The 67,469-nt window shown below is 32.1% G+C and overlaps 2 protein-coding genes and 1 long non-coding RNA gene across 5 annotated transcripts; 2 read left to right on the top strand and 1 right to left on the bottom strand.

The window, feature by feature from the left end:
* Nucleotides 1–36,647: 36,647 nt before the first annotated feature.
* On the top strand, nt 36,648–42,235 carry LOC115992866 (LRR receptor-like serine/threonine-protein kinase IOS1). The gene is made up of 13 exons (XM_031117099.1): nt 36,648–36,729; nt 36,808–37,345; nt 38,488–38,969; nt 39,084–39,222; nt 39,319–39,390; nt 39,513–39,584; nt 39,665–39,745; nt 39,891–40,051; nt 40,141–40,376; nt 40,474–40,600; nt 40,961–41,023; nt 41,114–41,306; nt 41,836–42,235. The coding sequence occupies exons 1-13, from the start codon at nt 36,648–36,650 to the stop codon at nt 42,233–42,235; spliced, it is 2,646 nt and encodes an 881-aa protein (XP_030972959.1).
* A 5,352-nt stretch (nt 42,236–47,587) lies between these two features.
* LOC115992869 lies at nt 47,588–51,278 on the bottom strand. 3 transcript variants are annotated; one of them, XR_004092703.1, is made up of 8 exons: nt 50,912–51,274; nt 50,666–50,793; nt 50,479–50,550; nt 49,106–49,514; nt 48,769–48,799; nt 48,320–48,418; nt 47,835–47,937; nt 47,588–47,727 (listed from the first exon to the last, which is right to left on the bottom strand). It is a non-coding gene; the product is annotated as an uncharacterized LOC115992869 (long non-coding RNA). The 3 variants fall into 3 exon arrangements; XR_004092704.1 differs by lacking the exon at nt 47,588–47,727 and adding an exon at nt 50,292–50,346 and having other exon boundaries at nt 50,912–51,278; XR_004092705.1 differs by lacking the exons at nt 47,588–47,727; nt 48,769–48,799 and having other exon boundaries at nt 50,912–51,275.
* Nucleotides 51,279–59,570: 8,292 nt separating this feature from the next.
* LOC115992867 (probable LRR receptor-like serine/threonine-protein kinase At1g05700) lies at nt 59,571–67,039 on the top strand. The gene is made up of 13 exons (XM_031117100.1): nt 59,571–59,652; nt 59,948–60,485; nt 63,514–63,992; nt 64,085–64,223; nt 64,320–64,391; nt 64,505–64,576; nt 64,655–64,735; nt 64,893–65,035; nt 65,138–65,361; nt 65,459–65,585; nt 66,068–66,130; nt 66,220–66,409; nt 66,631–67,039. Exons 1-13 carry the CDS (start codon nt 59,571–59,573, stop codon nt 67,037–67,039), a joined length of 2,619 nt encoding a protein of 872 aa, XP_030972960.1.
* The last annotated feature ends 430 nt before the right edge of the window (nt 67,040–67,469 follow it).

The following is a 67,469-nucleotide window of genomic DNA, read 5'->3' as shown; positions in this document are numbered from 1 at the left end:
TCTCTTATAAGTTTCATTGGCTTTGAATCTTTCGGGGTACGTATTAGAGCCTTGGTAAGATCACCTTGAATTCTCAATCTTCACTACTTTCTTCCTATTTTGTTGTTATTTTTGTTGTCCTAATCTACTTGAATATGAATAATTTGTGGTTTTTGTTTCCAAAAATAACTTTGAGGCTCAAATGTTTGTAGGAAATTGAGAAAACAAACAAGGACACTGGGAAAAATACTAAATTTTCGATTTGGGGGTTATTATTAATTTTGGGATTCGGGGGTTTCTAATTAGGGTTAACTGCAATTATAGATTTCAATTCCTACCATGTTTTCCTCTCTTCTTCTTCTTCATTTTTTTTTTCTAGGGAAACACCATAGAAGATCAAATTCTACCTAGGCTTTGTCTCTTGGCATTTTGAGGAATGGTTAGTGATGTTTTTATTTTATTTTTAGGATTTTTCCCCCTAATCGATTGGTGTTCAGTTGCCTATAATAAATTTAAGACACAATGTTATGTTATTTTTGCTATGTTGGTGTGAATTGATGCTTGAACCTTTTCAATTTTCCCTATTAAAAAAAAAAAAAAAAAAAAAAAAAGACGACATATTCATAACCAAGTTGGCTGAGTGATTGAAAGAATAGTGGAAGCTATAGCAACAACCTTGGCCCACCTGCGGTTTCCTTCAATTTCATCATCATTCAAATACTTTTGTTTGATCAAGCACATCGAGGAGACCATCAATTTCTACATGATTAGAACAATGTGTATGTGGCTTGATTTTTTATAACATTGATCTAAGATTAGATTATTCTCATAAGAATATTTACATAAAATTGAAAGTTGAAACTTCCTTTGATAGTTCTTATTTTTATTTTTATTTATTTTTTTTTTGGGGGGTGGATTCATGTTATTAAACTATCCTTTCATTCCCATCTAGAACATATACACCATGTGTTTGACTCACTCACTTTTGCATTTTTCTGTATTTTTTTGGGTGGATTCATGTTGTTAAATTGTCTTTTCATTCTCATTTAGAACATGCACACCATGTGTTTGACAAAAGGTCTTACTCACTTTTGCATTTTTCTTTTTTGATCATTCAATAGTTATACTCTTCCATTAGTTTAAGTCAACTTCAGGGTTTGTGTCTCTTGGTTTTATTTATCAAAGGAATCACTAACACATTGAAACACCACCCATGTGACAAACCAAAATATGCTATTGACAATTGACAAAAAGCATGGCAGGTGTTACTTAAACCCAAGCATGGCAAGTATTTTAAACAGAAAAAATTGGTGTAAATGGGATTTAAGTTTGAAAGCACATTTAAAAGGTAATTCACACCTTTCATGGTAGTAAATTGAGGAGGTTTTATTGGGACTAATGAAGTTATTACTTTAATGCCCATTGAAGTAAATGAAGATTCATTTTGGATGACAATAGCTTAAAGAGTTGGCTAATGGCAGCTAGATGGGGAGAGCTAGAAATCACCATGTCTTACTGAGAGCCAGTATCTTAGTGATCCTTTTCTACACTTGGAGGCACTCACAGATTCTATTAGTATTTTCTTATGCTCCCCAGATCAAATGGGAGCTTAATTTTAGCCAAAGATGCAGTCTTCAAAATTTGGTCAAGGTGTTGGTCCAACTCATAGAGGAATCTAAGGTTAAAAACAAAGATAAAATTAGGAGCCTTGTTGATAATTAGCTTCAGAATTGGTAGCCTAAGACTAGATTAAAACTAAAATATTTACACAGAATTTAAGTATTGAATTGGTCTAAGACTTAAACCAGAAAATGCATATTAGCCGTTTTCTTTTGCTACCAACAAAGTTTGTCATATGATTCATCATGTTCAAGTAATTCGTTTTGCTTTTCAACTAACATGCATAAGTTACGAATTGATTCTTCTTTATCCTTGTAATAGTTCAAATTCACGATTGATTACGACAAATTATAATTGTACAAAATTTATCATATGATATATTAATAATATGCTATATCTCTGTATATAAACCATTTTGAGGTCTTGGTATGATATATGTGCGTGGGAATATAGCATTTTGTCGTTCATTTAGATATTTGGGCTATTCGGTTGATTGTCTTTAATTTAGATATTTGGATTATTGGTTTTGGTTAAGGTTGAATGATGATGAAAAATGAAAAGAATGGCACAATCAAAGAGATCTACAAACCCACTTATAGAAGAAGTAGTGAAGGTAAAGAGAAAACTCAGAAAAGTCATAGTTTTTTGCGTGTCTAAAAACTCAAACCCAAACATTACACTGGTTTGGTATTAATCGTTTACTTAACACAGTTTCACAGTTATAAGGGATTTAAAAAATAAAAATAAATAAAAATAGAAAATAAAAAACAATTTGAAAACCCAAACTGAGACAGTCCATTAAAGAGAAAGGCATAGGGGGGCGATTTTTTTTTTAGAAATCTGTCATCCAACTGCGACAATCCAGTGTCTGTGTCAACATGTATAGTCTCTATTTTTTGTTGATTTAAATTTGGCATCAAATATAATTTAGGTCTAGAGAGGGCAAAGAGAGAGAAACGAGAGAGACAGAAAACTGATATCTTCCGATTAGACCACCTGAAATTGTTATAGGCATTTTTTCTTTTAATTTTTCTTTAAATGTTTGAGTTGATTTAGGATTAGGTTTGGGTAGTTAATTGAATTGATTTTGATTGTCAATTTGTCATGTAATTACTGCTATAATTATTGTTTCTTTGTGTATTATTGTTATTTCCTTTTATGCATGTTTTGATCTCATGTTGGAATGTTGGATGGATAAAGAGTTGCGATTGTCAATTAACCATCTTCTATTGCATTTATTTTTAAATGAATTTCATTTTCGTTTGTTACTGCCTAATTAGTGATTACTATAAGAAAAAAAAAAAAATCAAAGAACAAAGTCAGTATTAGGCAGACTTACCACTAACAACAATCCTCCCACCATCATCATGCCGGAACCACTACCTGTAAGTTTTTCTCCTCATTTTTCAATTTTTTCATTAAATATGATCATAATTTGATATTTTATTTAGAGTGGTTTCAATTTAGGTCCTTTCAGTTTGTGCATCAAATATGATCAAGTTTTTGATATTTGTTTGGATTGGTTTCAGTTTAAGAATTTTACACTATTTAAAAATAGAAGAAAAACAAAGATCGAAAGAGAGATAAATCTTAGGGCAGCCACCATCATCATGAAGCTGGAACCGTTATCGGTAAAGGTTTTCTTTATTCTTTTTTAAAATTATGTGGTAACTATGATTTATGTTTGGGTATTTGGTACTATAGGTTTGATTAGGCATTTGGGTTAGATTTGATTTTGATTAAGTTTATTGGATTTGATTTGGTTTATGGTTAGGGTACTTGTGTTGCTTTGTTTTGGTTTTGGATTTTCGAGTTAAAATTGTTTTGGGTAATTTTTGAATCACATAGAGAGTAGAGCATTTTTGATATCTTCAATTTCTTTTATGCTTCTTGAATGAGTATTCCTGTGAAGAGTTTCCAGTCATTCCACTCAGCATTTATTTGTTCAACTCTCTCTTGGATTCAATTGTAAATTTTATTTGTCATTGATTGATTTCAATTCCCTTGAAAGCAATCCTAGTCTAAGTAGAAACAGTACTAGGTATAGTTTCCACTTTATTTGAACTCATTGGTAATTTTCTTTTTAATTGAGTGTTAAATAGGGCGCTCTCTTTTACAAGAAAATTTTTCACATAAATTCTCTTTTCAATTGCCACATAAAAATGGATAAAGACTAATTAAAATTCAAAAGATAAGAACACTTTATTTTCATAGATTCACTATATCAGGACATTTTTCAAGCACCACATAGTGATAAGTATTAATTAAACAATAAAATATGCATATTTCTTTGAAATATACCTAAATATCATATTAAAATTTTATTAGAATGATATTTCATTTAATCTACCACTATCATAATCTACTAACACAAACATGATATCATCAAAATTTTATAATATTTCCATGAGCAAACAAAACATTATTATAATATCAAATATAACTTATGCTAACCCTAATATATCATCATATATAAAAGCAGAGACCACATGTGAGAAAGCATGGGGTTCTTCCATGTGGCAATCTCTTTTACAAAAAAACTTTTCCCAAGAATTCTTCACTCAATTGTGACATCAAAATAGATATCGACTAACTAAAATTCAATAGATAAGAACTCTTTATTTTCTTAAATTCACTGTATCAGGACATTTCTCAAACACCACATTAGATATGAGGATTAATTAAGTAATAGAATATGCATATTTCTTGGCAATACACATAAATATGACATTGATATTTTATTAGAATGATATTTCATTTAACCTACCACTATCATAATCTACTAACATACACATGATATCATAAAATTTTTATAATATTTCCATAAGCCAACAAAACATTAATATGATTCCATGTGGCAATCTCTTTTACAAAAAAACTTTTCCCAAGAATTCTTCACTCAATTGCGACATCAAAATAGATATCGACTAACTAAAATTCAATAGATAAGAACTCTTTATTTTCTTAAATTCACTGTATCAGGACATTTCTCAAGCACCACATTAGATATGAGGATTAATTAAGTAATAAAATATGCATATTTCTTGGCAATACACATAAATATGACATTGATATTTTATTAGAATGATATTTCATTTAACCTACCACTATCATAATCTACTAACATACACATGATATCATAAAATTTTTATAATATTTCCATAAGCCAACAAAACATTAATATGATTCCACCATAAATAACTTATGCTAACTCTAATATATTATATATAAAAGTAGAGATCTCATGTGGGAGAGCATGAGGTGGTATGTGACACTCTCTTTTATAGGAAAAATTTTCACCAAAATTCTATACTCAATTGCAACATCAAAACAAATAAGGACTAATTAAAATTGATGTCATTACTTATACCAAGCCCAAAGAGTCTTGGGAATGACATTGATGTATTCTTGAGGCCATTGATTGAGGAGCTGAAAGAATTGTGGGAAGATGGGGTGTGTACGTATGATGCTTCAACAAAAGTGAACTTTCAGATGAGAGCAGCAATGTTGTGGACTATCCATGACTTTCCTGCATATGCTGTTATTTCCGATTGGAGTACAAAGGGAAATTTGGCATGTCCTAGTTGTCATAGTGAGACTACTCATTGTAGGTTACGAAATGGATATAAGATATGTTGTATGGGGCATCGTCGTTATTTGGCCTTGGACCACAAATGGCGCAATAATAAGTCACAATTTAATGGTAAAAAAGAAGGGAAGACAGCAGCCAAACAGTTATCTGGTGATGATGTGTTAAAAAAAATTCTTCCATTAAAGCCAATTATATTGGGAAAAGGCTAGAAAAATCAATTTCTAGAAGGGCATGGGCAGTTTCATAATTGGAAGAAGCATAGCATTTTTTTTGAATTGCCATATTGGAGAACACTTTTGTTATGTCACAATTTGGATGTGATGCATGTTGAAAAAATTATATTTGACAGTGTGATTGGGACAATTATGAATATTAAAGATAAAACGAAGGATTCTTTAAGCAATCGTCTTGATCTAAAAGAAATGGGCATACGATATATGCTCCACCCCATAGAGGTTAGTGGGAAGATAGAGCTACCCCCAGCTTGCTACACATTGTCAAATGATGAGAAAAGGGCCATATGCTTATGGGTAAAAAATCTTAAATTTCTGGATGGCTACTCTACAAATTTATCTCGATGTGTGAATATTGAGTAGAGAAACTTTTCTGGTATGAAGACTCATGATTGTCATGTTTTCCTAGAAAGATTACTCCCACTTGCAGTGCGTGACCTTTTACCTAAAAAAGTATCTGATGCTTTGACTGATCAATTAAGTAACTTTTTCAAAGAATTGTGTTCCAAAGTGTTACGAGTGGATGATTTGGATCGTCTTGAAACCCAAATTGCAATAAATTAGAAAAAAAATTTCCACCTTCTTTCTTTGATGTAATGGTTCACTTGGCCATTCACTTATCTTAGGAAGCTAAAGTTGCAAGTCCAATGCAATACAGATGGATGTATCTAGTTGAGAGGTAAAGTTTACAAAATTTCATTATAATCTATATTTCAATTGCAAACTAGTATTTTATTTTTTTATAAAATTTCATATTATGCCTTCAAATATAGGTATTTGCACAAGCTTAAGAGTTATGTCCATAATAAGGCACAAGCAGAAGGGTCTATTGTAGAAAAGTATTTAGCAGATGAATGTCTAACATTTTATTCTCACTATTTACATGGAATAGAAACCAAATTTAATCAAATTATGATGGAGGTACTTCCGCATGTGCTAATACCTTTCAATTGTCCATATTCTCAACACCTGGATGACATTTAGGGAAAGCAATAAGGTGTGAGTTGAATGATGATCTTCACAATGTAGCAACATTTTATGTCCTTCAAAATTGTGTCAACATTGACCGATTTGTTGAGTAAGATGATCTTCACAAAAATTACTTCTTTGATATTCTCATGATATGTTATTAAAATTGATTAGGATTTTTAACTGTGGGCAGAGAACATAAGAATATCCTTACAAATGCAGGTATTCTTGACATTGACAGGGTGCATAGACAAGAATTTATTGCGTGGTTTGAAAAAACAGTAAGATAGTAATTTATTTTGAAAATGTATGTTTGTTTATATTTTAACTACTATAACTTGAGTTTAACCTTATTTAGGTTTTATTGTAGATCACCAACTTATATAATACAAGGCAAGTTGATGGCCATATGCTTTCATTAGCTCAGGACCCTGAGAAAAGGGCTATTTTTTTATCGAGGTTACAATGTTAATGGGTTTAGATTTCATACAAATCAATGTGATGAAAGTAAAAGTACACAAAATAATGGAGTTATGGTGAAAGGGGAGGATCAAAGTTGCAATCTGCCTTATTATGGACAACTAACAAACATTGTTGAACTTCAATATACTGAAGGGAACAAAGTTGTGTTGTTTAAATGTGATTGGTATGATATATCTTGTGAAGAAATTGGTTATAAGAGAGATCGGCATCACGAAAGTTGAAAACCGTAGAGCCATTTGTATTAGCATGTCAAGCAACTCAAGTTTACTATGTTAATGGAATAAAAGATCCCACATGGAATGGTGTGATTGAAACCAAGCCATGAAACCTTTATGAAATGTCATTAGATGAAGAAGAGCCATACCAAGAAGAAGAAAAAGAGGATGATAATATAGATTGGAGTAGGAGTGGCGTTGAGAATATGATAATCGAGTGACTTCAAAGGCTTAAAAGGACTATTTAATGTAATTCTTCTTTGTTTCTAATAAAGCATTTCTATCCTTTTTAGCTCAAAAAAAAAAAAAAAAAAAAAAAAAAGAGAGAGAGACTTGACTTATTTGATAATGTTTATATTGTGATTGGCTTATATTTCAATTGGACAAGCTCGCTTTCCTTGATGGGAAGAAAATTTTATTCACTTTTGAGAAAGAGAGAGAGTACAAAAGGCTGCTATTTTTGAATTTTGGACTACCATTTTGAAGTTGAAATTGCTATCATTTTTTTATGGGTAAAATTTATTAGAAAATAAGGACAGACCTTTCATATATAGGATGTATATAAAAGACATTTCTTTTAGGCTGTAAACAAAAGGTTCATCTAAAGTATACAAAGTGCTATATGTTTATGTATTTCCTTTTATTTTTCTTTGAATTTTAGAATAACTAATAATTTCATGATTATTTGTGAAGCCTAATTGTGGCCCTCGCAAATAATTTAGTATTAGTGAGGGTATATTTTTAACTCATACAAAAAAAAAAAAAAAAACTTTTTGCAAGGAATTTTTATTGTCTCTCGGAATAATTTGGTGGGAACATTTCCCTTCAAAAAATTTTACATTTTAAAGATTATTTGTGAAAGTCGATTCTAGCCCTCGCAAATAATTTAGTATTAGTGACGGCATTTTTTTAATCGTCACAAATAATACACATTTTGCGACAGATTTTTAATTGTCACTCGCAAATAATATGGAGGGAAAATTTCCCTTCAAAATATTAGTATTTGTAACGGTTATAACACATAATTGCGACAACTTTTTTTGTTGGTCACAAATATTTCACATTTTACCAAGCATTTGCGAGAGCTTTATTTTGCCATCACAAATAAGATTTTTTGAGAGGGTTTTTTGGGTCCGTAAAAAATTATTGGTTGCTAATAGACATTTTTCTTGTAGTATTGAAAAGATAAGAATTCTTTATTTTCATAAATTCATTATATCAAGGCATTTCTCAAGCACCATGTTAGATGTAAAGATTTATTAAAATAGGCATATTTCTTGGAAATATACGTAAATATCAATTTAAAATTTTATTAAAATGATATTTCATTTAACCTACCACTATCATAATCTACTAATATAAATACAATATCATAAAAATTTGAAAATATTTCCATAAGCCAACAAAACATTAATATGATATCATAAATAACTTATGCTCACTCTAATGTATCATATATAAAAGCAGAGATCTCATGTAGGAGAGAATGAGGTTCTGCCATGTGGCGCTCTCTTTTACAAGAAAATTCTTCACATAAATCCTCTACTCAATTGACACATCAAGATAGATAAGGACTAATTAAAATTCAAAAGATAAGAACTCTTTATTTTCATAGAATCACTTTATCAAGATATTTTTCAAGCACCACATTAGAGATAAGGATTAATTAAACAATAAAATATGCATATTTCTTGGAAATATACGTAAATATCTTTTTTAAAATTTTATTAGAATGATATTTCATTTAACCTACCACTATCATAATCTAGTAACATAAACATGATATCATACAAATTTTATATTATTTTCTTAAGCCAATAAAACATTAATATGATATCATAAATAGCTTATGCTAACTCTAATATATCATCATATATAAAAGTAGAGACCTCATGTAGGAGAGCATGAGGTTCTACCATGTGGCACTCTCCTTTACAAGAAAATATTTTACAAGAATTCTTTACTCAATTGCGACATAATAAAAGATAAGGACTAATTAAAATTTAAAAGATAAGAACTCTTTATTTATTTATTTATTTTTTTTTTTTTGAGAAACAACTCTTTATTTTCTTAAATTCACTGTATCAAGACATTTCGCAAGCACCACATTAGATATAAGGATTAATTAAACAATAAAATATGCATATTTATTGGATATATACATAAATATCAAATTAAAATTTTATTAGAATGATATTTCATTTAATCTACCATTATCATAAAGTACTAACATAAACATGATATCATAAAAAATTTATAATATTTCCATAAGCAATCAAATCATTAATATGATATCATAAATAACTTATGCTAATTCTAATTTATCATATATAAAAGCAGAGACATCATGTGGGAGAGCATGAGGTTCTGCCATATGCCATGTAAAAGAGAGCGTCATATGGCGGAACCTCGTGCTCTCCCACATGAGATCTTTGCTTTTATATATGATACATTAGAGTTAGCATAAGTTATTTATGATAGCATATTAATGTTTAATTGGCTTATTGAAATATTATAAAATTTTTATGATATCATGTTTATGTTAGTAGATTATGAGAGTGGTAGGTTAAATGAAATATCATTCTAATAAAATTTTAATTTGATATTTACATATATTTCCAATAAATATGCATATTTTATTGTTTAATTAATCTTTATATTTAATGTGGTGCTTGAGAAATGTCCTGATACAGTAAATTTAAGAAAATAATGAGTTTTTATCTTTTAGATTTTAAATAGTCCTTATCTTTTATGATGTCGCAATTGAGTAAAGAATTCTTGTGAAAACTTTTCTTGTAAAAGAGAGTGCCACATGGTAGAACCTCATACTCTCCCGCATGAGATCTTTGTTTTTATATATGATGATATATTAGACCTCATATGGAAGAGTATAAGGTTCTGCCATGTGACACTGTCTTTTACAAGAAAAAATTTCACAAGAATTCTTTACTCAATTACGACATCAAAATAGATAAGGACTAATTAAAATTCTAAATATCATAACTCTTTATTTTCTTAAATTCACTGTATCAGGACATTTCTCAAGCGCCACATTATATATAGGAATTTGTAAGGACTCAATTTGTAACGACCCCAAATTGGTATTGGGTTCGCACGTTTGAGGCCCAAACAATAAAATTTGTAGAGCGTGGGCTGAAAGGCTAGGCCTTGGTCACTGGACATTGGTTAGTCAAGGTATTCATGATGGACGCACAAAGGTGAACTTAGCGTATCTAATAAGACGTTTCCCCTGGCACGGCCTAAGCGGCTTCGGTCCTAGACCTTGTCCGAGGAGCTTCATGTTCTTATTATTCTCCCTTTTTTAGGATTCAATGGCTTGGGAGACGATATGTCCCCCCCCCCCCTCTTTTCCTGAATTGCTTCTCTTTCCTTTTTATACTAGCCTTTACCCTTCCTCCAACGTCCACGTGTAGGTTCAACTTTCCAGAGCTGATACTTGTCCCATTAGCCCATACCCAAAGTGGTTGGGGGTGGTTGTAAAAGCTGAAAAGTATTGCTCTGTCAGGCGCAGAGTATTTAATTGCAGTAATGGCAGCGTTTCCTTTGTCCTTTGTCGCCATATTGTCCAGGGGTCCTTTTTCCATCAATGTGGAGGTGTTCAGCTTTTCCTTAAACTATTCATATATCGTACTTGCCCTTTCTTTCAGGAGCGCTTTGAGATGCTGAGGACAAAATCGTTCTTGACTATATCTCTAGGCCATTTGGACTTTCACTGTATGTCCTCAGCAATGTCCCTCCTCGGCTCAGGCCTTGGGCCCTAACGCAAAGTGGGTCGAGGTCACAGGTTCTCTGGCCCCACAGAATTATTTACACAGTAAAATATGCATATTTCTTGGAAATATACGTTAATATCATATCAAAATTTTATTAGAATGATATTTCATTTAGCCTACCACTATCATAATCTATTAACAAAAACATGGTGTCATAAATATTTTATAATATTTCCAAAAGCCAACAAAACATTAATATGATATCATAAATAACTTATGCTAACTCTAACCTATCATATATAAAAGCAGAGATCTCATGTGGGAGAGCATGAGGTTCTACAATGTGACACTCTCTTTTACAATAAACTTTTTTACATAAATTCTTTGCTCAATTGCTACATCAAAATAGATAACGACTAATTAAAATTCAAAATATTAGAACTCTTTATGTTCTTAAATTCACTGTATTAGGACATTTCTCAAGCACCACATTAGAGATAAGGATTAATTAAACAATAAAATATGCATATTTCTTGGAAATATACGTAAATATCTTTTTTAAAATTTTATTAGAATGATATTTCATTTAACCTACCACTATCATAATCTAGTAACATAAACATGATATCATACAAATTTTATATTATTTTCTTAAGCCAATAAAACATTAATATGATATCATAAATAGCTTATGCTAACTCTAATATATCATCATATATAAAAGTAGAGACCTCATGTAGGAGAGCATGAGGTTCTACCATGTGGCACTCTCCTTTACAAGAAAATATTTTACAAGAATTCTTTACTCAATTGCGACATAATAAAAGATAAGGACTAATTAAAATTTAAAAGATAAGAACTCTTTATTTATTTATTTATTTTTTTTTTTTTGAGAAACAACTCTTTATTTTCTTAAATTCACTGTATCAAGACATTTCGCAAGCACCACATTAGATATAAGGATTAATTAAACAATAAAATATGCATATTTATTGGATATATACATAAATATCAAATTAAAATTTTATTAGAATGATATTTCATTTAATCTACCATTATCATAAAGTACTAACATAAACATGATATCATAAAAAATTTATAATATTTCCATAAGCAATCAAATCATTAATATGATATCATAAATAACTTATGCTAATTCTAATTTATCATATATAAAAGCAGAGACATCATGTGGGAGAGCATGAGGTTCTGCCATATGCCATGTAAAAGAGAGCGTCATATGGCGGAACCTCGTGCTCTCCCACATGAGATCTTTGCTTTTATATATGATACATTAGAGTTAGCATAAGTTATTTATGATAGCATATTAATGTTTAATTGGCTTATTGAAATATTATAAAATTTTTATGATATCATGTTTATGTTAGTAGATTATGAGAGTGGTAGGTTAAATGAAATATCATTCTAATAAAATTTTAATTTGATATTTACATATATTTCCAATAAATATGCATATTTTATTGTTTAATTAATCTTTATATTTAATGTGGTGCTTGAGAAATGTCCTGATACAGTAAATTTAAGAAAATAATGAGTTTTTATCTTTTAGATTTTAAATAGTCCTTATCTTTTATGATGTCGCAATTGAGTAAAGAATTCTTGTGAAAACTTTTCTTGTAAAAGAGAGTGCCACATGGTAGAACCTCATACTCTCCCGCATGAGATCTTTGTTTTTATATATGATGATATATTAGACCTCATATGGAAGAGTATAAGGTTCTGCCATGTGACACTGTCTTTTACAAGAAAAAATTTCACAAGAATTCTTTACTCAATTACGACATCAAAATAGATAAGGACTAATTAAAATTCTAAATATCATAACTCTTTATTTTCTTAAATTCACTGTATCAGGACATTTCTCAAGCGCCACATTATATATAGGAATTTGTAAGGACTCAATTTGTAACGACCCCAAATTGGTATTGGGTTCGCACGTTTGAGGCCCAAACAATAAAATTTGTAGAGCGTGGGCTGAAAGGCTAGGCCTTGGTCACTGGACATTGGTTAGTCAAGGTATTCATGATGGACGCACAAAGGTGAACTTAGCGTATCTAATAAGACGTTTCCCCTGGCACGGCCTAAGCGGCTTCGGTCCTAGACCTTGTCCGAGGAGCTTCATGTTCTTATTATTCTCCCTTTTTTAGGATTCAATGGCTTGGGAGACGATATGTCCCCCCCCCCCCTCTTTTCCTGAATTGCTTCTCTTTCCTTTTTATACTAGCCTTTACCCTTCCTCCAACGTCCACGTGTAGGTTCAACTTTCCAGAGCTGATACTTGTCCCATTAGCCCATACCCAAAGTGGTTGGGGGTGGTTGTAAAAGCTGAAAAGTATTGCTCTGTCAGGCGCAGAGTATTTAATTGAAGTAATGGCAGCGTTTCCTTTGTCCTTTGTCGCCATATTGTCCAGGGGTCCTTTTTCCATCAATGTGGAGGTGTTCAGCTTTTCCTTAAACTATTCATATATCGTACTTGCCCTTTCTTTCAGGAGCGCTTTGAGATGCTGAGGACAAAATCGTTCTTGACTATATCTCTAGGCCATTTGGACTTTCACTGTATGTCCTCAGCAATGTCCCTCCTCGGCTCAGGCCTTGGGCCCTAACGCGAAGTGGGTCGAGGTCACAAGTTCTCTGGCCCCACAGAATTATTTACACAGTAAAATATGCATATTTCTTGGAAATATACGTTAATATCATATCAAAATTTTATTAGAATGATATTTCATTTAGCCTACCACTATCATAATCTATTAACAAAAACATGGTGTCATAAATATTTTATAATATTTCCAAAAGCCAACAAAACATTAATATGATATCATAAATAACTTATGCTAACTCTAACCTATCATATATAAAAGCAGAGATCTCATGTGGGAGAGCATGAGGTTCTACAATGTGACACTCTCTTTTACAATAAACTTTTTTACATAAATTCTTTGCTCAATTGCTACATCAAAATAGATAACGACTAATTAAAATTCAAAATATTAGAACTCTTTATGTTCTTAAATTCACTGTATTAGGACATTTCTCAAGCACCACATTAGAGATAAGGATTAATAAAAATTAAAAGGATAAATACTCTTTATTTTCTTAGGTTCATTGTTTCAAAACTTTCCTCACTTTCACAAAGATCAAAACTTTTCGTGTTTCCACTTACCATTTTCACCTCTTACACTTCTTCTACTTTACATATACTGTTAGGTTCTAAAGATTTAGGATTAAATGTTTAGAATTCTAAAGATTTACATGTTGTGTTGGCAAACCGAAAACAAAACACGTCTAGTCTATGTGTTAGGCATTACTCAAAGATGTATGTTTCAAGTTTCAAGTTCAATCGATCAAAAATTAGATTCGACCGATCAAAAATTGTAGAAATCAAATTCTGCAAAATTTTAAAACAAGGCCCAAGCCCATGAAAATGTTTAGGGTTTCAATCAAATTTGTCCACATATAAAAAGGAAACCCTAGCTATATTTTGAAGACCTTTGGAAGACTTGTGTGTTACCCTTTGTGAGATCTAAGAGGTGTTGTACCTTGTAACTACACAAGTGTCTATCAGAGCAAGATCTACAATCAAGTATTGGTAGAACCTAGTTGCTGCTACAGAGATCAAAAACTGAAGGTGATCTAAAACTTTTTAGTGGGATCTCAAAGTCACAAGCGTGGGTGCTTGTGTTGTAGTAAGTCCAAGAAGAGAAGGAGTCTGTGGATTCGGAGCCTGCACGTAGTCATGTCAGTAAGTTACTACTGGAGGTAGCAATAGATTTATGGTTAAATCTGATTGTAAAAATTTTGATTATCTTATAATGGATTTGCTTTACCTTGAGAATAGTTAGTTCAAATCCTCCCCAAGTTTTTACCTTTAAATTGTTGCTTTCATTGGTTTTCTATCGTGGTGTTATTTACTTTCTGTTGCTTTGCATGATATGATTTATTATTGTTTAACCTAGATCTGAATGATTAACCTAAGTAATCACTTGACTAATATACTAGGTTAGACAATATGTTTTAAGGGGTCTAAATAAACAAATAATTGGTATCAGAGCAGGTTATCTATAGTTTTTAGGTTTTTATACCTAGAGTTGATCCTTGACCCCTGCTGTCATAGAACACAATCACTCTCTAGTGATCCCTCCTCACTTTGATAGAAATAACTATGCTTATTGGAAGGTTAGGATGAAAGCCTTCTTGAAATCTCCATGATGAGAGAGTATGGCTCTATATTGAAAACAGTTGGGAAAGACCAACCACTTCTATTAGTGAATGGACAACTGCCCAAAAAGAAGCAGCAAGCTTTAATGGTAAGGCAATGAATGTAATATTCAATGCTGATTTTATGAATGACTACAAACATATTGTTGAATGAAAATTTTCATGCCAAAATAGCTGATTTTGGTCTTTCCAAAATGTAAAGTTGTAATTTACAATTATGTGTTTTGTTGGCTTTAATTCTATGTCAAATTTGATTGTAATTCTGTTCAATCTTTTGTACCCTTTGTTCCATGTGGGATTTATTTGTAAGGGTTGTGTGTGAGAAAGAGAGGGTGTGAAGACTCAAGGCATTGAAGACTGAAGTGTTTTCGCGGGTAGCTCATGAGTAAGCATCCCGCGAAGTGATGCATGTGCCCTGCACATGATTGGAATGCGAAGAGTCAAGATAGGATGGAGACAACTGGTTTTCACGAGTATCTTGTGGGTAAGACCTTCCTGCGAGACACCCGCGAAACATTCTGTTTTGCCAGACTGTCATTTTTGATACACACTTTTTGTACTTACAGTATTTATACCCACATTACCCACAGATGTTGAAGAGTGCTTCAGAGAGAAAACCCTAACCACAAACCTTGAGAGTTAGAGATTGTTATACCCACATATCTCTACACAATTGCTTATGGATTTTCCTCAACTCCTACCTCTCCATTTCCATACCATTGAGAGGTTGCTAGCTCAAACACTTACCACACCCTTTCAGAGTGTTTAGTGAGGTTTTTTGTGTTGTTGGGAAGCATTGGAAGAAACTAGGTTTTAGCGGATGCAATCGGGCGTATTATGGGATTCAGAGAGCTAAACAAGACACGGTTCCGAGAAGCCTTGTTGGAGTAGGAGGCTGGAGGGCTTAGGTGCATCGGGTAGATTAGGCTTGAAGGGTCTCTTGCTATTCCATGTATCCCAACTGATTGTCTAGTGGATCGATTACCGCTTGGAGGGCGGCAGAGAGGTTTTACCCCGAGTACTTCAATTTCCTCTTCACTATCACATCGGCATATTATCTTGTGTTTCCATTCTTCTTCCCTACTCTTTTATCTTTCATATTACTATTGTGTTATATTGAATATGGCTTAGAGTAGTTTGTTTGTTTATCCGCTTGCATTTACTCTATTCCACACTTAGTATAAGTTAGAGTAAAATCTATTAAGTCATAATTTTTAATTAGGGGGTCTAAACAGCTCTTGTGTTTTAACATATTTTCGAGCATTCACAAAATTTTCCCAACTGATGGCGGCACTCATGTCTTAACTTTTAGTGTTGCTTGCACCCTTGGGTACCTTGATCCTGAGTTAGTATTTTTTTGCTTAATATTATTTGTCATATTCAAAATTAATTTCGTTAAATACATTATATCAGGGGGTTTGGTTTGTCATGATGTCACATTACACCGTAATATTACGTTATTGTAATCTTACATTAATGTAATCTTAATACAAGCTTAAAACATTATATTGTTTAGGAATGTGATGTGATTAAGGTGATGTGATATATTTTTTAATTTTAAATTATAGTAATGTTAGAAAAAATAAAATAAACAAAAAAACTTAATGTCACATCATCATAATGTGCATCACATCAATGTCATATCACAGCAAACCAAACGCCCGCTATAAGTATTAGTGATCCCAAGCATGTGACCAATTCAGAAAAGAAAATGGATACAAACCTTATACCAATTAAAGAATGGGAATGACTTGAAAATTAAACATCTAATAATTACAATTTTTTATTTATTTTTAAGTATCATATGCATTGTCTTGCAGGTACTCCACTTCATATAGGTTGACTGAGAAAAGTGATGTTTAGTTTAGGAGTAGTTCTTTTGGAGATATTCACAAGTCAACGTGTGATGGAAAGATCCCATGAAAATACTCACATAAGCCAATGGGTGAGAATCATGGTTGATAAAGGAGATATTCAAAATATTGTTGACCCACGGTTTCAAGGAAATTTCAATGTTAACTCTGCTTGGAAAGTTATTGAAATAGCAATGGCTTGTGTGTCTTCCACTCCCTTGAAAGGCCACCCATGAGTGAGGTGGTTATTAAACTAAAGGAGTGTTTGACATCTGAATTAGCTCAAAGGGAGGGTGAATCAAATTATTCAGTTGAAGTGGTCAATATGAATATGATTACAAAGCTCAATCCTTCAGCAAGGTAACCTGTCCAAAAAAAAGATTGGCATATTTGAACTTAAACTGTCTTTGAATTGGGGCGTTACATTCTCTAATCAGATTCTATTTGTTTGATATTAATTGAAAAGCATAATGAACTGAACCGAAGTTTTATTATTTGCTTTAATTGTAACTCCTGTTAATTCATATTGCACTTCAATGGAACACATGATGTGTTTGTTAAAAGTTGTACCTATTGACTGTCCTAGTCAAATGTTAGTAATATTTTCCTAAATTTATAATATTGGTCGATTCATCTTCTCCAATGAAATAAATGATTCTTTGTTTTAGTATATCATACTAAACTTATCATTATAAATCTTTTTCTGTTTTTTATTTTTGAGAATCATATCATAAATCTTTTCCATTGAAATAAATGACTCTTTGATTTAGTATATTATACTAAACTTAATATAATATGAAACCGACGTTTATATATATATATATATATATATATATTTTGAAGAAACAAACCGACGTTTCAAATTATCACTACAAATATTCATAAATCGGTCACTTCAATTTTTAGGCTATAGGTGCAAAGCTCACAGCTTCTATTCTTAAAGTTAAACCTTCAAATTGGCTATTGCTATTGGAGCTGCATTGAAACGTTTCTGTTAGCGCTTTGTTCCTGTGGCCCTCACGAAGGTTCTTATTAATCCTCCATATTTGCAAAATTTAAAGGAGATAAAAAATCAATAACTATATTATCAATCAAATATTTAAATTTCAAATTTATATTGTCTTAAATTATGCATGACAAATAAGTTCATGGATTGAATAATAAATAACATCCAATTCAAACGAAATTTGACATGTATGTTAAAAACATAAAGAGTATGCAATCTAAGTTGGGAGTGTCTTCGAAGTCAGGTGTTCATGAAGTTGGGAGTATCTTTGAAGTCAGGTGTTCATGAAGATGGGAGTAGGACTGAATCGGTGAAGGTGAACCACAAAGCTCAGGTAACGGCGCACGGTCCAGCGGTGGCGCTCAACACTGTGAATCCAAGGGAAGCTATGAGTGAGCATTTAATGGATGAAGCCGTTAATTTGGATGCTCCAGAAGTAACGCATATAGTAGGGAAATGTACAAAGGGTGTAATCAATGTCTCATTATCAACCCCACAATTTTCGGGTAATCATAATATCAAGAATCAAGGGGCAGTTTTTTCTACCAAAGAATTTGATGCTAGAATAAATGAGATTAATTTAGAGATGGGAAAATTTGATCACATTAACTGCATGACACAACCAAGCAGTATTTCCCAAGATACCTTAAGTGAGGCACGTGAGAAGCATGTGTTAGCCAAACCACAATCCCAACGGCAAGTGTTTAATATGGTCAATATTCCAAACAAGGAAAAAAGCGCAACAACAACAATGAAGGGTAATGAGCCAGATCAGTCCAATCAGCCTCCACACCTTGCCATTTGGAAACCACCTCCATGGCCTATCCTGAAGGTGAACTCTGATGATGCAATTTTCTGGGAACAAAATTATGTGGATGTCGTTTTGGATATGGGAGGTGGATTAGTGTTGTTTTGGAGATCGACTATTGATGTAATTGTGGAGGGTTCGGGCACAAATTTTATTGATACAATGTTTCAAGAAGAAGATAGGGCAGGGATTGGAGTGATCATCCGAGAATGCCAAGGAAAAGGCTTCACACACATGGTCGGAATCATCCCTCTCCCCCTAACTATCATATAGCTTGAAACTTTGGCTATATTGAAGACTTTACAGTTTGATACTAATCTGAGTTTGGAAGATTTCACCCCAGAGGAAGTTTCAGAGATTGCAATGAACGCTTTGAATGCAAATTCCCAGTCTTTAGAATCCTTTGGTTTACTTAGTCGTGATGTTAAATGTTTTGCAAGTCTATTTCATTGTATTAGGTTTTCACATGTTCGTAGAGAAGGATTGTTGTATTCTCATATTAAGAGAAATGACAATGGGGTTATTCATAGTCTGGCTAAAAATGCATTATGCATACCAGATTTTCAAGTATGGATTGAAGATGTTCCATCTCATATTGGTTCGATTTTACAATTGAAAGTAGTTTTTTATTAACAAAATCCATCAGTTTTTTTTTCCTAAAAAAAAAAAAATCATTTTATTCCACAAACACAATAAATTTCACAACTTATTGAAATAACTGATTGTGATTTATAATACATCAATTTCATGTGGGGTCTCCACTCTTCACTAACATCACTGTTACTAAACAGTAAACACGATTCACAAACTACTATTTTAACAATTATGAATGTTTTTGTGAAACTAGTTTTGCCATTGATTCATTATTGTCTAATGAATAAAAAGTAAAAATACAAATTACTCCTTTTACGTTTGGGCAATAGTCTTGTCTTCCCACTCTCTCCTTCCCAACCCTTGTGTCTTCTGTCTATGTTATCTCAGAAAAAAAAAGAAGAATAAGTGGTCTAAATTAGCATTTCAGTCAGTTAGTGAGTGAGTTTTTGGTTTATAAGTCTCACTAGTACTTACAAAAGTTAGGCCCTTTTGTAAGTGTTAGTGTTGTAAGTCTTGTTTTCCCACTCACTCCTTCCCCATCCCCTGTGTCTTCTGTCTATATTATCTTTAAAAAAAAAAAAAAAAAAAGCTTGGGCAATTGTCATTTTAGTCATTTAAGTTTTGTTTTTGTCATTTTGGTTTGTTAAGTTTACATATATATAAATATATATATATAAATATATATATATATATATATATAGGGGAAGTAATTGGGCAGGTTAAGTAGTTTTTGGGTTGGGTCATAAATGGGTTGGGTTACCCATTTATCTACTTATTATCTATTTAAATATAAATTAAATACCCATTATCCACCTAACCCACATAATCCTTGACCCACCCATTTAACCCAAAATGCCAAATAAATTTTTTTTTTTTAACAAATAACAAATAAAATCTCATGAATTAAAATTAGGACCGACTAAAACCCAACTCACCAAATCAGAAAAAACATATTGATAATCTATAATTGGTTGAACAAAAAACCAATTTAGGAGCAACTCAGTATTCATCAATAAAAAGAAAAACCCAATAAATCAAAAAAAGAAAATGATGCAGAGTGGGCGTGTAGAAGCAGAATCTGTAACACACAATTACTACAACTCTTCTACAAAACCTAAGTTTCATAAGAACACTAGGCTAGTAGGCAAAATAATAGAGAAAACATCTCTAGCAAACTTTTATTCAAAAACACACATAACATCAATAACTTCTCTATAAAGAGTATTTATAGGAATAGAATTTCTCCTACTCCTTTTAGGAAAAGAAATAATAATCCTACTTCTACTTGAGAAAGGAAAAAAAATTTAATTAGGAAAAGAAAAACAATTAAAATCCTAATTCAACTAGAAAAAAAGAAAACAACATAAAATATTTTATTTTTCCTTAACCAATCTGCATCATTCTCTCGGGGTTGGGGAAAACTTGTCCTCGAGTTTTATGGCAATCTTCCATGATCAATTGGAATCTCAAATAATCCTCTCCATCCTATTCTTCTGTGCAAGACAAGACGAATCAGTATGCTACTTATCAATCTTTTCTCACTCATAATAAATCTTGATGTACGGATTTTTATTCTTGACTTCTTTTGCCACGGCGAGATATATGAAGCAAGTACTAAAAAAGAATTCATGCACACATCTAAAAACTTCATATTTCCTCCTCGACAAACATTACTTAAAATCATTCATTCACGCTTCTTGTTGACCTCTATCAATTCTTGTTCAATAAAATCCTCCCAGAAGGGATCAATAACCTTTTGTTTTTGAACGTTGAAAGTCTCATCAATGATGTGAGTTATGGGCTCATCTCTTATGTATATAACTTTATTTTTATCAAGTTCAATCTTTTCTCCCTAACTAAAATCTTCAGGATAGTCATCATAAATTGGTGGAGAATCCCAATCTACTAGACAAACTCTTTCAATATATTCATCATCCTCTTTGATATCGCAGCCCTCCTACTCGATATCAAGATCCTCCTCCTCCTCCACAAAACATGGATTTGGATGGTAGTTTTGAGGTTGACTTCCAACTACTAGGGCGGTGAGCTGCTTTGAAAGCACATCAAACCACTCATCTATTCGTTGAAAGAACGCCTCTAATTGCGCATCGTGTGCAACCTCATTGCATTCATACACGTCATCTATGGCAACAGGTTTTCCCCCACGTACTCCTCCTTGCGCCATAGTAGGAACCTAGACCGGCTCTAATACCAAATAATGCAGCGTGGGCGTGTAGAAGCAGAATCTGTAACACATAATTACTACAACTTTTCCACAAAACCTAAGTTTCATAAGAACACTAGGCTAGTAGGCAAAATAATAGAGAAAACATTTCTAGCAAACTTTTATTCAAAATACACATAACATCAATAACCTCTTTATAAAGAGTATTTATAGGAATAGAATTTCTCCTACTCCTTTTAGGAAAAGAAATAATAAACCTACTTCTACTTGAGAAAGGAAAAACAATTTAACTAGGAAAAGAAAAAAAATTAAAATCCTAATTCAACAAGAAAAAAGAAAACAACATAAAATATTAAAATATTTTATTTTTCCTTAACCAATATGCATTAGAAAATCAACTAAATTTTTAGGAAAACCCAAATTTCACCTTTAATTCAAACTAAAAAAATCAGTTCTATTTCCTCTCTTCCTTCAATTTTTCTAAGCAACCAAACAAAACACAAACACACACAAACCTAAAATTCTTCAAATTATATAAAATAGTTTATTTGACATTTATCAACCAAACTGATACTTTATTCAATTCAAATTAGTTGGAACAGTCAAGATTTTAAGACATTTTTAGGAGACTAACATTGTAATGCCCTAGGTAAAAAATAAAATAAAATAGGGGGTCAAATTTTGGCCCACACGTGAGCCCCCAAGTCACGTTCCGAACTCAAAAGGGTCCAAAACATGAGAAAAACATCTTTAGATTTTTCCTTTTTTGAAAATTCAATCCAAATGACTCATATCAAGTACCAATATCAAGAATTATCATAATAATTCCATTAAAGATACTCCCAAAATAAGTTAGAGCTCTATGCAATAATTACAAGAATCATTGGCCACAAAAGAATGGTGGTCTGAATAAATTTAATTACAAATCATCAACTTGTTCCATCAATGAAAATAAAGTCATAACCACTATAATATACAAAAGAATGAGTCAAGCCTACTTTAAGATATACATCATCTAAATATCTCCATCACAAAAGTCTAACCTCTATCAATAGTTAGTCTAACTACTGCTAGCCACAAAAACATGTCTCAAAATGATCATTGTCTACTCTAAAAGATTTTGTAAAAGAATGGGATGAGACAGAGCTCAATAAGTAGCATACTTAATGGTGTGGGGGGAAATGCAAGTTTCATTTTCAATAATAATAATATGACAAAAATGATTGAATAATGAAACACAAAGTTTCTCAAAGTAAATACCTTGAAACTATATAAAATAATTTGTAAGCACTAACAATATAATTCCAAAGCCATAAAATCTAACATATGGTAATTTATCACAAATATATCACACTACCACATAGACCGGTCGGGGGATTTACCTATTCACAATTGGCATGATATTGTCATCTCTGGTATGTAGTCTCTTATCCCCATGGGTAGCAGCCTCACCCATACCCTCAAGGTTTTGTTTCTCCCCCCATGGGCAGTAGGGAGAACGCGTCAAATAGGACCTCTTTTGCTTGTGGTATTTTGGCCCCATGGGTAGCAGTCTCACTCACACATAATCAAGGAACCTTTTTTCCCCATGGGCAGTAGGAAAGAACGTGTCATCCAATGTGAAAAGACATTGACCTAGTTCTGATTCCATTGTCATAAAGACTACGAACACCAAATCGAGTGATCACCGGGAAATCACACATGGCATAGAGTTAAAACAATATAAAGCTCACAGGTTACATGTACTTTCAAATACATAATTTATATCCAAGTAGTTTCAGAAAAACCTTAAATAATCAAAACTTCTATAAAGTTTGTAAGGTTTTCAACTTCATCCCTTGTCAACAAGATTTTCCATCAATATCTCAACTAATACAAGACAAGATAAATAAGCACCTTTAAACTTTCCAATATACCATAAAATTCATGATTTCCTTATCAAAGATTATATAAAAAATGCTCATATTTTCCATGTCAACAATCCATGCATTTCCCCATATGCAGTACCTAATATGATGCACTTTTCACAAATAGTCATATACATTTAAGGTTATGACATAATAGTTTTTAGAAAAATATAGTTTTCATAAATAGTTTCCAAAAATGTGTCTAACCCAAAAACCACGTTTATGCAACATGATTATTTTCCAAAAATCCCATTAAAAAGCTACTTATCTCGCAACCCGCAGAAGCCTAATTCTCCCAACTCCAAAGGAGGTTAACTAGAACCTAAATAATATCAAGCATACCTATCACAATAAATATAAAGCTTGAAATTGTATCTAGCTACAAATTAGGAATTGACAAATAAACACTTAATTAGGCAAGCCTAGTATTTAACCACATAAATAAAGTATTTCACTTCCAAACTTTCTCAACAATTTAATTTACAAGGCATAGACTCCAATTCATACTCATAATTATTCTCTCTAATACTAAAACTTCAACACCTCATAAGTACTTCCCACAAGATTTTTATAATATCATCAAGAGACCCATGATACCAAAAATCACAATATCGTCCAAGACTAACAATTTAAATCTTTAACTAGCCCCAAATAATCAATAAAAATTATATTCACCATCTATTTCACATTAAAAGGCCAAAACCCCTAAATCTTCACTGCTTAGATAGCCACCATTGTAAAAATTATAAACCCACTCATCAAATAATTTCACCAATAAAAAACCCATACATATAAACACATTTATATCACTTCCAAAACTCATAAATTACATGGGTATCATTATCAAAACTTAGATAATAATAATAATAAATAAATAAATAAATAAATAAGCCTCTAGGAAAAACATATAAACCTACCAAAAAGATTAGAAATCTTCACCTCAAATGAAAGATGTAAAGGTGTTTAGAGGATCTTAAGGATTTTCCAGTGATTTTGTCAGGAAAAAATGGTGGAGATAGTGGTGAAGGAGGTACACCGGTGGGAAAGGATGAGAGAATGTGAAAGAAGTGTTTGTGTTGTGGTGAGAGAAAATGAAAAAGAAAAAGAGTAGAAGACCTTAGTTGACTGGCCAAAGAGGAGAGATATGAGTGATATTTGTGTGGTGGGGGAGTGGGGTAGGTGGGCATGTGTGTCTCAAAAAGAAAATCTCACTAAACCTTTTTATAAAAAAACTTGGGCCGTTACACCCCACCTACCCCCTATTTCCCAACCACACAAATCTCACAAGTATCTCTCTCTCCCTCTTGATCAGCTTGTCAAGGGCTTCTCTTCTCTTCTCTTTTTCATTTCCACACAAACAAAAACACAAACACACCCACAGACACTACTCTCTACCTCTCTCTTTCACTCTCTCACTAGTGCTCATCCCAACACCTCTACCGTTCTTTTTCGAGCGAGTTTACAACTAGAAAAACTCTATAGCAACCTCTAAGGCTTCTTCATCTCTCTTTTATTTAAGGTAAAAACTTCTAATCTTTTTGGTGGGTTTTTATACTTTTGTTAGAGATTCTCTTTATCTAAGCTTTTGGAGTGATAATCTTGTGTTTTGATTTCATGGACTTATTTGATGAGTGGGTTTATGATTTTACAAATGGTGGCTATCTAAGGTTTATTTATGGTGGAAATTTAGGAGTTTTGAGTTATAACATGTGATAATTGGTAAATCTAATTTTTCCATTGCTAATAGGTTTTTTTGGAGCTAGTTAAAGATTTAAATTGTCTGTCTTGGAGAATGTTGTGATTTTGGTTTCATGGGTCTCTTGAAGATGTTGTGTAATTCTTGTGGGAACTACTTATAAAGTGTTGAGGTTTTAATGTTAGGGAGAATGCCTTGAATGACATATGAGTATAAATTGGAGTCTATGCCTTGTAGATTAAATTGTTAAGAAACTTTGGAAGTTGAATTACATTATTTGTAAGTTTAAGTACTTAGGCTTGCCTAATTAATTGCTTATTTGGTGATTCCTAATTCATATCTAGATGCAATGTCAAGCCTTATGCTTATCGTGATAGGTTTGCTCGGTATTATTTAGGTTCTAGCTAATCTCCTTTGGAGATTGGGGATTTAGATTTTTGGGTTAAACATATTTTGGAAAATTGTTTATGGAAACTATATTTTCCTAAAAAGTGTTGTGTTGTAACCTTTATGTTTATGATTATTTATGAAAAGTGCATCATATTTGGTATTGTATATGGGAAAATGCATGAGTTTTTAGTATGGAAAATAAGCATTGTGGATTTAATCCTTTGATGATGGATTTCATGAAATTATTGCATTGTTTGCAATCTCTAAAGATGCTTTATCTTGACCTATGTTATTTGGGAAGTTAATACAAATTTTTTTTGACTAGAAATGGTTTTGAAGGCTTTGAGAATCTTGTGAATATCTTGGGTATTCAAATATTTTATGAAACTACTTGGAAATGAATTAAGTCTTTTAAATTAAATGTAATTTTTGAGCTTTTATGTTCTACCCATGTACTGTGACATGTGATTTCCTGGTGATTACCTAACTAGATACTATAGTCTGTGTGACATTGGTATCTTAGCACCCATCTTTGTGATGGTTATTGCATTTCCTCTACTCCCATTAATTATACTACTTACTGGGCTCTGTCTCATCTTATTCTTTTACCAAACTTTTTCAGAGTAGGTAGTGATCTTTTGAGACAGGTTGTGGCTAGCATTAGTTAGACAAACTACTAATGGATAATGGACTTTAGTGATGGTGATCCTTAGGTATTGTACACCCTAGAGGAGGTTTGACACACTCTTTTGTAAATAACAGTGGTAATGAATTTTATCTCTGATGTGACAAGTTTGATGTGTAATTATAATTATTTAGATCTCCATTCTTTTGTGACCAGTGGTCCTTGTAATTATCATAGAACTCCAACTAACTTTGGGAGTACTTTTAATGAAATTGGTATGAAAATTACTTGATGCTAGTGGAAATATTTTGGATTGAATTGCCCAAATAATTGCAAGTACTTTTTGCTGGGCTTTGTGGAGCCTAGTTGTGTTTGATCAAGTTAACAACCCAACCTGACCCGAATAAAGTTGCGTGGTTTTTAATAGGAGATTTTCTGAGGCTTAGTCCATGGAGCGAAGGCTTGTGCGCAGGATATAGAAACCGATTTTGGTGATTAGGGTTTTGTTGTTGTTGTCGTCTTGAGAGAGTGTGAAACATTGTAGCCACACTTTGTAATTTTTCCCTGATAATAGTGAAATCTCTGCAACTTCGTGGACATAGGCAAATTGCCGAACCACGTAAATATTTTCTTGTGCGTGTGATTGTTTTCTTTCGCATGTGTTTTTTCTAATTTTTTTTCTCACAGGTTGGGAATTTTTGATTAATTCCCTACACTTTTGGGTTGTAGTTTCCTCATGCTTTGGACTCTTTTTGGGTTTGGGGCGTGAGAAACATATTAAATTATATGTAGACTTTATTATTTAAATTGATTAAATAATTTTGAAATTTGAAATTTATAAATTTCAATTCAAAGCATAAAATTCTTTCATATCGTAAAATTACAAAAAAAATCAAGCAAATTTCCAAATGTTTCCTCAACTATTCAATTTTCACAACGAAATACTGACCCACAAATCTCAAACACCCATTTCATTATCTCAACGAAAGGAAATCATTTGTTACTATTGGCATAGAAAAATGTGATAAAATAAAGAAAATGACTTAAAACATTTCTATTTATAATGATTCAATTGCCTTTAGCTAGGCTTCCAGATAAAATAAAATTAAAAGCAAAAAAATAACATGAAAAGCACTCTAAAATCATTATTGGCTTTCACTTTTATTGTCATAGCTCATATCGATATTGCATTAAATAGCAATAACCAACTACAAAAGTACCTAAAAATTATGATTTTTAAAACATTTAAAAAAAACAACTAATCTCATCAATGATCAATTAAAATGTTTCTTTCTATTTCTCTTTAATTTTAAAACAAAATACAATTATAACTTTCCCACACCAAACACCTAAAGACCCAAAGTCAATCGCATACTTTACAGAATCCACAACATCTAATCTTAAGATCAAAACAATAAGTTATCATTGTCACTTAATAAAAAAAGCTGGCTCTCTTCCTTGGTTATAGGCAACTCATACAGTTTAAGTTTAAATGGGATGATGAAGTTGGAGCTTGGTAGGAGTCCTTGAAAGTTTGAAGATATACGACATCATTCTTGGTTATGATGTATTTAAGATGACATGACATGGTGGGCATGTACATATAAAAAGCAAGCTCTCTTGCATGAGGTTTCTAGTTTAATATATATATATATATATATATATATATATTTATTTATTTATTTATATATTGATTTGGACTATGCAATGTAGGATTGGAGTATTTGCACTATGGTTGTAAACTACCTATTTTTATAGGTGTGTGAAAACTATAAACATTTTGTTGTCTTAACTTCTCAAGGAGTCTCTCTAAGGTGTTTATCACCACATTAGAATATTTGTAATCCACAAAACCGTGACAAATTCTGGAAAGAAAATTCTTAGGTTCTAAGGAATTAGGAACTAATGTATTAGAACTTAATTTTGCAATATTGGCAAACTATGATCAAAACGTTTTAGTCTTGTTTATACTTATTTAGACTTGCTCAAAGTATGTGTTTTTATGTAAAGTTGGAATCGAGTTACTGCAAGATTTACTGTGTAAATCTGCTTGGCTCGATCGATCAAAAGTCATGCAGATTTTTTTTTTCTACAGAATTTCCAACTTAGCCTAAGTCCGTTTGACATGTAAGGTTTTATGTTTTGCCCTAAGTATAAAAGGGAAAACTCTAGTCACGTTTTATTATTGTTCTTTATGCTGTGTGTATGAATCTTTTATGAGATCTAGAGGTATTTGCCTTCACAAACACTTAGGGTTTCCAATCTCAAGATTGATGTCAAGAGTTTTGTGATTAATTCAGTTGTAGATTCAAGAGCTTAAAGATACGCAAGCCGGAGTGCTTGTACTTGCTAGGAATCCAAGAAAGAAGTAGTCCATGGACTCGGAGCTGTGACGTGGTCGTGATAGTAAGTTTTCTACTCGAGGTAGCAATAGGATGTTAGTGGTCTAAGTCGTTATTATGTAAACTTCAATTCTTTCATAGTGGATTCAGTTTACCTTGAGAATAGCTAGGTTAAATCTTCCCCAGGTTTTTTACCAGTTTGGTTTTACTGGCTTATCTTATTGTTGTGTTCTTTATTTTCCGCACTTTACAATGATATGATATATTTGTGTTAACCTAAATCTGTTTAATTTGACTAAGTAATCATTTGGCTAATTAATTAGGCTAATCTGGTTGTGTTTTAAGGGGTCTAAAAATGTACAAGTGCTATCAGAGCGGGTTGCTTTCTTGTTGTAGATCTTTTGATCTAGGAGTTGATCATTGACCCCTATTGTCATGGAATACGGACACTCTCTTGTTATTCCACCTCACTTTGATGGGAATAATTATGCTTATTGGAAAGTAAGGATGAAAGCATTCCTAAAATCTATTAATGAGCGAGTCTGGAACTCCGTTGAGTACAGATGGAAGAAGCTCACTACTCCTGTTAGTGAGTGGCAAACTTCTTAGAAAGAAGCAACCGCTTTTAATAGCAAAGTTATGAATGCTATTTTTAATGCTGTTTCTATGAAGGAATTTAAGAGAATCTCTAATGTTAAGATCGCTCATACAGCTTGGAATATCCTCCAGACTATGCATGAAGGCATAAGGGCAGTTAAAATCAATAAGTTACAGCAATTAACAACTAGATTTGAAAGCATTAAGATGTCTGATGATGAATCTTTTGATGAATTCTATGCTAAACTTAATGATATTGTTAATTCTGCTTATAATCTGGGTGAAATCTATTATCAACCTAAAATTGTTAGGAAGATTCTTAGATCTTTAACAAAAGATTTTAGACCCAAAGAGATTGCCATCACTGAAAGCAAGGATGTGGACTCCATCCCTGTTAATGAAATTGTAGGATCTCTTTAGTCCTATGAGTTGGACCTAGCTAAGATTGATAAATCCAAATCAATGGCTCTTAAGTTTGTTGATGATGTTAATATGAGTAGATTTGATGATGAGCTCTTTGCTACAGAGATTGCTTACCTTGCCAAGAATTTTAGAAACTTTCTTAGGAACAATAACAGAATAGCAAGAGGTAAAAACAGTGCTAAACCTAGAAATTTTAGGAGGAATGATCCCACTAAGATGAATAACACTGAAAAACCTAAAAAGAAAGTAGGTCAACCTTCTAATAATTCTATGGGTCAACAATGTTTTGGATGTCAAGGTATGGTCATATGAAATCTGAATGTCCAACATTCTTAAGGTCTAAGGGTAAGGCTATGGCAGTAACCCTTAGTTATGATGAAGTTTCTAAAAATGAGTCTAGTAGTGATAAGGATGGAAACTTCATTGCTTTCACTGCTACTGCTGTAGTTGATGAAAGTGTTTCTGTTGAAGAGAACCCTTTTGATGGGAAACTCTCTGAGGATGCAGATTTACAAAAAGCCTACAATAAATTTTGCAAAGTTGCTGCAAGGGATGGTATGAGTGTTGATTTAGGCTTAAAGAAAATTGCATCTATTGAACTTGATAAGAAAATTTTGCTTATGAAACTATTTGATGCTAATGAATTATTAAATAATGTGAAGACTGAGAACATGCTTTTGGTTGATAAAGTTAAGAATTTGGAACCTGAATTATCTGTTGCTAGAGAACAAACTAATAGGTTTGCAAGCTCCAAACTTGATTACATGCTAAGTGTTCAAAAGTCTCCCTCACACAAAACTGGTCTAGGTTTTGTAGAAAGCATCTATGTGCCTGAACCACATTCCATAAACTTTGTTCCTTCTTCTGAACCCCTTGTGAGTGAGGTTGTCAAACCTGTAGAAGTTACACCGCCTAGGAAAATTAGGGTTGATCTTCAAGAATCTAAACCTAAGACTCCTAATCCTCCTAAGGGCAAGTTGCATGATAGACCTGCATGGGTTTGTCATTTTTGTGGAAAGGCTGGGCACATTCGTCCAAACTGTTACAAGTTGCAAGCTGCTAAGCGAGCAAACAAGCCAAAAGTGCCTGTGCCTCAAGCACAAGATCCTATGGCTCTAAACCTTTATTCCAATTCTGGAGTTGGTAATCATTCTAGTATGAATAAGAACTCCAATACTCGAGGTGCATCTAAAAAGTTTTAGATGCAAAAGGCTCAATCTAATTGAATCTTTCTGACATGGTCCTTGTTCTTCATCGCTCTACTCTTTGTGACCATTTTTCTTTGTTACTTTTGTTTTCTTTGCTTTTTCTAGGGTTTGCATTGCATAACATTCATGCATTTCATTCTAGGTTATTTTTGTTATTTCTTTTTGAAAAAAAAAAAAAAAAGGAAGGAAAAGGGAAGCAAAATGTGTTTTACATTATTTGTCTTGGATTTGAAATCAAGGTTGGCCAATTTATTTTTACATAACATGTGTATGTACCTTGTTTAGCTTTGATGAGCTTATTTATTGCACTTTACTAGTCTGAGCTTCGTAGTGCATGTTGTGTGGGAAGATGTTTATAGTTTTTGATCACATGATCTTGATCTTGAAGTCATATGCCTTTGATTGTCAGACTTAAACTTATTGAGAAAGACATAAATAACCATTTCACCACTGTTTACTAGCCAATCATGTACACCTTAGTGCATATCATAAGATTTTGTGCTCAAGAAAGTGTAGAAAATACACAAAAAGAACATAAGGTGTAGCCTCGGATTAAATGCTAAAATTGGTGTGTACATTATTGGGCTTTAATAACTTCAAAATCAAATAAAATTGGTGTGTACATTATCCTGGCTATTTTAATAAGTTTCTAATCAAATAAAATTGGTGTGTATATTATGAGGTAAATCAAGAAACTTACATGATTGCAAGTTTTTATTCTAGGAGATGTGAGAGTTATATGATGTAACTATTTAGGTGATAGTCTCTCTTAAATTTATGTGATGAATTTTGTAGAAATTGTGATTGATTTCTATTTACATATCACCTCACATATATCTCAAGTTTTGCTAGTTGCATACATTACACAAGTTACTCTTTTCTAAACTTTGTACACGTTATTGTGTGTAATTTTGGTTTGGCCAACCAAGTTTGAAAATTCCTTAAGTTTTATGCAAAACATGTTTGCTGTTTGAGAATTTAAGGATAATTGATTGAAAATCTTATTTTTGGGAAATCTGAGTTCAATACACGTGTTTTTGAAGAGCATTTCATCTTATACTCATGCATTTTATTCATAAAATACTATGCTTTGAGGAGTTACTACATAAAATTGCTCTGTTTTTCAAAAAACTGTGTTTTCCAGATTTTTGATTGATCGAAAATGCGATTAAAATTTTGTTTTGAATTTGACCCACTCGATCGCTGTTGGATCAATCAAAAGTGATTTTTCATTAATTGAAAATCGTATAAAGAGTTTTCTAAAAGCTTTGTTTCTCACGTGTTCAAACAATATTTCAAAACTTTCAAAAGCTTTTCTCTCTCCCTTCGATTGGTCTAAGATTCTAAGCAAGATTTTTGTTATTTTCGGCCAAAATTTCTTCAAGGGTTTTTGTCATCTAAGGCCGGTAAGACCTTTTTGCCCCTCCTTTTTCATTTATTTTCATGTTTCATGCATTTTTTTTTTTTGTGCATTTTAGGGAGAATGTCGAACCTATGATAATTTGGGATTTTTGTTGATTTAAGCCTTTTCTTTGGAAATTGATCAATGGGTTTTTGTTGTGAGACAATATAAAACTGTTCTATGTGAATTAATTTGATCAATTTGATGATTTGTGAAAAATTGGAATTTCTAGATCTTGAAACTACCCGATTTGGGGATTTCGTTCAATTGTACTTAATTTGATGAAATTGGCTTGTTAGATTTATTCATTTGATCATTATAATGTATTGTCTCTCTTGTGTAATGGCCAATTGATCAATTTGTTGGGTTTTGTGAAAATGGGTTTTTCAAATTTTGGGGTTTTTGTTGTAAACTCTATGCTCAAGCCAATTTTGTGATCTTGGAGTAAAATTGAACTGATTCTCATTGCATTTGAGCATGCATCATGTGTTGATATTGTTCATACATCAAATAGAATTTTTATTTCTATATTGTTCTATGCTAAGTTACAGTCTGGCCTTGGTTTTTTTTTGTTTATTTTTTTCTTCTCTTCTGTGTTTGTCCTTCTACTCTTTAGCATAATGTCTAGGAAGACTAGAGCTAATTGGAAATCCACCTCTACTTCTTCCCCCACCTTTGATAGTGAGAGGTTCTTGAGTAAGAAAAACCAGGAAGCTTATGAGAAGCTGAACCAGCGTAGAAACATTTGGGCTGAGAGAAAGGTTCTTCTAGGTGAGCTAGATGGTGAGATTAGGAGAAACTTTGACTGTAGGGGCTGATTACCTCTGTTGGATGTTGATCATCTTCCTCCGGCTACCTTGATCAAAGAGTTCTATTTGAACCTCTCTGTCCACTCCTATGATTCCAACACTCTTGTGAGAAGTTCAATACAGGGTGATGAGTACACCATTACTCCTTTGATAGTGGCTACTACTCTAGGGGTACCTTTGGTCCAGCATCCTGCCTATCCGTACAATGAGTCTCCACCCCTTGATGACATTATGTCATTTATTACTGGTACTACTATCCAGTGGGGTTCTAATCCTCAGATCACCTCTCACGAGTTGATCGAGATTCACTATCTTTTTTTTTCGGATTTCTTGCCATTCCATTTGGCCTATCTCTCATCTGCACACCATTCCTTTGGAGAGATGTGTTTTTTTGTATGCCTTTATTTCCGATGCTCCTATAAGCTTTCCTTATCTTTTTATTCGTTCTTTGATTAAGGTTCATAGGAGTAGTTTTACTGCTCATGCTCTTTTTCCCCCGTTTTTATTCACTGGATTTTGTTACATCTAGGTTTAGATGAGTTTCTGGCCTCTGAGTCTGTTCATATTATCGCTCCTATTGGTGCCACCTTTCTTAGGCAGAGGGCAACTCAAATGAGAGCAAGCTCTAAACACCCTAGGGTTGAGTCTTCTGGTATCGTACCTCCTTCTCCCTCTTCTACAAGTGATACTACGGCTGAGGAGTCTGTTGATCCTGCTGCTGCTACTGCTGCTGTTCCCCCACCTTCTACTTCGGATGATTCAAACATTTGTTGTATGTTGAAGACTGTCATGACCGTTTAGGCGACTCATGGTCAGCTTTTGGTGGATATGCTTGTTGAGTTTCGTGCCTTACGAGCAGATTTGGAGCATTTTAGATGGTCGCCCCCGCCACCTCCTTTTGGTGATGAGTGAGAGCCCTTTGGCAATTCGTCACAAAAAGAGGGAGTACATATGTAGGGGAGATTTTATTGTTAAGGGGAGATTTTTGATGTTTTGGAGCTGTGGAGCCTTTAGATTGTATCTAGGTGCTTCATTCTGTAGTTACATTTTTTGACTCGTGATGTATTTTTTGTTTTTGATTGGGTTGTTCATGATAGGGGGAGATATATTGATGATATATGTTTCTTATTTCACATTTTTTATTGATTTATATTTATGAGGTTATTCATGATATATGTCTTTATTTTTTATGTTATGTGAAATCAAGAAGTTACTTTATTTTACTTGTATTTTCCACACATGTGTTTATGTATTTGTTAAGTGTTACAGAAATATACAAGTTGATTCAATTGTGCTGCTGTCTACACCTGCAATTGATAGATGGCAGTTAGGTTGAATTTGTTGTTTTGGGCAATATTTTTGTAATGGGTCGTTTTTATGTAACTTTGAGCAATTTGTTTAGTTTGTGTTTTGTCACGGATTGCCAAAGGGGGAATTTGTTAGGTTCTAAGGAATTAGGAACTAATGTATTAAAATTTCATTTGGTAATGTTAGCAAATCGTGATAAAAACATTTTAGTCTTGTTTAGACTTTTTTAGATTTGCTAAAAGCATGTGTTTTTATGTAAAATCGGAATCGAGTTACTGCAAGATTTACTGTGTAAATCTACCTGGCTCGATCAATCAAGAATTAGACTTGATCGATTGAAAGTTGTGTAGATTTTTTTTTTCTGCAGAATTTTCAACTCAGGCCAAGCCCGTTTGATGTGTAGGATTTTATGTTTTGCCCTAAGTATAAAAGGGAAAACCCTAGCCACATTTTATTGTTGCTCTTTATGTTGTGTGTGTGAATCTTCTGTGAGATTTAAAGGTGTCTGTCTTCACATACATTTAGGGTTTCCAATCTTAAGATTGATGTCAAGAGTTTGGTGATCAATTTAGTTGCAGATTCAAGAGCTTAAAGATACACAAGCGAGAGTGCTTGTACTTGCTGGGAATCCAAGAAAGAAGTAGTCCATAGACTCGGAGCTGTCACGTGGTCGTGGTAGTAAATTTCCTACTCGAGGTAGCAATAGAATGTTAGTGGTCTAAGTTACTATTGTGTAAACTTTAATTCTTTCATAGTGGATTCAATTTACCTTAAAGATAGTTAGGTTAAATCCTCCTTAGGTTTTTTACCGGTTTGATTTTCCTGAGTTATCATATTGTTGTGCTCTTTATTTTTCGCACTTTACAATGATATGATATATTTGTATTAACCTAGATCTGTTTAATTTGACTAAGTAATCACTTGATTAATTAAATAGGTTAATATGGTTATGTTTTAAGGGGTCTAAAAACGTACAAAAATGGTTAAAAACCTAGTATTGATTAATGGGACCAGTGGGAATGAATGACTTGAAAATTGAACTTGTTGTATTCAAAAATAATAAAATTAAGACATGCGTTGGCGTTTAGGTATTCCGTTTGATATAGGTTGACTGAGAAAAGTGATATTCGTAGTTTTTGGAATTATTCTTTTGGAGATAATCTCAAGTTGACCTGTGATAGAGAGATCCCATAATGAAAACACTCACATAAACCAAGGAATGAGAATCATGCTTGCTCTAGGGGATATTCAAAGTATTTTTGATCAGAAGTTTCATTGAGATTTTAACGGTTATTGCTGCTTGGAAAGCTATTGAAATAGCAATGGTTTGTGTGTCCCCCACCTCCACTAGAAGGCTAACCATGAGTCTGGTAATGGCGAAACTAAAGGAGTGTTTGCGTCTGAATTACCTCAAAGGAAGGGCGGTGAGGGTCAATCAATCTATTCACGCGAAATGGTCAACATGAATATGATTTTATGAAGTCAATCCTCCAACAAGGTAAATTTTTGTCGAAGGAGGTTAATATTTTGCTACCCCTCTTTTTTGGTCATAAGGTAATTCCCTATAAAGTTTTTCAAAATGCACCATATATTGCTGGGAGCAATCAACTAGTTTTAATAAAATGGTGATAGCTCTAGCATTTTGCAATTCATAAATTATACATGCATATGACTCATTCTCTGAAAGTGATAGGAGAAATCAGAAATACCTGGTCTGCTGGATGGTTTTGAAGGACTATAGGCTTTACCAACTACTGACTCCTATTTTGATGAAATGAAAGTATTTCCTTCCGTGTTATCAGCCACTGATCAAGGAAAAGTCAAATCTGGTAACCAATATTAAAACACCGACAGTCTGACAAAGTTAGATGGAATAAATTATGCCAATTCATTGTGATAATAAGGGATCTTAAAGTCTTTAACACGCTATGTAAGAAGAGATATTCTTATTATAAATAATAAAAAGCTCTCGGTGTTAGTTATCGGCCAAGCTGCAGTCGATAATTTTTTAAAGAAATTCGCTATTTATATTCCAAGTCGTTACAGAGCTGTCAGCATAACGATATATTTTACTAGTTCTACCCAAAAAAAAAAAAAAAGAAGAAGAAGAATATGTATTAATTTTACCATGTATTGTTGGAATTTTACTTGTTCATAAAGAAAGGAAAAGACTTTAATACACTGTATTTAATATTTCCATTATTCTCATTGACTAGGAGTTAAAAAAATACATCGGTAAATTTTGCACGAATTTTTCAAATAAATTATAAAGTTTGATAATCTGTCAATTTACAAGGTAGAATACATCTGGTGATGAGAACAACTGACTAAGTTTGTTAAACTATTCTGTTTTGTTAAAGTACTTATGAGATGGTGGAGAAAATTTCTGCAGTATTGTTCCCATAAGCGAGAAGAAAGTTGAGGGTCATGATGGGTAGCCTCAAACATTTCATCCATGCATTTCTTGGTGGTTTTGCTCTTATACATCTAGTTGATGCGCAGGATCAATCAGGTATGACAATCTAAATTCTTGAATATATCATTGATCAGCTAACCAAATAGCTAAGGTATTATTCTGTCTGTGTCTCAGGCTTCATTAGCATAGCTTGCGGATCACCAGCAAATTCTAACTATTCCGAGCCGACAACAGGCATAAATTACATTTCGGATGTAGCATTCAGAGACACTGGTATAAGTCAGCAGATATCAAATGTATATAAAGGTGGCTTTCAACAACAAGTATGGAATCTCAGAAGCTTTCCTCAAGGAATCCGAAACTGTTACAACATAGGCATTACGCAAGGCACTAAGTATCTGATCCGAGGAACTTTCCTCTATGGGAATTATGATGGACAAAGTAAGTTACCACAATTCGATATTCATCTGGGAGTGAATATGTGGGATACGGTCAACATAACGAATGTAACCATTCCTGTCTTTAAGGAGCTCATACATGTCCCATCTCAAACTAATTTACAAGTCTGTCTTGTAAACACGGGCCTCGGGATGCCATTTATATCAGCAATAGAGTTACGGCCGTTGAGCAATAAGACCTATGTAACAAATTATGGATCATTGGCACTCTTCGTTCGCTTGGATGTTGGCTCCATAAGCAGAATATCATACAGGTGAATTATATATATATATATATATGTATATATGTATATATATAGCCAAAGCTTATCTATCTATATATATATATATATATATATATATTAATAGCCAAAGTTTAAAGAAAATTCAATTAAATTTTAATTGAATTATCAATTTTGCACCATATGTCTTATTTAATATTTAGTTTTGTATCAAGTGAATTATTGAGTGTAAAAATTGAAGAGTTCAAATCTTATATATATATATATATATATATTTATATAATGAGAAACCATTACATATTTTAGAAATGTATGGTTTAAAAAAAATATATATAAACTAATACTATGTATAACTTGAACATCTTCTATAAATTATATAAAAAAAAAAAAAAAAAAACTGTATAATTGTGATTGTTTTAAATTGTACAGGTGTATCTACACAAGGTTACACACTAGTTTTAATAATGCAAAAATCTGTAATGGCACAACACTTATAGAGGTGTAAAGGGGGTTTTACTTTCACACTGAATCCTCATTAAATATAATTTCATTTAACAGTGGGTGTGATTTCGACCCAACATACCTGAGTTAATCCGACCCAACATAACGTCATTAATCAAATTTTTAAATTTCAAATTTTTGTAATTTAAAATTATGCATAAATATAAGTTTATGGATGGAACGGTGGTAAATAGCACAAAATTTTCAATATGTTAAAAACATAAAGAACATACAATCTAACAATTAAATTTACAAAATAAGTAGTCATATTAATTTTTTTAGTGAGAGTTGTAATTTTAAATTACAATTAAATTTGAACCCAAAATTTATCCCTGAGTTATTTTGATTTTGGAAACTAGCCCGGATGAAAATTGAATATTAGAGTCAATAGAGTAAATTGTAATAATTTATTTGATAATAGGCCAAAAAATTGAGTGAAAGCCAATTTTTGTATTAGGTATCACAAAATTGCCCAATTTCCCGACCAAACAACCCAACACAACAAAAATTGGCTAGTTTTTAAAGTTACCATAGGTTGGGTTGGATTGATATTTTCTCAACCGGAAGATGTTGGATTTGATTGAAAAATATTTTAAACCCACCCCAATTTGACACATACACTCCTCTAAATTCAATTACTTGCTAGCTAATACTGAATATCTATGTTTCCTTAGGTATCCATTCGACATTTATGATCGCATTTGGGACCCCTATAACGACAATACGTACACAATTTTAAGTACCTCGCAAACTATTGACACCCCAAGTAACAATTATTACCAACCACCATCTATTGTTATGAGTACTGCCTCCACTCCAATTAATGTTAGCGCTCCTTTGGAGTTGTTTTGGTATACGGAGAATGCTACATATTCCGAATACTATATCTACATGCACTTTGCTGAAGTAGTAAACCTCACAGCTACTCAGTTCAGATCATTCAACATTACTCTAAACGGGAAATATTGGTATGGACCTATTGCTCCAAAATACTTGTCCACAATCACGTTGTTCAGCCCATCGATCTTGCCAAATGCCCAGAAATATGATTTTTCATTCTTCAAAGCAGAAGGTTCAACACTGCCACCCATCATCAATGCACTTGAGATATATTCAGTGAGAGATCTCTCACAATCTGGAACATATCAAAAAGATGGTATGTTTTCTTCCACACATGTCAATCTAGTGCCTTGTTCTTTTTTTTTCTTTTTTTTTTTTTTCTTTTTTTCTTTTTTTTTGACTTATTAGGATGGATATGAAAATGTTATAGTTGATGCTATCACAAATATCAAGTCAGCATATGGAGTACAGAAAAATTGGGAAGGAGATCCGTGTCTCCCACAAGCATACTCATGGGCAGGTTTAAATTGTAGCTATGATAGTGTTAACCCACCAAGAATAACATCCTTGTAAGTTTATTCGTTCATATAATTAACCTTATGACTTGGAAACTACTTTTTGAAGTATATCTTACTTATGTTATTGTGAAATGTAAATTGAATCAGGAACTTGTCCTCTAGTGGATTGACTGGAGTGATATCTGTTTATATATCAAATCTCACAATGTTACAAATTTTGTAAGTATTTGCAATTTACATAATAAAAAATGTAAAAAAAAAGAAAAAGAAAAAAAAAAGAGATAATAATTACCAAATTTGGATAAATTTTTTTGACAATGTAAGTAATTTTTTCATTTCAGGGATCTATCAAACAATAACCTTACTGGATCCGTGCCTGATTTTCTTTCTCAATTGCAATACTTGAGGGTCTTGTAAGTTGAATTCTAATGATTTTTACTAAAATTTTTATTTGTTTTAAAATACAAAAATCATATTCACTGCACCTTTGCAGAAACTTGGAAAAAAATCAGCTCACTGGTACTATTCCAGCTAACCTCATTGAAAGATCGAAGAATGGTTCACTATTGCTAAGGTATGATTTTTTTGTAGATAATGTAATACTTCATTATCATAATTTTCCTTTCATATTACATGATATCCTCTAGAGAACATTAGTGGGGAAAAAGTTATAAATTCAATGCCTTAAAGTTTCACCGCCATTAATTTTTTTGCTCTAGTGTGGACGAAAATTTAAATGTTTGTGGATCTGGATCATGCAAAAAGAAGAACAATATTGCTGTTCCAATTGGGGCATCAGTTGGTGTATTGCTCATCCTCGCATTGATTGTTGCGTCTGTCTTGTGGAGGCTTAAGAGAAAACAAAAAGATGAGAGTAGAGGTTAGAATTGAAATACAAGACCCATATTCATATAAACAAAGAATACATTCTCCTCACATATGTTACTATAATGCTCACGATGATCGCAGGACTGGAAATAGCGAAAACAGAACCCAACATCCAGACCATGTCGTTCCGGTCTTTAGAGTCACTACAACGCCAATTTACATATGCTGATCTTATAAGAATTACCAACAACTTTGAAAGGGTTCTTGGTAAGGGTGGATTTGGAAAAGTTTACCATGGCTACATTGATGACACTGAAGTAGCAGTGAAAGTGCTTTCTCTGTCATCAGTTCAAGGGTATCAACAATTTCAAGCTGAGGCAAGAGACTATGATGCAGATTTCTTGAGCTTTTCCCACAAATATATACATAGATTTTAATATCAAATTAATGAAAATGAATCTTCTTGAATTACAGGTGAAACTTCTTATGAGAGTTCATCATAGAAACCTGACGACCCTTGTCGGCTATTGCTATGAAGGACCAAACATGGGCCTTGTTTATGAGTATATGGCCAACGGAGACTTAGATGCACATCTTTCAGGTTGGTAATAATGAAGTGTCTAGCGAAGATTCCACATTTTTCACTTCCAAATATTATTCCCCATAGAATAATCTATACAGAAAGAGAGGAATTGAGAGTATATTATTGAATTCTTATAAAAATAAATTAAATAGAGGAGTCCTGTATCCATAGGCATATTCTACGACTGGTAGTGCATATGTACAATATAAAGTACGACCCAACTGAGCTTGGCCCTAGGGAGGACCTAATCCTTCATTTGTGAATCAAATAGAAAAACAATTTTCCTTTCTAAATTTTTCTTACTGTAATGGTCACATGATCAAGGTTACTTTAATTGAATCACACAGAAACGCTTAGGAATTTCATTTATGGATGCAGGTAAGAATACTAATATCTTGAGTTGGGAAGCAAGGCTTAATATTGCAACGGACGCAGCACAAGGTTAACTATGAGCGATGAGTTAATTTGATTAACTTTTTTTTTAATAAATTTTCATTTTTTCTGAAAATGATATGGACCATGAAAATGCAGGATTGGAGTATTTGCACTATGGATGTAAACCACCTATAATCCATAGAGATGTGAAGACTACAAACATCTTATTGAATGAAAATTTTCATGCCAAAATAGCTGATTTTGGTCTTTCCAAAATGTTCCCAACTGATGGCATCACTCATGTCTCAACATTTAGTGTTGGTGGCACCCCTGGGTACCTCGACCCTGAGTGAGTATTTTTGTTACATAGCATGTCATCTTCAAAAGTCGTCTTATTAAGGCTGAGTTTGGATCCATGTTTGCTGTGTTTTAAGTTTCTGCGTTTTCCTTTTTTTTTTTTTTTTTTTTTTTTCACGCCTTTTTCCCAACAAGCATACTGTTCATGTACGGTACATGAACAATAGCCACAACTTTTGACCGGTCTTCCGTGAACAGTGCATCCATGCACTGTTCACGGACCCACAAATTTCATATTTTTTCATTAAAAATGGGTCCCACAGCACTATTCACACATTTAAAAATTATTTTGCTACAGTGTTTTCAATTTTCAGTTTTCAATTTCAGCAAAATAAGTTCTATCCAAACAGACCCTAAATACAATAGAACTATTAGCAATTTGCAAGCATGTGACCAATTCTAAATCGAAAATGGATTCAAACCTTATACTGGATAAAGGTCAATGGGAATGACTTGAAAATTAAACTTCATATAATTAAATATTTTTAAAAACAAAAAGTTTGACATGCATTGGCTTGCAGGTTCTCCATTTCATATAGGTTGACTGAGAAAAGTGATGTTTATAGTTTTGGAGTTGTTCTTTTGGAGATAATTACAAGTCGACCTGTGATAGAAAGATCCGATGAAAACATTCACATAAGCCAATGGGTGAGAATCATGCTTGATAAAGGGGATATTCAAAATATAGTTGATCCAAGGATGTATGGAGATTTCAACGTTAACTCTGCTTGGAAAGCTATTGAAATAGCAATGGCTTGTGTGTCTTCTACCTCCACCGAAAGGCCATCCATGAGTGAGGTGGTGATGAAACTAAAGGAGTGTTTGAAATCTGAATTAGCTCAAAGGGCAGGCGAATCAAATTATTTAGTTGAAATGGTCAATATGAATATGATTACGGAACTCATTCCTTTAGCAAGGTAACTTGTCCAAAAATGAGATTGGTATATTGTATCTCAAACTGTTTTTGAATTGGGGCAAAAATTAGATACAGTTCCTGATATTCTCTACATTACATTCCCTAATTAGATTCAAATACATAATTGCATTGATGAATGAAGGATTAATAATATCATCTTTTTCAATGAAAATTAAATCTAATGTTGTTGAGTGTTTGATGTTAATTGGAAAACTTAATGAAATGTACCTAAGTTTTATTATTTGCTTTTATTGTAATCTCCTGTTAATTCATATTGGGCTTCAATTGAACACATGATGAGTGTTAAAAGTTGTACCCATGGACTGTCGTAAGAGCATTCTTATCAAAGGTGTTAAAAATGCTAAATGCTATTGTTTTAGCATTTTTAGCACCTCAAATGATAAAATCACACCTACATCAAATATGATAAATCTTAAAATTTTTAGCATTGAGCTATAGTGCAATTTCATCTTTGATATTCTACTATAGCTGGACTGTAATTTTTTTTTTTTTTTATTCACCCTCAATGGCTCTTTCTCATTTCTGTCTTTCTCTTTCCTCTCTCACTTCTTTCTTTTCTCTTCTCTCTCTGTGGTTCGGCGATTGTGGTCCACTGATGATTGTGGTTCGGCGATTGTGGGCCGTCGTGGGTTGTGGTTCGATGGACATAGATCATGGGTCCGATAACTGTGATTTTGATTTTGGGTTGCAGGTCATGGGTCATGGTCTGATGGTCCAATGGTTGTGGGTGGTGGCGGCGATGGTCCGATGACTGTAGTTTTGGGTCAACAATCTACTGGGTTCTTGTGGGTTTTGGTCACCAATCTACTGGGTTTTGGTTTGGCGTGATGGTTCAGCGTGACGGGTTCTCATGGCTTTTGTGGAGGTTTGTCATGATGGGTTTGATGTTGTGAGTTGAATCTGGGTTGAAGGGTTGTCGTGGTGGGTTAAGCAATAGAACGGCAGCGGAGGGTTATTGTGGCGGTTTTGCTGTTGTTGCCATATATTTTCGTTGTGGGTCAAGTTCATGGTGGTGGTGGAGGGTTGCCATGGTGGTGGGGGTGGGTGATTGATGGTGGTGGTTGATTGGCTATTGTGGTTGTGGTTTTGGAGTTTTGTGGGTTTCTTTTGTGTGTGTGTGTGTGTGTGTGTGTGTGTGTGTGTGTGTGTGTTTTTTGGTGGTTTGATTGGCAATGGTGGATTGGGATGTGGGTTTGCTATGTGTGTGTTTTTTGCTTAGTGGGTTTGCTGGTGGCGACAATGGGTTGAGAAAGAGAGAGATAGGGAGAGAGAGGAAGAATAAAAAACGAATAAAAATAATAAGAAAAGAATATTTAAATGAAGTGTTAAAAAAAAAACAGAAGTTTTGATGTAAGTGATATTGTAAAGTGATGTGTTATATATTATAAAATTGGTTTTTGAAATGTTAAATGCTAAATTTTTTAGAACCTTTGATGGGAATGCTCTAATAGGCTATATGTTTGTAATATTGTGCTAGATTTATCATATTGGTCGATTCATCTTTTTAATAAGATAAATTACTGTTTTTTTTTTTTTTTTTTTTTTTGTAATATTATAGTAAACTTATCATAACATGAAACCAATGTTTCAAATTATCACTACAAATATTCAAAAATTGGTCACTTCAATTTTCAGGACAAAGGTGCAAAGCTCACCACTGCCATGCTTAAAGTTAAACCTTCAAATTTACTGATCACTTGTTTGGCTCCATCCATGTTACTGTTAGTGATTCAATCTGTATTTTTACTACAACTATTTTACTAGCCGCTGATAAGTACTGTTATTGGGGAAATTATTATTTACTCCCAGAGTACCATAATAAATACGTACTCCCTCCTTTCACATGAATGGTGGGTCTTACTAATTAAATTCATGGTGGAATCCACTATTTATGTGAGAGGGAAGAGTACGCATTTATGGTATTTTGGGAGTATCTAATAATTTTCCTTGTTATTGGAGCTGTGTTGGAACCTTTCTGTTGGATCTCCGATCCTTTGGCCTTCACGAAGGCTTTGGTAGCAAGATTTATAATTATAACATTATCCACTCAATCAACGGTGCAGAGAGAGAGTATACTTTAAAATAAATAAATAAATAAAATAAAATAAAAAAGAGGAAACAAAACAAAACAAAGTTTGCCTATAACTAGTTTTTAGGCAATGACTATAAACTCTCCTATATAATATTTTTATTAGATGTAAATTATGACAATCCACTATTAAACCTCATTTTCTTATTATATTATTCATGCTTGAAAAATTTTATGAAGATAAAAAATCAATAATTTTTTCATCAATTAAATGTTTAAATTTTTGTAGTCTTAAACTATGCATAAAAATAAGTTTATGCATTGAATAATATATAATATCCAATTTGAACAAAATTTGATGTGTATATTAAGAACATAAAGAACATGTAATACAATAGTCAAAATTTTAAAATATATAGACGTTTTAATTTTTTATTGGGAGTTTGTAGTCATAGCCTTAAAGCTAGTTTGTAAGCAAACTTTGTCCTCACATCTATGACCAAGTTGACCTTCCATTCATTTGGTTAAAAGTTTGTAGCTAAAATAATTTAAAATGCCACAAACACAAAAAATTTAACATCTTTTTGAGATAACCAATTTTGATTTATACTGCATTAATTTCACACGTCTCCACTCTCCACTAACATCACTGTAACTATATACGAATCACAAACTACTATTTTAGCAATTATGAATGTTATTTTTGTGAAACTGGTTGTAGATTCCCATGCCATTGATTCATTATTGTCTAATAAATAAGAAAAGTAAAAATACAAACTATTCCTTTTGTCATTTTAGTTATTTAAGTTTCATTTTTGTAATTTTGATCTATTAAGTTTATATATAAAACAAAGTTTGCCTACAAACTAATATGAGAAAACAAGTATCAAAATGTGGCAGTTTTGCATAGATTGTTGGAAAAGTTTCAAATTAAAATTAGGAAAAATAAATAAAGGATTAACAGTTGGGTCATTTAAGACCTAAGTTGACTTCACATGAGGGTGGTAGGTGAGAATTAAACTCTCCCCTCTGTCATCAAGAGAAAGTATACCATGTTTCAGTAATACCAACTCAGCATATGTTTTGGTATTTCCTATCCAATAAATGAGTGACACATGTTTCAAAAAACCACATCAGACTACTATAATAAATTAATCACAATCTTCTATACTATCGGGAAGATAAATTAATTATTTATTGAAGTAGTCTAATATGGTTTTTTTGAAATAGGTGTCACTCATTTATTGGGTAGGAAATGCAAAAACAAATACTAAATTGGTATTACCGAAACATAGTATACTTTCTCCTGTCATCAGACCATCTGGTCCACCAATTTCTCTCATTTATTCCTTATTTTCATCTTAAAACATTCTCTTTCCTTTGCCTCAACACAATCCCAAATACATAGCAATCAACCTTTAATTATGTAGTTGCGAAAAGAAAGTTTAAAAAGAGAAATTTTAGGGGGACATTTATCACAACAAATTTATAAAGATGTGTTAAGTCAACCTTTTTATACTTTTATAAAAACAGAGGTAAGGATGTGTCTTAATACATATGAAATAGCAATCAAATTCCTAATTTTGTGTCTTACTCTTCAACTTCTGTGAACATTAATACGAGTTCAAAGCTTTGGTTTGTGAGTGCACATAACCTTAGCTTGTCATTGAATCCTAGAGGGTGATCGCCAAAGCCATTTCTACACCAACGATAAATTGCTTCCAGTGGGGCAAAATCACTTCTTAGGACAGTGGATTGAGTTCCACGCCTCGGCTCTCTCTATCATCGATAAGTTTCCTCTAATCTCTTGATTTTACTCTATTGGTTCTCTTAATTAGTCTCATATATATTTCCAACAATCACCTTAGGTTGTAAAAATGTTTTAGAAAAAAATGGTAGTAACTCTAGTATTTTCCAATTCATTTTTAAAATCATACGGGATGTACTTGGCTTTCTGTATTGCATCGAAGGATGATAGATTTTTCCAACTGACATCTATTTATTGCGGGCACTAATTGGATAGAGATCATTTTGATGGAATGAAAGTATTTCCTTTTGTGATAGAAGCTATTGCTCAAAGAGAAGTCACAATCTTAAAACTCTGGCGAAGTCAAATTGAATGAATTATGCCTAATTATTGTCCATAACTAGCAGATCCGCAATACAAGTACACTATCTGTTTGTTTTGAAAATTTCATTAAGAAATTATTTTTATGGTTTATGACTTTATGTATAATACCCATTATGTGTATTAATGTTTAAGATTAATTTTGAATTATGTTACGCATCATCAACTATATATTATATTTCACAAAATGAGTTAAAAAATCTAAATTGACATCAAATATTATATATATTTTTTATATTCTCCATATTTGCAAAATAATAAGATGATCAGAGATTAATAACTATTTTAATTGAAAATATCTAATCAAATAGTGAATAAGATAAGATTACCACGAAATTGGCATACATGTTCATGACAATGAAAATGTGTGATTCAACCATGCGATTTTGAATGTATTAAACTAATAAAAATTTTAATTTTTTGGTAATTGAATAATTGTTGGTGGACGGATTTTAACCATGAATACTTTTGTTAACACACAAAAAAGTGTCAATCAATTAAGTTATAAGCCATTGGCAATAATAAAAAATATTGAGTGTTGTAACATCAACAAAAATTTATACATGCATTTAATCTTGTCCCATACATATATATGCACCACAGATAGTGGTCTAAGGTTCTACCAAGTGGCATTGTAAGCAAAAAAAATAAAATATAAAAAGAAAAAATCTGATAATATATTAATTCCATTTTTATATTAATTAGTGCATAGTTGATAGAAAATTAATACTTGGAAACTAGAATTGAATGCATGTAACTCATTAAAAATCTAAAAGTAAATTAATATTTCTTCATTAAAAAACACTATCATTTTTTCTTTAATAGAAAAGAAATACTATATATAATTAGAAATATAATTAAATGTTTTGCGTAAATATTGAGTATTGTATTTTCTTCTTTAGAAATGAAATAAAACTTTGACATAAATACAATGGTTTGATGATGTTGAGGGTTAAATGAAGAGAATTACCAAGTTATTGGCCATTTGGCAAACATTTAACTACTTTGGCCCCTGCATTTCACAGTTTTAGTTATAAACTTTTAGAACATGTAGTTCTATAACAACAAAGTTGATTTTTTTGAGGGTCAAAACCCTTGAAAAAAGTATTAAAAGCCCTCAAAAGATATTATTTTGAGGGTTTAACTGACCCTTGATGACCTTTGAAACAAATTCCCTCGAAGTTGAAATTTCTACGGACTTCGTAACCCTTGAAACCAAAATTTCAACGGCCTACATGACCCTCCAAGTTACTAAATTCTACATTCTTGAAGTTTATGTAGACATCTTCATATTAACATAAAGGAACTTAGTATTTTATCTAGATAAAGGAGAAAAAAAAAAAAAAAAAAAGAAATGAATCAGTACAAGAACCATGTATGATCAAAATCCTAATCTTAATATTATTCTATTTCAATGCAAAACAACCTGATGTACTAATGTCTAAAGGGTCTCATATAATGGACTCTGCCTTTTCCTGGTACTTCTCAAAGACTCATGCATAGCCACCAAATTTCCCTTGCATTAAGAACTGCAAGGAAATGGACAAACCAATTAATCATGCACTTGTTAAACGGTTGAGGTGTTTGATTGAAAAATTGTCATACAATAAAGTCCATATTGACAAGAACAAGAAGATTAGACAAGTTCTCTCTTATAATAATTGACTCACTCCCAATTCTTAAAGGCATCATGCAAATAGGTCAAGTTCTCTCTTATAAAATGCATAATACAAACAGTTAAGTACATTTGAAATAAGATTAGACAAGTATGAACATGCATATACCTATTTCCTCATAAACAAAATGCACAAGACATTAACAAGTATTCAGCAAGATGTAAAAATGGTAAGGAATTATCAAAAGATGATGCTCTTAGGAAACTAAACTGTGAATCCCTTGACTAGAACTTACATGAATGCAACCTTTGACAGCAGCACGACGGCAAAAAGCCTGTGGTAGTTCCCCGTGACCATAAATTGGATACATAAAACCCCAAGTGCATTTGGAAACCTGAGAGGGACAAGAACCATAAAAGCACATACTTGTGATACCTTGCTTCTTAAAATAAAAACCAACCAAACATTCTTGATTCAAGGATGCAAACAAGAAACACAATGCCCTAGTGATACAGTCAAGACAGCAAAGCCCCAAAATCATCCATTATCCAGACAAAGATTACATTCACCTGATGAACCTATTCACACCATTTTACTTTAACAAAGTCTCAAGCAATCCATAATCCAGACAAGCAACACAGTTACTGGCAGTGGTATCATCAACATTACACCAGTAGTAGGCAGGTAGCAACAAGAAAACAGTACTACATAAAGTCGATACAAAACAAAGAAGAAATAAACTACCTGCCAACCGATGATCTCATCAACCATTATTCTGGTAAAACAGTAGAGAATATAAATAATTAGATAACCAAAATAAAAAATCTTCTTTAAAGGGGAAAAGAATATTAAGAATATGTTAATAACAAATAAACTGACTAGCAGGGTGATCAATATTCTGGATCAAAAGAAATTGTAAGCCTCTTCCCCAAGAACAACATGCATTGTGCTATTATATGACAAGGGACTAGATCAACTATCTCAATGGACAGCAACAATTCAGTTCTAAATAGAGGAAAACGAAAATAGCAAAAAGAAACAAAGAAATATGCAAATCATAGAGAAAGAATTCATTTCTCACCGCAGGAGCTGCCTCCAGTGCTCCATCAGCAGTTGAAAAAGTCACATACTTTAGTCCATTTTCTTTCATAAATTTAGGATCTAGCTGTGCAGAAGGATAGGGCCAAAACTGAATGTTACAAAAATGAGAAAAATAAACTGAAATTTTCATAATATAATAAAATGAAACACAGATCATTCGTAGGTAAATCCAGTAGCGACTCGCAGAGTCTTTTCAGCAGTCCCCATACTCAAGAGCATCACGAACAAGAATAAGATTTTCATTCCCCTGACAGCAGGAACAAAAATGATGAACTTTTAATGGTAATGCACTTCCTCATACCAATCCTTGATAAGAAAACAAGGACTCCAGATACCAATTTCGGAACAATGTCTTTTGGCCGCTGAAACCAAACTTCCAAATTGGCAAGCTGCAAAACACATGGGTATTAAAAAATTTGGCTACAGAATGTATCTAGGATTAACTATTTATATTATTGGTCAGTCACACAGGCATCCAATGGGCTTGAAACCAGGAAGTGCCATTATAATTGATTAACTATCAAATCAACCCCATAAAGTCCTTTCTAACATATGATTTTTTCTAGTTGACATAACTAGAACTTAGGGAGAAGGGCAGAATAGAAAAAGCCTTTTAGTAAAAAAAAAAAAAAAAAGGGAGACTACAGAAAACAAATCTATTGAAAGAAATAAAAGACAAAGCATAACAGAGCTGATACTTTTTTACATCAACCTAGAATGAATCTAGGGGGATTAGAATGTGGGAAGAACAGAAATGTTGAATTTGGTTTTTACACGGGGTAAGACCAATCCAGGGAATGCAAAAAATGCCCCCAACTATATATATAAACCCAGGAAAATCTGGTAGGAATAGCCCCAGCAGGGAGTTGAATTTGGGACATTCACTTCCTAAGGCACGGTCCCAAATTATTTATTCTACTATTTAGATTTGAAATTATATGGAAAAAAAACTTAATGAAGGTTGAAATTTGGAATGCAAATGAACTCCTATTTGGGGTGCAACTAGCTGGGGACATAATGAACAGTAATAAAATTCTCTCTTCAGATTTCCCTGTTTGCATAAATAGCCTTAAGGAGAAACATACTTAAGATCTGCGCATTTTTCTATCCTAAGTTTTAACTAATCATTCTTTAAGAATTAAGAGTTCAAAATCTAGATGCGTTACAGAATCTTTTTGAAGTTGTACATGCATGAGCCAAATCTTGAAATAATTCCTTGTTCTGAAAAATGAAACCAAAGGCAGACAGGAGTTTATAATTACAGCATACAACAGCTAAATTGCATAACCATTCAAAGAAAAGAACATGGCCATAAAACCAATGAGAATAATTTGACAATTATAAAGAGCATACCTGTAACAGTGCAACAATAGTACCAAAAGAATTCCACAACAATGGAGCCAAATCTTGAAATAATTCTCTATTCTAAAATATAATAAAAAAACAAACAAACAAAAATTAATTAGGCACACCTGTAAGTGCAGCAATAGTACCTTTAGAAGCCAATCTTAACGACACATTATTCTAACTTCATACATACCAAAACGTGGACTAGCGGTTGAATTTGAACACGATTTTTGCTCTTTTACCCTTCTTTTGTTTTTCAAACTAGGGGAATCAGCGGTGTTGGAGTCGAGATGAGAGGAGACCTTCGATTTTTTGAGTTTTCTGAGAAATGTGCGAAAGGAAAATCAAAGAAATGCGGTGAAAATCGACGAGAAAGTGGGAGAAAACAAAGAAACACAAAAATTCAAAGAAGCAATTAGGGTTTGTGATTAGGCAATACCAATTCTTATCAATGCGATTGAGAGACGAAGAAAACACATCGTGACCGACAGAGACAAAGTCACGAAGAGAACACCGAGCTTAGATTGAGAGAGACAAAGAGACACAGACGAAGAAATCACGAACTTGAGATTGAATGCTATGTGATTTCCACGATTGTCGAGCTTAGATTTGTATTTGGGGGAAAATGATATCAGAGAGAGAGAGAGCTTGTGATACATGAGAGACGAGAATTTTTTTTTTTTTTTTTTTTTTTTTTTTTTTTTTTGAGGGAAGAGATTGAGAGTTGAGAGAGAGCGTGATTTTTAGCTTCAGGCTATCGTATAGCATATTCTTTTGTTTTTTAAAATATCTTTTTGAAATTTTTTCAAGGGTTGAAAATTGTGTTGGGAATTTTCATTAGGGGTTGTGAATTTAAAGAGGATTTACATTTTTTTTTTTTGCTAAACAAGAGGATTTACATTTTAGCGACAAAACTAACTACTTTTTTATATATTTATTTCAAGGGTTGTGTTAATTATTTTGAAGGTCCTTAATAAATCTAGTAATAGTCCTACTTTATTTAGACAAATTTTAGTAACCCTTGAAAAAAAAGGTTCGAAACAGGTCATGTGGTTTGTTGTGTATTGACAAAGAATAACTAAAAAACATATTTTTACTTAGTTTAGAGAAATGCCGAATTGTGTGATAGTAATATACCTGTTGTCTAATTTAGGTCAAGCACTATATTTGACAGCTACAATGACTCAATATTCATTTCTTTAAACTTATTAAACTAACCAATAAAATGATCTCCTTTTTGGTCCACGAAATACTTATTAAAAAATTTAAATTATTATAAATAATTTATTTTTCTGAACTTTACTAACCTTTTTCTTCAATTTGCCACATGTCAAATATTCAATTTGACATATAGGTTTGAAGAGTTTGTTAAAAAAAAAAAGTTGGAAGAGTTTGTGAAGACAATGATATTTTGCTAGTATCATTAAAACATAAATAAAATAGCCTACGTTCCGTTGTCTAAATACATATATTTAGAATCTATTTGGGATTCGTTTATTTTGTTGAAACTAAAATTTTTTTGCTAAAAGTACTGTAAATAAAGGAAAAAGTTAACTGAAATAGTACAATGAGATTCATAAATAGTACAAAAAGTGCAGCATGATCTATAAATAGTAGTAAAAATAAGCTAAATAGTAAAATAAATTTGCGAAAATAATCTCTACCCAACGGAAACTTAATATATTCCAACTGAAAGAATTACTTATTCATGTATGTCTTTACAGTTGTTGATGTAATGATCATATAATAATCACTTCAATACTAAATAACCACGATTATTTTTTATTATAAAGGTAGTAATGTATTTTTTAGAATCCGTTGTTTCAAAAATCGGACTGATCGGCAAGTTCAATTGGTTGAATTGTAAATTGGACACGGAACCGATTTGATAAAACTGGAAAAACCAGCCAAAAAAAAAAAAAAAACCAGTGAAAATTGGTTAAGAATCGGAAAAATGCTGGAACTGGTCCCTTTTTCTTTCTTTAACCGTTCCTGTTTTTTTAAGCTGTTGTAGAATCCAATTCACTGGTAAAGATAATATTTTTGATATTAACATACTTATGCTAAATTAATCATCTATTTGTATCGCCTTCACAAATGTTGTTACATAAAATCTAATGATGTACTTGTGTTTCACTATCTGTAGGCATCCTTGTTTTATATAATTCTGAAGTGATTATTTTTATTGAATTAATAAGAACTATTTTTTTTTCTTAGAATAATAAGACCTAAAAAAGTGAATATCAATTTTAGAACCAAAAATAAATAAATAAATAAAACCACACAATTGAAACCAATATCATTAAAGCATTAGATTTAGGAACTTTACCTTAGAAATAACAGTTTTAGTACTTACAACAGTGGTGTTTCTAACTTCATAGAAAAGAAAATGCATTTTGTAGAGTCCATATTTTTGCAGTTGGCAAATGCAATAAATGTAATCAATTGATAGTGTTTTTGGTGTGTCTTAGGTGGGTTAAAGATGTATTTTATTGTCCAAGACAAAGACCCGAGTTCAGATCAAGAAAGAATCAAGTTCAAAGCAAGAAAACAAAGTCTCTATCAGTTTGACTGCTGGCTAGACCGAATTAGATTTTCGATTTCAAGCTCAACATCTAGTTCGATCGATCAAGATTGCGATATTATCAAAAATCTAAAACATGAAAAATACTATAACTTTCTCGTTTCAAGCCCGATTTGTGATTAGTTTGTTATGCAATTTAAAGGACATCATATATAAACTTTCCTGTTAGCGTTTTAGATCCAAGTAGAGTCAGATTCAATCAGATTTCTAGCCAATTAATTAAAGTGATTAATTATGAAATTAGATCTGAATTCAACAAACATTAGATAAACACAATCCACATAAACATAAAAAATGATAACCCAAGAAAACTTTTGAAATTGTGGTTTCAAAGTAAACAACCTAGGGAGGATTTAATGTAAACAATCCTCAAGGCAACATTTCACTAATATAATGGAAACAATAGACTTAACCCTAAATCTACAGATACCTCGTGTACTAGTTACTCACATAACCACACACAACTCCGAATCTGCGAACTCTTCTATTGTGAAACTATTGCACACAAACACTCTTATTTGTAATTTGAAACTCCACTCAAAGGTTTAGACCATCAATTGTGGTTGATTTGATCACAACTTTCCTCTAAAGCCAAATCTGTTGTTTACGCAAGGTCTCCAACTATAACTTCAAAAGTGTTTGGAAAACTCTAGACTTGTGTACAAAACACTCCCTCTTGAATATATAAAAACATGCTCTATGGTTTGTATTTAAATATCGTTAAGATCCATCCAAATCCTAGATCTAATGGTTGAGAAATAAAATGAGAATTCAGATCTGCACGAATCTCGATCAGTCGAGATGTGCATCTCGATCAATCGAGATAAGTGAGACTATTTTTGCACTTATCTTTTCCTACTTTCTTGAGTCTTCGGTTGTGCAGAACTTCATTTCGTCTTGTTTTTGAATATTTCTAAACTAAACTCTAGACATAAATTAAGTACTAAAGGCTACAATTCGTTCATGGTTGCCAACCTAAAAATATGGACTTTACATATCCCTATAAAGACTTTTCAGAGAGAGAAATCACCACTTGTGCAGCTAGGGTTTGTATAACCAATTTACTCTAATCTCACTATACTAGAGACTTTCAAAATAAATCTAAGCCTCTATCTATTCAACCCGTGAGATTTCAAGAGCACATAGAGAAAGTTCAACACTGTGTTATTTCTGCCATATATAGTGCAAATCTGTATGAAGCCATAGAGAAATCCCATCTACAATAGTTGCTAGTCAAAACTTTCAAGTGGATTTCTTGGAGTCACAAATAGAGAAGTTTATGTGAAATTAGTTAACCATAATTGTTGATCTAAAACTTTTGAGTGGAGATCTCAAAGTCACAAACAAGAGACTTTGTGTGCAACAGTCCAAGATAGAAGAGTCTGTGGATCGATTTGGACCTATGTGTGGTCACACCAGTATGTATTACATGAGAGGTAGCAGTAAATTTATAGTCGAGTCTATTGTATAAACTTTGATTCTTACGCTCTGTTTGTTTTAACAATTATGTTTTCTAGAAAATGAGTCATTTTCCAAGAAATATTTTCTATAAAACTATCTCATTTTCTAATGTTTGGTAGCAACTTTAAATGAGTTGAAAAATTACTTCCTAACTTCCCTTATTTAGCTTGCTATGAGATAGAGTTGTTTTCCCAAAAAATTTAATGGAAAACAATCTCTAAAAATAAGTCATTCTTTTTATATTAACCAAATATATTTTTCCTTTGACTCATCTTTTTTTATGCTACCAAACACTGAAAAACAAGGAAAACTATATTTACACAAAGTTTTCTATTGAAACAAATGGAGCATTAATGGAAATATTGCCTTGAGGATTGTTTAGGTTAAATCCTCCTAGGTTTTTTACTTTGAAATTACAGTTTCAAATAATTATTGGGTCATCATTCTAATCAAGATCATAATTAATCTAATTAATTATTTTCTTAAAAGTTTATTAAATCTGTGAAAACTAGGCTCTAGAACCCTAACATATTTAATCAAGAAAAGAATAATGAATATACTTGAAAATTTGAAATCATTTGAAGTATATTTCCTACTAAATTATAAAGGTTTACTTCAATCAATAGATTTCATTTAAAATAACAATCTCCAAGTATTTCACAATTTTTGATGCCCTATTTATTCCTACTTTATGCCCCTGGCAATTACCATAATATATATACTCGAAAAAATTGTGAGTTCTAGTTAGACCAATTAATAAAGTCTCTTATAATTGAATAAGAGATCTGGGATTCAATCTTTGCTTACATAAAAAACTGATTGATGTCTTGATCTGATAAGAAAGAGTTATTATTAGGAGTCGACGCCATAAGTTGAAACTATCTCAAATATATATGTGTGTGTGTGTGCGTGCTTGAAAAATTCGAAATTCACAAATTATAAGTGATGGGTAATTTATGAAAGTATGATTTGTCTATAAGGGTCGTCCAAGGAATACCACATCCAAGATGGTCATCAAAATGAAAAGAGGAGAACAGCATTCAACGCCAAGAAAGTAAGACATCTAAAGAAGATTAGTCATCTATATGACAAAAAGATATAGACGACCAGCAAACACTTAGTATATTTTAAGGTATTTTCTGTAAAAAAACTCAGTAGATTTTAAGGTATTTTTTGTAAATAAAGAGCAATTGCACGACGACTCACTATTCTAAGATGTGGAGTGAATTATATAATTGTATAAATGTTTAAAATCACCATATTATATTAGAATAAGAGTTGAAAGTGATAATCACCCTCATGAACCCTCAAACCAACCCCACCATCCAAAATAGCAAAAGAGTAAAATTTTGTAAAAATATTAATGCACCCACATAACCTCAAAATTTTAATATTAATGCAAAAAAAATTATGCAAACCAACCCCAATTACTTATTTTATATCTATATATTAAGTATAAAGATACCAGTTTCGACTCACGATTTGCATCTTGATTGTTTTTCCATCTACCTCCATAGCTTCGAATTTGTTAAACATCCACCTAAAATTTTAAGTATTGCCTTATAAGCAATATATAAACACGCAATATAGACTTACGCAATGGCGACGCCACGTTGAACTCAGGGTGTTCCCAAGAACACCCTGAACTGAAATTTCTTTTAATATATAATAATTAAATTTTTTTTATTTGTTTACCCTTCAAAAAAAAAATTAGGAACACCCTTAATCAAAATTTGGAACACTCTCAAATAAATTTTAAAAAAAATTATTTGGCCTACTTTCAAGCAAAAAAAAAAAAAAAAAACCCAAGCCATTCTTTAACCCATAAACAATTTTGAAAAAAAAAAAACTCAAATCCCTTATAAATTAGGACTCCAAAATCCGAATAAATACACGAAAACACAACCCAAACTTCAAAGATCCACACTTCAGGAGGCTCACTATCATTTGTATAAAAAAATATAAAAAATAAAAATTGTTTTTAGGCCGCCAGCTGCAACTGAGCAAGTCGCCATGACAGCCACCAACAAATTAGCCCCACTCAACATTTACACCACCTCCACAGCTCCACCTCCGTTGCAATCTTTGGTCTGGTATGAGTTTCTCACTCTCTCTATCTATGTTCTGTTGTCTGCATCTCTAAAGTAAAGTAGTTTTTTCACTTTTTTGGACTTAACACACTACAAGTCTACAACTCAATAAATATTTGTACTTTAAGTTTGAAAAGGCAAGACACCACCACCGATGACACTTCATTGCACAACACAAAAACACTTAATGGTTTCCAGCTAAGCAACAATCTAATTCAAACCAAAAATTAAATAATAAAAAACCTAAAGCAACCACATATTATTTCGTACGGCAGCCTAGTTAACACTTAAATTAATTTATTATTTAATTTGATAAAAGTAAAATTTTAAATTATTTGTTTAATTAATAGTAGTGGCTTGGATAATAAAATTAAATTATTATTTTTAGACTTGTAAGTTTCATAACAAGATGGACAATGAGTTTTTGAATAAGTGATTTCTATAGAATTTAGTTCAAAATCAATTATAAATGATTTTAATGCCATGAAAGATGACACATCTTTATTAAGTTATAGTTAATTTGTCAAATAAAGAATGTTTTCAATCATTATTTTTATTAATACTTAAGAATTTTATTGTGTTTACCTTGCCCCTCCTAGAATAAATTTCTGGCTCCATCACTATCTAGTCTTGTGATTGGGGCTATGGGGGCATTGGGGCTTGTATGTTGAATTAGGGGGTGGATGGGGCATGGGGCCGAGGTAGTGCAAATGTGCTGTGTGATAGTGCTTGTGCAAGTGTGCAACTAATAATTAATAAATATGGCTATGTGCTATGTGTTAGTTGATTAGTTCAACTAATGATCATAAAATATGTAATAAATCACTATTTTTTAGACTTGGACTTAAGCTATACTGCCTATATATTTTTGTGTTGTACAATTTATTGACTTTTCTTTTTTTTGTTAAGTAATAGTGTGATATTCCAAGTATCAAACAACCATAGTAATTAGTTGAACTAATTAATTTTATTTGTTTGGGATATTAATTAACCAATAATTAATTGGAGAAAGCAACTAATAAAAAATAATTAATAATTTAATTAACTAATACATTATATTAGACAAACAAATTAAATTATGTTAGGCTAAACAGTAATTAATAGTTTTGCTATAAAAAAATTAATAATTTTATAATTAATGAAACAACAATATAACAAATTATAGTTTATAAAAGATAAACAAATTAATGAAACAACTAAACAACAATACATTTAGGAAAAATTCTTGGAACTGCTACTGGAAAAAATTATGCTTTATTAAGGAACACCCTAAAAAAAATTCTTAGAGTCGCCACTAGACTTACGCATACATTTACACCCGCATACATACATAAAACTCCATCATAATGTTTTAGAAGTCATAATCATTCATTGTTAAATAAGCGGTTTGGAGATACAAGGAATCCATTATCAAGAATTTCTAGATCTGGTATGGTATTTGATTTTTGTCCAACATGCTAGAGATGACACTTGGGAGATGATTTTTATGGTAGCTTGGTGCATGTGGTTCAATAGGAATGCAGTCCAAAATGGGAGTGTTCATCAATCGGCAACAGTGGTGGGGCAGAAAACTCAGACTTTGCTTGCTGAATTTTAGGGAGCAAACCATGTTATTGCTTCACCGAGGATGGAGATGAATGATTCATGGACATCACTAATGGCCCCAAATTACAAGGTAAACGTGGATGGCATAGTTTTTAGTCGTATTCGTGGGTCTGGTGTCAGGTTGGTGATCCATGATCATGAAGGAAGGGTTGCAGTAGCAATGAACAAGAAACTTCTTCAACCTTTGGGTCGACTGGAGATTGAGGCAAAAATTATGGAAATTGGAGTGTCATTTGCGTAGGATACCAGTATAAGGGATGTGATAGTTGAAAGTGATTCCGAGATTGTAGCTGACACTCTCCTGGGATTATGTGCTCCTCCTACGATTGTCTCAAATGTTCTAACTAGTATTGCATACAAATTTCAGGATTTTAGATCTGTTCAAGTATCTCATGTGAAGCGTCAAGACAATAAATCTGCATATCTTCTGGCAAAGTTTGCCAAAGAAATAGATAATATTCATAGTTATGTAACATGGATAGAGGAAAATCCATCACTAATTGAGTCAGCTATTACTCATGATGTATTAAATTTATCTTCTTCTTAATAAAGTTATAAGTTTCTCATAAAAAGAAGTAAAAAAGAAAAAAAAAGTGGTTTGGTCCACTGCACACTTTTGATCTGATGGTTACTCCATAAGTTTTTTATTAGGTGCGAGGGGTAAGACTGAGGTTCAAATCTGCAGAAATAAACTTCAAACACATATATAATTAGATTGGACAAAAGAAAGATTTTTATTTCTAATTAAAAAAAAAAGGGGTTTGAATTTTACAGCTCATCAGCATTTAACTAAACAATAATTTGATATGTATTTAAGGTAGTGATGATGTGGAAAAAAGAAAGTAAATGATATTAATAAGGAAATATTTTAAGTGTTTTAACATACTATGTAAGAAATGTAAGAAACGTGTATTCTTTCTTATAAATATCAAAATGCTTTTTAGCGTTAGTGGCCAAGCTGCATTTAATAATTGTTTTCAGAATTCATTATTCAAATTCCAAGTGGTTACTATGACTTGTTGGAATTTTACTTGTTCTTAAAGAGAGGGAAAAAACTTCCACACACTCCAAGCGGTGTATGAGTACAAATTTCCAGACTAAGCCTAAGGTGAAACTTCAGAGTAAATACAGATATTTTGCAGGTACTTTTGCAATGAATTAACCAATTTGATGAACTTTCAATTTGCAAAGAGAGGTCCCTCTTGTGACAAGAACAACTTAGTTACTTAGTACGCTATTAAACTATTCTTAGTTACCTTAGTACGCTATTAAACTATTCTGCAGTATAAAGGATAAGATGGTGGAGAAATTTTCTGCGGCATTGTCCCAATAAGAGAGAAGAAAGTTAGATGTTTATGATGGGGAGCTTCAAAAATTTCATCCTTGCTTTTCTTGGTGGGTTTGTTCTTGTACATCTAGTTAATGCCCAGGATCAAGCAGGTATGGCAGTCTTCATCTTTTTTTTCCCTTCTTTTCTCTATTGAATTAACAGTGAATTCCAGTTAACTTAATTGGTAAAATTATTGTTGTCAATTAAAAAATCTGAAATTCAATCTCTATCAACACCAAAAAACCAATTGATATCTTGGTATAATTATTAAGAGCTATTATCATAAACGGATGCCATAAGCATATCTTGGTGTTTCCAAATGAATCATCTAGAGTTCAAATCTTCTCCTTGCTCAGCTAACCATTTAACTAAGGTATTATTATATATTCTGTTTATCTGTCTCAGACTTCATAAGCATATCTTGCGGGTCACCAGAAAATTCAAGCTATTCGGAGGCAACAACAGGTATAAATTACATTTCAGATGCCGCATTCATAGACACTGGTATAAGTCAGAGGATTTCAACTGTATATATGGCTGGTCTTCAACAACAAGCATGGGATCTCAGAAGCTTTCCTCATGGAATCCGGAACTGTTACAACATAAATATTATGCCAGGCACAAAGTATTTGATCCGAGGAACTTTCTTCTATGGAAATTATGATGGACTAAGTAAGTTACCACAGTTTGATCTTCATCTAGGAGTAAATAAGTGGGACACGGTCAAAATAGAGAATGTATCTGTTGGTGTCATCAAGGAGCTCATACATGTTCCATCGCAAAATTATTTACAAGTCTGTCTTGTAAACACGGGCCTCGGAATGCCATTTATATCAGCAATAGAGCTAAGGCCATTGAACAATAAGACGTATGTAACAATTTCTGGATCATTGGCACTCTTCAGTCGCTACGATCTTGGTTCACTAAGCCGTACAGTATACAGGTGAGTCACTTTATTTAAGATTAACTCCCTTGCACCTTTGCATTGCTACCAACAAAAAGAACACATGCAGTAATGGTTTGGAATTTCACAGCGTACAGAGAGTCGTGACATTTTTAAATTTTAAATAACATGATTCTCAATACATGTTTAGATTTGTAATTTAATTTGAACATAGAATTAAATCCATTACAAATGGCAATGATTACATAATCGTTTTTTATTAGTTGTGCTTAAAGAAAATGAGGGATGATAGGTTAATTATCAATTTGACTATAAATAAATAATAATAAAATTGTTACAAACATGGGGTGGTAATGAATTTTTTTTATTTTTTATTGAAGGGATGGTAAGGAATTTGATTGGTCATATAAGGTTTATGCAAATATAGTAAGTTCAATAAGGGCTAGACGTAAAAGCCCTGTTTGCACCTTCAAATAATGTTGTGTTAGATTTTTTATTTTATTTTATTTTATTTTTGAGCAAACGAGAATATATTAAAACACATGAACATGAAAGTAATATTTAGAATTTTTTAAACAGACTTATAATATATTACATAACCAAAGTACCACTATCAAAGGGTCTGACCTTTGTAGTGATAGCCTGGGTTATATGGACTAAAATTTTAACACACATGACCAATATGGGATAAATATTCTTTTTTTTTTTTATTAAAAAAAAACAGTATTACTTATTAAAACACACGAACACAAAAGTAGTATATAGAGTTTTTTATGTTGTGCTACATAAATACACACAATTATATTCTCATCTATAATCTATAATAAATATAAAGCCAAATACATTTAACTTTTGGTTGGCCTTGTAATAGTGTGCCATATAATCTTTTGACACCTTACTGTTATACACATCAGTATTATAGTATACTTTTTAAATTTAATTTCAATTTTATTCAACATTTAAGCCATTTCTTATAATCTTATCCCAGTATGTTTTCTTAAATGGTAGAATATATACTTCCATATACAACAGAATCATAGAAAATAGCTAATGCTAGATTATATAAACATAATCGTAGTAAATGTCTATTAATAAATAATTATCAAATTTCATCTTAGACAAATAAATAAATAAGAGAGAAAAATCAAAATTCATATTATATTTTTCAATACATTTGATTTTTTGCAAATAAGACCATAAACTGATATACACACGGGATCTCATTAAAACATTGTTACCATATATATTCACTCTTTTTTCTTTCTTTTTTTTTTTTTTTTGGCAATAATAAAAGTGAAATGTTAAGGAATATTCTAAGGCCTAGAGTATTTGTTAGTTAACTATTTTAGAAAAGTTTTTATAAGGAAAAATAAAAATGTTTTGGCAACTTTTTCAAATTTTTATAAAAGTGCTATATAAACATTCCTAAAATAGATTATTGACAATTACTCTAAAGGCACCCATTAATATGTTACAAATTTTTTTTTTTTTTTTTAAAGTTTATAAAGAGTTTAATCCAAGTAATTAATTCAATATTTGGACAATTAATTTTCATCTTTGGTGGAATTTCACAATAGTTTGTAAGGAAAATCTGATATTCGAAGAAGATGTTGGAATATCAAAACAACTGGCTATGATTTACACGCAAGCTATCATTGTTGTCCTAACTCCAATATTAAAGCTTCAAGTTGTGTTTGGCATTAGCTTAAATGCTTTACTAGCTATTTAGATTATTTTTGCTACTATTTAGGTTATTTTTTGGGATTCAGATCTTTTAGATTTCCTAGAGTACTCTATCAATAAATTTCCTTAAATCATAACCACTCTTTTATTATTTAAGGATTTAGATTCTGCCATGTCAGCATTCCACTAACAATACTCTTAAAATAATAAAATAATATTGCAAACAAAACAATTAAAATTATTATTAGTAGAATGCCGATATAGCAAAATTTAGACCATTAAATCATTAAAGAATGGTTAAGATTTAAAGAAATCTATTTAGTAGAATATCCTAGAAAATCTAGAAGATCTAAATTTGAGAAAAAAGATTTAGAGATGCTTTGTCCACAATATTTTTACAATATTTTCACAATAAATCATAGGTGGTTAGTTGTTATTGGTTCAAATTTGAACCTAACACTAAGATTACTTTTTTGTCCCAACAATAACAATCAGTAACAACCTGCCACTTAAGATTTGTTGTAAAGATGTTGTGATAATCTTGTGGGCCTATCATTTCTCAAAACATTTTTAGTTTCAGCAAAAAGCTATTCCCAAATGGACTCTAAGTCACACTTTTTTTTTCTTGGAGTACAATGCTAGAGGGGAGTGGTTGGGATAACTGCTACACATATTCTAGCGAGATACACTAATCAATTTATTCACAAACTGTCATATAATTCTAATTTATATAGGTTTATATAAATATATATATATATATATTTATATTATTAGGTTATAGAATTTTAATGAAACTGTAAATATATTGGCTTTAATTTTCTAAATTTATATATATATATATATATATATATATATATATAGAAGAATACCATTCAATATAGCGTGTGCATTCAACTCAACACCAATGAATACTTTTTCATGGGTTGATAAGTTGGTTTGTGTTCTAAATTTTTTTTTGAAACTTGGGTTTTTAAACTTCAACCCAAGCAGCCCGCCAAATTTTTGCTATTTACAATTTTAAAAATATGTATTGTGAACTGTTAGTTTAATTTAATTTGGATTTTGGAACATAGTTTAAATTGATTGTTTTGATTTATTTTGGCATTTTAAAATTTAGTATTGATGAAACTGGAATATTGGCATTATTCGGCCCAACTATGTAAATTATAATCATTTATCAATGAGAAATGGGTTTAAAAAACTGAATGATACCCGATATTTTTATTGGGTTTCACAAAATTGTCTGAAAACCTAACCCAAGTTGGAATTGTTTTTAAAGTTCCCATAGGCTGGGAAGGGTTGAGATTTTTCCAATATGAAGATTTCAAATTATATCTATAAACAATTAGTTTCTGACTTATGCTAAATATTTATGTTTTCTTAGGTATCCAGTCGACGTTTATGATCGCATATGGTATCCCTATTTTGATAATGAGTGGACAAGTTTAAATACTACGCTTACTATTGACTCCCAAAGTAACAATTATTACCAGCCACCAACTATTGTAATGGGTACAGCCGCCACACCGTTTAATATAAATGCTCCTTTGGCCATGTATTGGGATTCAGAGAGTGCAACTTCCGAATACTATATCTACATGCACTTTGCTGAAGTTGAACAGCTTAAACTTAATCAATCCAGATCAATAAACATTACTCTAAATGGGAACTACTGGTGGAGTATATCTTCTCCATTATACTTGTACACAACCACGGTGTGCAGCCAATCGGCCTTGGAGATTGCCCAAATATATAACTTTGAACTGTTCAAAGCAGAAGGCTCAACACTGCCACCCATCATCAATGCAATTGAGATATATTCAGTGAGAAATCTCTCGCAACCAGGAACAAACAAACAAGATGGTATGTTTTCTTCTACACATGTCAATATTGTGCCTTCCTTTTCTTTTTCTTTTTTTTACTTACTTATTTGGATGCATATGAAAATGTTATAGTTGATGCCATCACAAATATCATGTCAACATACGAACTAAAAAGAAATTGGGAAGGTGATCCGTGTCTCCCACAAGCATACTCATGGGCTGGTTTACATTGTAGCTATGATAGCATTAATCCCCCTAGAATAACATCCTTGTAAGTTTATTCGTTCGGATATGTGCTTCATGAATTGGGACTTTTTGTTTTTTAGTATCTCTTAATTAATATTTTATGAAATGTAAATTGAATTAGGAACTTGTCTGCTAGTGGATTGACTGGAGTGATATCTGCTGATATATCAAATCTCATGATGTTACAATATTTGTAAGTACTAGCAATGCACATAACAAAAATGTAAAAATCTGATAATGAATACCAAATTTGGTTACAATTTTTATGACAACCAATGTGAAATGTAAGTAATTTGCCAATTTCAGGGATCTATCGGACAATAGCCTAACTGAATCAATACCAAAATTTCTTTCTCAATTGCAATACTTGAGGGTCCTGTAAGTTGAATTTTAAGATTGTTACTGCAAATTTATTTTTTAGAAAAGATATAAATTATATTCACTTTACTTTTGTAGAAACTTAGAAAGAAATCAGCTTACTGGTTCTGTTCCAGCTGACCTCATAGAAAGATCAAACAATGGTACACTATTATTGCGGTATGATTTTTGTTGAAAATAGTAACACTTCATTTTCATAATTTTCCTTCATATTACATGAACTCTTCTGGAAAAGATTGAAGAGAGAGAGTGAGAGAGAGAAAGATATTTCAATGTGTTAATTAAAATTTCATTGACATCCTTTTTATTAATCTAGTGTGGATGAAAATTCAAATCTTTGTGGATCTGGATCATGCAAAAAGGAGAACAATATTGTTATTCCAATATCAGTCATTCTCTTATTCATTGTTGCGGCTGTCATGTGGGGGCTTTGGAGATATCAGAAATATAAGAATAAAGGTTAAAAATTTTATATAAAAAGATGCATATTCATTTTAAATTAAGAATAAAATCTCCTCACTTATGTGCTTATAATGCTAATGATGTTTGCAATTACGATAGTAGAAACAAAATCCAACATCCAGACCAAGTCGTTAGAGTCAATAGATTCAATGCAACGACAATTTACATACGCTGATCTGGTAAGAATTACCAACAATTTTGAGACAGTTCTTGGCAAGGGTGGATCTGGACAAGTTTACCAAGGCTGCATTGATGACACTCAAGTAGCAGTGAAAGTGCTTTCTCTATCATCAGTTCAAGGGTATCAACAATTTCAAGCAGAGGCAAGCAACTATATCTCAATTTATTTTGAGCGCACATAGATGTACACATAGAGATTTTAATATTAAATTAATGGACATTACGCTTCTTAAATTGCAGGTAAAACTTCTTATGAGAGTTCATCATAGAAACCTAACCACCCTCATTGGGTATTGCTATGAAGGAACAAGCATGGGGCTTGTCTATGAGTACATGGCCAACGGAGACTTAGAAGCACATCTTTCAGGTTGGTCATAATAAAAGTATCTACCGAAGATTCCACTTTTTCAGTATATTTTTAGGAATTAAGAGTATATCATTGAAATTAAAAAAATAAATAAAAATAAAAATTTGAGGGAATATACATAGAGAAATTCTATAGACACCAAAAAAAATTAAAAAATAAATAAAAAATAAATGATATTGTTGATGTGGAAGATTGTAAGTGGCAAGTAAAAAAATAGTGTTAGTGGTGGAGCCAAATAAGAACTAATAAAAACTTGTCAAGTCAACTATTGTGAATTTTTTGTATATGTAGCATTGCTCATATATATAGGCATGTCCTACGAATATTAGTACTAGTACAATATAATATATGGCCCAACCTAGCTTGGCCCTAGGGGAGACATAATCTAACATTAGCAACATACTTTAATCGTCACATGATCAAAGTTAGCTTAATTGAATTACACAACAAGAAAATCTAACACATTTTATTTATTGATGCAGGTAAGAGTACTAATATCTTGGGTTGGGAAGCAAGGCTTAATATAGCAATGGAAGCAGCACAAGGTTAGTGATGAGCCAATGAGTTTATTTGCTGATCGTTTTTTGATAGTGCTTCATCTTTTCTAAAAATGATTTTTTACTGTGAAATGTAGGATTGGAATATTTACACAATGGTTGTAAACCACCTATAATCCATAGAGATGTGAAGACTACAAATATCTTGTTGAATGAAAATTTTAATGCCAAACTAGCCGATTTTGGTCTATCCAAAATTTTCCCAACTGATGGCACTCATGTCTCAATGCTTAGTGTTGCTGGCACCCTTGGATATCTCGACCCCGAGTAAGTGTTTTCTTTTTCTAACTTAGTTTACATATCATCTTCAAAATTGTTTTGTAAAATACAGTAATAGTATTATTTAAATCCACAAGCATGTGACCATTTCTAAATGGAAAGGGATACAAGCCCTTTTCCGGTTAAAATAAATGGGAATGACTTGAAAATTGAACTTGTTAAAACAAAAGATGGAAAAAAAAAAAAGTATGACATGCATTTGCTTGTAGGTACTCCATTTCATATAGGCTGACTGAGAAAAGCGATGTTTATGGCTTTGGGGTTGTTCTTTTGGAAATAATCACAAGTCGGCCCGCGATTGAAAGATCCTATGAAAACACCCACATAAGCCAATGGGTGAGAATGATGCTTGATAGAGGAGATATTCAAAATATTGTTGATCCAAGGTTGGGTGGAGATTTCAACGTTAACTCTGCTTGGAAAACTGTTGAAATAGCAATGGCTTGTGTGTCCACCACCTCCAGTAATAGGCCACCAATGAGTGAGGTGGTAGTGAGACTAAAGGAATGTTTGACATCTGAATCAATTAAAAGGGAGAATTTCGAGGGGGAATCAAATTATTCAGTTGATATAGTCAATATGAATATGTTTAAGGAATCCAATCCTTTAGCAAGGTAAGTTGTTGTCCAAAAATGAGAATCATGTATTTGATCTTTAACTGTTTTTGAAAAAATTTGGGTGCAATCGTTTAAGTGGTTTACATTACATTCTCCAAGTAATCAATGAATTATAAATACTATATTTTTTCCTTTTTAAGAGGAAAAATTTTAATGTAGATATATATATTTGATATTAATTCAAAAACTTAATTAATTCTACACCTTAGGAATTATTGCTAAGCTGTATTGCTGGCTTTATTTTAAAAGAAGTACTACGTTGATAGTATTTTTATAACACTTTCATTAAAAATTTTAGGGGGAAAACTGTTATTAGTTCTAATTTGAACATATTACTATTTTTTTTTTCTACTAATAACAATCTGTCACTTAAGATTTGTTATAAAAGTTTTATGAAAATATTGTGGACATTACATTTCTTTTATTGTAAC

The sequence above is a fragment of the Quercus lobata genome, chromosome 5, assembly GCF_001633185.2.
Source record: "Quercus lobata isolate SW786 chromosome 5, ValleyOak3.0 Primary Assembly, whole genome shotgun sequence".
In the NCBI taxonomy this organism is placed as follows: Eukaryota; Viridiplantae; Streptophyta; class Magnoliopsida; order Fagales; family Fagaceae; genus Quercus; species Quercus lobata.
The sequence above is the reverse complement of the archived record's forward strand: the minus strand, read 5'-3'. Positions and strand labels throughout refer to the sequence as shown.

What these genes read in the sequence shown, in the direction of transcription:
- LOC115992866 (XM_031117099.1), top strand. Translation starts at nt 36,648, where the DNA reads ATGGGTAGCCTCAAACATTTCATCCATGCATTTCTTGGTGGTTTTGCT. An exon ending in TGATGCGCAGGATCAATCAG is followed by an intron (nt 36,730 to 36,807) that starts GTATGACAATCT and finishes TCTGTGTCTCAG; the next exon opens with GCTTCATTAGCATAGCTTGC. An exon ending in TTGCAATACTTGAGGGTCTT is followed by an intron (nt 39,585 to 39,664) that starts GTAAGTTGAATT and finishes GCACCTTTGCAG; the next exon opens with AAACTTGGAAAAAAATCAGC.
- LOC115992867 (XM_031117100.1), top strand. Translation starts at nt 59,571, where the DNA reads ATGGGGAGCTTCAAAAATTTCATCCTTGCTTTTCTTGGTGGGTTTGTT. An exon ending in AGGAACAAACAAACAAGATG is followed by an intron (nt 63,993 to 64,084) that starts GTATGTTTTCTT and finishes AAAATGTTATAG; the next exon opens with TTGATGCCATCACAAATATC. An exon ending in AATGGTACACTATTATTGCG is followed by an intron (nt 64,736 to 64,892) that starts GTATGATTTTTG and finishes TTATTAATCTAG; the next exon opens with TGTGGATGAAAATTCAAATC.